Here is a 65880-nt window from a genome sequence, read left to right as displayed (position 1 = left end):
ATATATATATATATATATATATATATATATATATATATATATATATATAAAATATAAAAATATATATATATATATATATATATATATATATATATATATATATATATATATATATATATATATATATATATATATATATATATATATATATGGGAGCTATATCTAAAACCGATTTCAACCAAATTTGACACGCATAGCTACAATGCTGATTCTACTCCCTGTGCAAAATTTCAACTAAATCGGAGTTAAAAATTGGCCTCTGTGGTCATATGAGTGTAAATCGGGCGAAAGCTATATATGGGAGCTATATCTAAATCTGAACGGATTGCAATAAAATTTGGCACGCATAGCTACAATACTAATTGTACTCCCTGTGCAAAATTTCAACTAAATCGGAGCAAAAAATTGGCCTCTGTGGTCATATGAGTGTAAATCGGGCGAAAGATATATATGGGAGCTATATCTAAATATGAACCGATTTCATTAAAATTTGGCACACTTGGATATAGTACTAATTGTTCTTCTTGTGCAAAATTTTAAGCAAATTAGGGTAAAACTCTGGCTTCTGGGGCAATATAAGTCCATATCAGGCGAAATATATATATGGGAGCTATATCTAAATCTGAACCGATTTCTTCCAAAATCAATAGGGTTCTATTCTGAGCCAAAACACATACTTGTGTCAAATTTGAAGTCGATTGGACTAAAACTGCGACCTAGACTTTGATTATAAAAATGTGTTCACGGACAGACGGACATTGCTATATCGACTCAAGAGCCCACCCTGATCATTTTTGCCAAAGACACCATGTGTCTATTTCGTCTCCTTCTGGGTGTTGCAAACATATGCACTAACTTATAATACCCTGTTCCACAGTGTGGCGCAGGGTATAAACAAGTATATACGGCCGTAAGTTCGGCCAGGCCGAAGCTTATGTGCCCTCCATCATGGATTGCGTAGAAACTTCATCTAAACATTGCCATCCACAATCGAATTACTTAAGATGCGGTAACGCTTGCTGATGGCAAGGTATCTTAAAACCTCCTAACACCGTCTTCTAAATTGTATGTAAGTCCATACGTGGTATATATTAAATCAAAAAAGATCGATCCAATTCATATATAATTCAGTTTAACAAAGTAGACATACAATTTTGACAAAATTTTCTACAGAAATAAAATTTTAACAAAATTTTCTATAGAAATAAAATTTTCACAAAATTTTCTATAGAAATAAGCTTTTGACAAAATTTTCTATAGAAATAAAATCTTGGTAGATTATTTTTGGCTCGAGTGGCAACCATGATTATGAACCGAATAAAATTTGAACAAAATTTTCTATAGAAATAAAATTTTGATAAAATTTTCTATAGAAATAAAATTTTGACAATGATGAAAATTTTATTATGAACCGAATAAAATTTTAACAAAATTTTCTCTAGAAATAAAATTTTGACAAAATTTTCTATAGAAATAAAATTTTGAAAAAATTTTCTATAGAAATAAAATTTTGGTAGATTATTTTTGGCTCTAGTGGCAACCATGATTATGAACCGATATGGACCAATTTTTGTGTGATTGGACCAATTTTGGTATGGTTGTTAGCGACCATATACTAACACCACGTGCCTAATTTGAACCGGATCGGAAGAATTTTGCTCCTCCAAGAGGCTCCGGAGGTCAAATCTGGAGAATGTTTTATATGGGGGCTATATATAATTATGGACCAATTCTGGCACGGTTGTTAAAGATCATATACTAACACCATGTTCCAAATTACAACCGGATTGGATGAAATTTGCTTCTCTTGGAGACTTCGCAAGCCAAATCTGGGGATCGGTTTATATGGAGGCTATATATAATTATGAACGGATGTGGACCAATTTTTGCATGGTTGTTAGAGACCATATACCAATATCATGTACCAAATTTCAGGCGGATCGGATGAAATTTGCTTCTCTTTGAGGCTCCGCAACCCAAATCTGGGGATCGGTTTATATGGGCGCCATATATAATTATGGACCGATGTGGACCAATTTTTGCACGGTTGTTAGAGACCATATACCAATACCATGTACCAAATTTCAGCCGGATCGGATGCAATTTGCTTCTCTTTGAGGCTTCGCAAGCCAAATCTGGAGATCGGTTTATATGGGGTCTATATATAAATATGGACCGATGTGGACCAATTTTTGCATGGTTGTTAGAGACCATATACCAACATCATGTACCAAATTTCAGCCGGATCGGATGAAATTTACTTCTCTTTGAGGCTCCGCAAGCCAAATGTGGGGATCGGTTTATATGGGGGCTATATATAATTATGGACCGATGTGGACCAATTTCTGCATGATTGTTAGAGACCATATACCAACACCATGTACCAAATTTCAGCCTGATCGGATGAAATATGCTTCTCTTATAGGCTCCACAAGCCAAATCTGGGGATCGGTTTATATGGGGGCTATATATAATTAAGGACCGATATGGACCAATTTGTCCATGATTGTTAGAGACCATAAACCAACATCATGTACCAAATTTAAGCGGGATCGGATGAAATTTTCTTCTCTTTGAGGCTCCACAAGCCAAATCTGGGGATCGGTTTATATGGGGGCTATATATAATTAAGGACCGATATGGACCAATTTGTCCATGATTGTTAGAGACCATAAACCAACACCATTTACCAAATTTCAGCCGGATCGGATGAAATTTGCTTCTCTTTGAGGCTCCGCAAGCCAAATCTGAGGGTCCCTTTATATGGGGGCTATACGTAAAAGTGGACCGATATGGCCCATTTTCAATACCATCCGACCTACATCAATAACAACTACTTGTGCCAAGTTTCAAGTCGATAGCTTGTTTCGTTCGGAAGTTAGCGTGATTTCAACAGACGGACATGCTTAGATCGACTCAGAATTTCACCACGACCCAGAATATATATACTTTATGGGGTCTTAGAGCAATATTTCGATGTGTTACGAACGGAATGACAAAGTTAATATACCCCCATCCTATGATGGAGGGTATAAAAACATATCTTCCCTTTCGGTTTAATCAATTTGTTTTAACATTTTCAGGTAGAAAAAAACTTCGTTATATCAATGAAATGTATCATTAAAATTATTGCAGTTATTTTCTTTCTTTTGTTCCATAGAAGTCTTAGCAGCGAGGCACGTGCGCAGTGTCGGTGGTCTAAGTGACTCATCTATAGGCCTACTGGGTGAACATTGAATAGTTTATGTAATAACAACAATAATTCCAAGTTGTCATTGAATAAGCTGGCTTATTTTATAGTCGATGAAATGTGTTTTAAATATGGAAGGCATCATTATTGTGTAACAGTTTTGATATATGAATTCAAGGGCATTAGGGAATTGTGGTAAAAATTATGATTTATTGTTCTTATAACTTATTTAACTTTATTTCATGTTTAACAGAACCTGTTATCGAAAAATTTAGAATGAAATTGTTGTTATTGAAGCCTATAATGTACTAAAAAATATCGTCGTGAGGCCAAAAAATTCTTCTCCTTAAGGTGAGTACTAAGTTCGATTCTAGCCGCTAAAGTGAAAATTAAATCAGCAAAAAAGGCATACAATTATACACATTTGTTGCAAATTTTATTATAAATTGAAGGGGAATAGTTTAAAGCAAATTTTCACAAAGTTTGTATTCCTTAAAATGGATTATTAAGGAAAAGTAATCGTGAAAAAATGACGATTTTAGCGGCTCGAACTTAATACCCACCTTTAAAATAAAAAATAAAAGTTTTCGATAACTCATTTTTGGAGGACTTTGCAGAAAAAATAACGTAAAGCTCAAATTTAAAAGAGATTTTTGCCTTAAATGTATCCTAACTCCAATTCTCCACTTCTTTGGCTCGGAAACAATACAAAAATCGTTAGTGTAGAGACAAAATCTTTTGAACTGCGCATGCTTTTTTCAGTGTGCTTAGTGATCTTACTATTTTGGGAGGATCCTTTTGTGATGGTAATATAATAATTTTATTAATTTCCTTAATAATAAAAAAGTAAAGAAAGTCTAAGTCGGGCAGGACCGACAATATTATACCCTGCACCACTTTGTAGATCCACATTTTTGATGGCATATCAAATCCGCTGGGTTCCATATATAAAAGTTTATGTTCCCATATTATGGACAAAATTTGTTAGAGTTCTACAAAATTTATAGACTTTAAATTTAACGGCTACTGCCCTGGAAAACACAATGTTAGTCAAAACAAATATATACAGCAGTACGTTCGAATCTTAAATACCCACCACCGAATCTTAAATACCCACCACCATGAATCAAATGTTAGGTTTCCTTTGAAGTTGCAGGGGGGTTTGAGGACAGACCAATCAGAGCAGTTCAACCATTACACTTCCCGAAGATAAATTTAAAAATTTTACCTATGAAGACTATGTAAGATTCTGGATTTATAAGAACCATTTTTGTTTGAGTTTTAGAGGAATTGTAAAATAACGTCTTGATTTGAAATCTTAAATCTGTAGATTTTCATCCGAGAAGTAAAATCTGGAAATTTTACATTGAGTTTCAAGCAAATTTCATGATCGGTGCGCCTTCTATACCCTCAAGAAGTGAAATCGGTCTATATGGAGGCATTACCAAATGGACCGATAAAAACTTAATCCGATACACGTTTTTTTGAGCCTAAAATACCAGAATATTTTCAATTTCTGGCAAATCGAATAAAAACTACGGTTTCTAGAAACCCAAGGAGTTAAATAGGGAAATCGTTCTATGGGGGCTATACTAAAATATGGACCGATACTCACCGTTTTCGGCACACCTCTTTATGGCCAGAAAATACCTCTAGATTTCCAATTTCAGGCAAATTGGATAAAAACTTCGGATTCTAGAAGCCCAAGAAGTAAAATCGTGAAATCGGTCTATATGGGGGCTATACCAAAACATGGGCCGATACTCACCATTTTCGGTACACCTCTTTATGGTTCTAAAATACTTCTAGATTTCCAATTTCAGACAAATTGAATAAAAACTACGGTTTCTATAAGCCCAAGACCCCAAATCGGGAGGTTGGTTTATGTGGGGACCAAACCAAAACTTGGACCGATGCTCACCATTTTTGTACGCCTCTTTATGGTTCTAAAATACCTCTAGATTTCCATTTTCTTTTAAATTGAATAAAAACTGCGGATTCTAGAAGCCCAAGAAGTAAAATCGGGAGATCGGTCTATACTCACTGTTTTTAGCACACCTCTTTATGGTCATAAAATACCTCTAGATTTGAAATTTCAGGCAAATTGGATAAAAACTACGATTTCTATAAGATCAAGACCCCAAATCCGGAAGTTGGTTTATATGGGGACTATATCAAAACCTGGACCGATATAGCCCATCTTCGAACTTGACCTGCCTGCAGACAAAAGACGAGTTTGTGCAAAATTTCAGCACGATTGCTTCATTATTGAAGACTGTAGCGTGATTACAACAAACAGACAGACAGACGGACATGGTTATATCGTCTTAGAATTTCTCCCTAATCAAGAATATATATATATATATATATATATATATATATATATATATATATATATATATATATATATATATATATATATATATATATATATATATATATATATATATATATATATATATATATATATATATATATATATATATATATATATATATATATATATATATATATATATGTATGTGGCTTTTTTTTGGAAAAAACCACATACATTCTTTCTGTCGTAACATTTTTTTATAGACTTCTCCCAATCCTTTTTTACTTGTTTAAACGTATCCACCAAATAAGGATACGTTTAAAGCTTTTATCGGTCATTTTGGTCAAGTAGTATATGAGTTATTCTCCTCCCAAAATCGGCAATTTTTCAAAAAGAAAAAATTTGGTTTTAAAAAATTCTCATTCGGCAAAGCACCGATTGCTAAGCTGATCTGTTTTCCAAAAATCCCTATGTGTTCACTAACTTAACATACTGTAAAAGGTTTCAACATCCTACAGCTGAGAAATATATGTCCCCATTTTGGGGATTTTTTATACCAATTTTGGAAATGGTGTATTAGCAATATTTCTTGAAACAATTTTCCCTGCAAAAATCAATAAAAATCATAATGCTAACACAATTAGTTCAAATGTTATTAAGGTTTCAATTCATATTTTTAATTCCCAAAAAATCGTAATTTTTGAAAAAAATTGTTCCGTGGCCCAAAAACTTTAAAGTTTCGAATTTTTTATTCTTTCCAATTGCATAGAAATAAAACTCTCTCAAATACCTAATGCATTTCTGCAAATGTACGTTTATATGGGGGCTATACCTAAATCTGAAACGATTTAAATCAAACTTGGCACACTTGACGATACTAACAAACATACTTCTTGTGCAAAATTTGAAGCAAATCAGAGAAAAATCTTTCTTCTAGAGTCATATATGTGCATATCGGGCGTAAGATATATATGGGGGCTATATCTAAATCTGAACCGATATCAACCAAACTCGGCATGCGTAGCTAGAATGTTAATTATGCTATCTGTGCAAAATTTCAAGTAAATCGGATTGAAACTGTGGTTTCGGGATGAAATTTTTTTCTGGTGGCCATGTTAGTGTACATCGAACAATATAAATGTGAGTATCTAAATTTGAACCGATTTCCACCAAATTTTGCACACTTGAAAATACACCATACTCTATCTCGTCTCCTTCTGGGTGTTACAAACATATGCACTAACTTATAATACCCTGTTCCACAGTGTGGCGCAGGGTATATATACCAGAAGAGATCAATCTTTAGGCATATACACAAAATTGAACTTACATTATTAATTAATTCCCCTATAATGCCATCCCAACGCTTTGTATCCTTATTGTATTTTCCATAACCATTGCCAACGACTGGTACAAAAATATATTCGAAATTCAATTCTTTAGAAATTTCGTAAATCAAGTCAACAGCATAACCCATATAACGGTCATTCCCTGTAAAATTGTTGGCATTTTCCCTGCAAAAAAAGATGTTATTTAGAAATACTACAAATATGAAATTAAAAGAAAAACTAAATGTGAATGTATAAAAAAGAAATAAAAATAGAAATACTTTTCAATAAAATACGGGGCACCCAAACGTGTAGCCACACGATACACAATTTTCTTGCTTAAATTTGTTTGAATATGTTCACTACTTATATGGCCATTCGTATTCCACAAAGCAAGGCCATAATTATCTAAAGGTTCATACATTTCCAATTGAAAATGGGTTCGATAGCCATCATCATCGAATTGTATAGGCCCATAATGAAAATATGTGTCATTTAGTGGGGCAATCTGAAAAACATACGATTTTATGTTGGGTTAATTAAAATATCAAAGGAAAAGCGAAGACTATAATTACCTGTCTCATGACCCTATTGATATATTCTCCAAAACGCCATCGTTCAGTTTCACCATAGAAGTCTAAGCTGTCACAACTGTAACTGGGTGCCTCTTCTATCATGTATTGACTGCTAATTTCCTTTAGTGCCAAATAAAACAGCATAACAGCATCATGTAAAAGATCGGGCAATAATTTCCTTGCTGGCATATCGGAATTATTGGAATCAACTTCTGTATTGAAAAACTATATAAGACATGAAATCATAATTAATCTAATACACAGTCAGCAAGGAAAGGAATACATGAAATATTACACATACTGTCAACCACGTAGGAATGTGACGGCGTGGAGCGCAAATGGAGTTTAAAATCTTATTATTAAAGGAAATATAGACAAAGTATATAGTTTAAATATTCTGAATAATAATTTAGCCGAATCTGCCCTAAAAATGGGTCTGGAAGATGGATTTGTGCTTGTCCAAGATAATAACCCCATGCAATCGTCCCATATAGTTGAAGAATATTTGCAACACCAAAAAATATTACCTTACCCTTCGCAGAGCTCGGACATAAATCCAATTGAACACCTGTTTGCATTAGAGTGAACGCAACTTATATGGGGCAAAAAAAAATGTCGGAATCATGTTCGCCTTTACTCCACAAAACGAATCCCCTTTCCAGATATTGGGATAGCCAAAATTTGAGCCCGATTAAACGACATTAACACGTGCCACTCGTCGCTCAAAATTTGGAAAAAAACGAATTTTTTGGCGGTACGTGTTAACGTCGTTTAATCGGGCTCAAATTTTGGCAATCCCAATATCTGAAAAGAGGATTCGTTTTGTGGGGTTGAGGCGAATGCTCCTAGTTGCACCAGGTCGCGTTTCAAGCTAAAGGCTGGCGTAATTCGGTTTGACTCAGAGTTATAACAATTTTGTTCATAACATAAATTTTTAAGGACAAAATAAGCTATCGTTTGTAACACATCGAAATATTTTCGATTTCCGACTATATAAAGTATATATATTCTTGATCAGGGAGAAATTCTAAGACGATATAAGCATGTCCGTCTGTCTGTCTGTCTGTCTGTTGTAATCACGCTACAGCCTTCAATAATGGCGCTATCGTCCCGAAATTTGGCACAGATTCGTTTTTTGTTTGCAGGCAGGTCAAGTTCGAAGATGGACTATATCGGTCCAAGTTTTGATATAGTCCCCATATAAACCGACCTCCCTATTTGGGGTCTTAGGCCTATAAAAACCGTAGTTTTTATCAGATTTGCCTGAAATTGGAAATCTAGAGGTATTTTGGAACCATAAAGAGGTGTGTCGAAAATGGTCCGTATCGGTCCATGGTTTGGTATAGCCCCCATATAGACCGATCTCCCGATTTTGCTTCTTGGGCGTCTAGAAACTGTATTTACCATCCGATTTGCCTGAAAGTGGAAATCTAGAGGTATTTTGGAACCATAAAGAGGTGTGTCGAAAATGGTCCGTATCAGTCCATGTTTTGGTATAGCCCCCATATAGACCGATCTCTCGATTTTGCTTCTTGGGCGTCTAGAAACTATATTTACCATCCGATTTGCCTGAAATTGGAAATCTAGATGTACTGTGGGACTATAAAGAGGTGTGTCGAAAATAGTCCGTATCGGTCCATGTTTTAGTATAGCCCCCATATATACCGATCTCCCGATTTTGCTTCTTACGCGTCTAGAAACAGTATTTTCTATCCGATTTGTCTGAAATTGAAAATCTAGATGTATTTTGCGACCGTAAAGAGGTGTGTCGAAAATGGTCCGTATCGGTCCATGTTTTGATATAGCCCCCATATAAAGCAACCTCCCGATTTGGAGTCTTGGGCCTATAAAAACCGTAGTTTTTATTCAATTTCCCTGATATTGAAAATATAGAGGTATTTAAGGACCATAAAAAGGTATGCCGAAAATGATGCCCATACGTTCATGTTTTGGTATAGCCCCCATATAGACCGATCTCCCGATTTTGCTTCTAGGTCTTCTAGAAACTATATTTACCATCCGATTTGCCTGAAATTGGAAATCTAGAGGTATTTGAGGACCATAAAAAGGTGTGCCGAAAATGGTGCTCATCGGTCCATGTTTTGGTATAGCCCCCATATAGACTGATCTCCCGATTTTGCTTCTTGGGCTTCTAGAAACTATATTTTCTATCCGATTTTCCTGAAATTGAAAATCTAGAGTTCTTTTGGGACCATAAAAAGGTGTGTCGAAAATAGTGCCCGTCGATCCATGTTTTGGTATAGCCCCCATATAGACCGATCTCCCGATTTTGGGCTTCTAGAAACTATATTTACAATCCGATTTGCCTGAAATTCTTGAGCTTCTATAAACTTTATTTATTACCCGATTTGCCTGAAATTCGAAATCGAGATGTATTTTTAGACCACTAATAAGTGTGCCGAAATTGAGGAATATCGAGGTCCATTTTTTGGTATAACCCCCATATAGACGGATCTCTCGATTTTTACTTCTTGGGCGTCTAGAGACTATATTTTTTAGCCGATTTGTTTGAAATTGAAAGTCTGGAGGTATTTTAAGATCACAAATATGTGAGTAGCAAATGATACCTATCGGTCCATGTTTTGGTATAGCCCCAATATAAATAGATCTCCCGGCTTTATTTCTTGGGCTTCTAGAATCCGTAGTTTTTATACGATTTGCTGGAAATTAATAATCTATAATGAAATTTTAGACAAACGGAATTTCCTTTTCTTATAAAGTATTTTCGTTTATTCAACGGTTGTCTCTAAAATTTGTGTCAAAAAAACTTTGCTTGTCTTAAATTACGTTTCTCAAAAAAGAAAACACTTCTTTCATGGTCATGAAAATTGCTTGAAACTGAAAGTAGAATTTCCAGATTTAACTCATCGTATTTGTTTAAATAATGGCGGAAAAAATCTACAGATTTAAGATTTCAAATCAAGGCGTAATTTCATCATATACACGATATGTTTATAATTCTCTAAAACTCAAACAAAATTGGTTCTCATAAATCCAGAATCTGATCTGGTCTTCATAGGTAAAATCTTTAAAGTTTGTCTTCGGGAAAAGACTTGCTTGGGAGAAGATTTGTCATCAAACCCCCTGCAATTTCTATATATTATCAAGTAACCCACTACGACGAAGAGTTTTCAAAGTAAACTATTATATTTGATTCATGGTGGTGGATATTTAAGATTCGGCCCGGCCGAATTTACTGCTTTATATACGTGTTATTATTTACTCTTCTCGAGTTATGGCTCAATACATCAACTTTTTGGCCAAAACATTCGTTTTTATACCCTGCGCCACACTGTGGAACAGGGTATTATAAGTTAGTGCATATGTTTGTAACACCCAGAAGGAGACGAGGTAGACATATGGTGTCTTTGGCAATAATGCTCAGAGTGGTGCCCTGAGTCGATATAACCATGTCCGTCTGTCCGTCCGTCCGTCCGTCTGTCTGTGAACACATTTTTGTGATCAAAGTCTAGGTCGCAATTTAAGTCCAATCGCCTTCAAATTTGGCATGTGTTCCTTTTTTGGGTCAGAATAGAACCCTATTGATTTTGGAAGAAATCGGTTCAGATTTAAATATAGCTCCCATATATATCTTTCGCCCGATATGCACTTATATGGCCCCAGAAGCCAGAGTTTTGGCCCAATGTGGTTGAAATTTTGCAATAGGAGTACAATTAGTAGTATAGTCATATGTGCCAAATTTGATTGAAATCGGTTCAGATTTAGATATAGCTCCCATATATATATTTCGCCCGATATGCACTTATATGGACCCAGAAGACAGTGTTTTATCCCGATTAGCTTGGAATTTTGCACTAGGAGTACAATTAGTAGTATAGTGATGTGTGCCAAATTTGATTGAAATCGGTTCAGATTTAGATATAGCTCCCATATATATCTTTCGCCCTATATGGACTAATATGTTCCTAGAAGCCAGAGTTTTGGCCCAAATTGGTTGAAATTTTGCACTAGGAGCACAATTAGTAGCGTAGTTAATTGTACTCAATTTGATTGAAATCGGTTCAGATTTAGATATAGCTCCCATATATATCTTTCGCCCGATATGGACTAATATGGTCCTAGAAGCCAGAGTTTTGGCCCAATTTGGTTGAAATTTTGCACTAGGAGAACAATTAGCAGTAAAGTCAAGTGTGCCACTAGGAGCACAATTAGTAGTGTAGTTAATTGTACTCAATTTGATTGAAATCGGTTCAGATTTAGATATAGCTCCCATATATAGCTTTCGCCCGATTTACACTCATATGACCACAGAGGCCAATTTTTTACTCCGATTTAGTTGAAATTTTGCACAGGGAGTATAATTAGCATCCTAGCTGTGCGTGCCAAATTTGGTTGGAATCGGTTCAGATTTAGATATAGCTCCCATATATATGTTTTTCTGATTTCGACAAAAATGGTCAAAATACCAACATTTTCTTTGTAAAATCGCAACTGCTTAGTCGAAAAGTTGTAAAAATGACTCTAATTTTCCTAAACTTCTAATACATATATATCGAGCGATAAATCATAAATAAACTTTTGCGAAGTTTCCATAAAATTTCTTCAGATTTAAATGTTTCCCATATTTTTTACTAACATTGTGTTTCACCCTAATGCATTTGAGTCTGTAGACTTAAATTTTGAGTCTATAGAATTTGTAGAAGTCTATCAAACTCTGTCCAGATCGAGAGATATTAAAATGTATGTATTTAAGATAAACCTTTTATATATAGCACCCAACACAATTGACGGATGTGGTATGGTATCGAAAATTTAGATATAAAAAGTGGTGCAGGGTATAATATAGTCGGCCCCGCCCGACTTTAGACTTTCCTTACTTGTTTTTTTTTTTTTTAATTTTGAGCGACGAGCGGCACGTGTTAACGTCGTTTAATCGGGCTCAAATTTTTGTCCCATATAAGTTGCGGTCACTCTAGTGTGCATATAAAAAACAAAGCTGAAGAACTTTAACATTTCTAGCAAAGAAACTCTCCAAAGCATCCTTATGGATATATGAACCTCAACTCCCGTAGATTTGACGAAAACTCTAGCCCACTCAATGTCAAAGAGGCTCCAGGCTAAAAACACGCTAAAGGCTACCAAACAAATATTAAAAGCTTGTAATATTTATTATTTAAAACAATATTTTTTATTTATTTTTGTGTACTATTTTTATACTCTCCACCATAGGATGGGGGTATATTAACTTTGTCATTCCGTGTGTAACACATCGAAATATTGCTCTAAGACCCCATAAAGTATATATATTCTGGGTCGTGGTGAAATTCTGAGTCGATCTAAGCATGTCCGTCCGTCTGTTGAAATCAAGCTAACTTCCGAACGAAACAAGCTATCGACTTGAAACTTGGCAAAAGTAGTTTCTATTGATGTAGTTTGGATGGTATTGCAAATGGACAATATCGGACCACTTTTACGTATAGCCCCCATATAAACGGAACCCAAATTTGGCTTGCAATTGCTCTAGGAGAAGCAAATTTCATCCAATCCGGCTGAAATTTGATATATGGTGTTAGTAAATGGTCTCTAACAACCATGAAAAAATTGGTTAATATCGGTCCATAATTATGTATAGCCCTCATATAAACCGATCCTCAGATTTGGATTGCGGAGCCTCTAAGAGAAGCAACTTTCATCCGATCCGGCTGAAATTTGGTACATGGTGTTAGTATATGGTCTCTAACAACCATGCAAAAATTGGTCTACATCGGTCCATAGTTATATATAGCCCCCATATACACCGATCCCCAGATTTGGCTTGCGGAGCCTCTAAGAGCAGCAAATTTCATCCCATCCGGCTGAAATTTGGTACATGGTGTTAGTATATGGTCTCTAAGAACCGTGCCAGAATTGGTCCATATCGGCCCATAATTATATATAGCCCCCATTTAAACCGATCCCCAGATTTGATCTCCGGAGCTCTTGGAGGAGCAATATTCATCCGATCCGGTTGAAATTTGGTACGTGATGAAATTTGTACATTGCGCTAGTACATAGCCGCTAACAAATATGCCAAAATTGGTTCATATCGGTCTATAGTTATATATAGCCGATCCCCAAAAATAATCTACCAATTTTTTTTTACAGAAAATTTTGTCAAAATGTCAACATTTTATTTCTATAGAAAATTTTGTCAAAATTTTATACTAGAGAAAATTTTGTCAAGATTTTATATCTATAGAAAATTTTGTCAAAATTTTATTGCTATAGAAAGTTTTGTCAAAAATTTATTTCTATAGAAAATGTTGTCAAAATTTTATTTCTATAGAAAATTTTATTAAAATTTTATTTCTATAGAAAATTTTGTCAAAATTCCATTTCTATAGAAAATGTTGCCAACATTTTATTTCTATAGAAAATTGTGTCAGATTTTATTTCTATAGAAAATTTTGTCAAACTGAATTATATATGTATTGAGAAGATGGTGTTAAGAAGTTTTAAGATACCTTGCCATCAGCAAATGTTACCGCAACCCAAGTAATTTTGGATGGCAGTTTTTCGTAGAAGTTTCTACGCAATCCATGGTGGAGGGTACATAAGATTCGGCCTGGCCGAACTTACGGCCGTATATACTTGTTTTTTTTTTTTTAATGAATGAATCTGAACAAATTTTCTTTATATGTTTTTATATTTACTTCATATTTTTCATATCGTTCCTCAATTTATTTTAAATTGGTTAGTGTACAACCTCTTTTTTCCTGATATACGAGTATAATGAATTCATGGATTATATGAATTTACAAAATTTGATAAGTATATGTACCATGCGAATATATATACACTTTATATTCTTCACTTTAGTGGGAAAACTATACTTCTATAAAGTTATTATACCGCCATTACTATTTGATGGCGGTGGGTATAAGGTGTTTCTACTACGCTCAAAAAGACAAATTGTGTTTTAGGTTAATATAGGATCGATATAGTTTAATTTATGCTCTGAAAAAAAAGCGTACCCAATTCCAACAATCAAATAAAATAAGTTTGTAGTTAAAAACAAACAATCAAATATAAGGAGAGTTTCTATAATACTAAAAACTGGGTCAAGCTCATTAAAGCCAATTGTGCATATTTTCAAAGAGGTTTTATGGTAGACCCAAAAAACCTCTCAGATGAAAAATACTAAGTCTAAGTATATAGTCGCATCGACATTTCGATGCATTACAGGTGTATTGGCGAACTAACATTACATATGACGTATTGCATTACAGTGACGTTATTAAACTTACATTTTCCATATCTTTACCCATTAAACGAGTTGCTGTAATATTAAGGGCAAACGTTTCATTATCTCTTAAAGGTTCCAAAACTCCAGCTGGATTTTCTAAATTTGTTAAAAATAAATGCTAAAAAAATCGAAAAAAAGTAAGCATCATCTGACTATACTCGTATTGAAATGAATACCCACATTAAACTGTCCAGTCAAATCAAATGGAATTGAAGCTTCCAACACCTCTACCAACATATCTGGTGGACAGTCCAGGATAACTCTCTTATCACCTTGAATACTCTTCCACATAACTTGATAATCATCGCCTTTGCGAAATTTACGCACACGAACAGCCTCATTGTGAATATCTCTTAACTGTAAAATATCTTGTAGACGCATGGGAGCGTTATCTACTCAAGAGTGCATAGATTACCAAAGAGATTAGAAAAAAATATCTATATATTCTTTAGGTATCTATACTCACCATCTTCGGCATTATAGATAATGTTGAACTTTTTCCATCCGAAATTATGAACAATATCCGAATATGCTTTGGACAAAATCAGCTGGGCTGGATAGACGTTCAACGTTAGCTGATGACCAGCCTTCTGTTGTTCGTTTTCCTCATTGATGGCGTCAAAAAGAAGATTTGGAACACCAGTGACGTTAGATAAAATAGCCACAATATCTAAAAATATATAAAAACATGAAAAATTTTCTACATTAAACAATGCATACAATGCCATAGAAATTATAGTAATGGGCATACGACTACAATTCAATTACACTCAATACAAATACCAGGAATTGAATTTATTGGTGCACTAGAATTTATGTCAGTCCAACATTACCATAGAATAATATAGCGTATCGAATTTAACCGGATGGAATGAATTTTGGTCTTCCAAGAGGATCCGTAAGCCAAATCTGGGGATACGTATGGAACGATTTTTACTAATTTTTGCATGGTGCATGGTAGACTAACACCGTGTAAAAAAAGATAAAAAAAGTTGGAGCTCATCTCACGGTAGCGCTCACCATTTACAGTTATGTTACGATTCGCATAACCTTTGACGAAGTACAGTCTAATGATGCCAACAGCCTATAAACCACACGAAACAGTGCTTATTTTCACAAGCAAAATTGACAGTCCCGCTTACTTACATACCCATTGATCCAAAAGTGAGCTTCGTCGCTGATCGCAATTTATCGATAAAAAGTGAATATTTGACTTTCTAAAAGCCTCCACGGAGGAAAAAGATTGTTTTTCATATGTTGGGGTGTAAAACCCAAATTTTTTAACATAATATTTTTAAGTTCAAGCGTATAATGTTCATAAACTAGCAGAACATGTTTGGGACATATATGTTAATATGTTAGAACATATTTGGGACATCAAATCTTTGTAAATATAATATGCTTGGATGTAAACATATATTAATCTAAAAACAAGTATATACGGCCGTAAGTTCGGCCAGGCCGAAGCTTATGTAGCTCCCACCATGAATTGCGTAGAAACTTCTACTAAAGACTGTCATCTACAATCGAATTACTTGGGTTGGGGTAACACTTACCGATGGTATCTTAAAACATCCAAATACCGTCTTCTAAATTGTAAGTTAGTCCATACGTGGTATATATTAAACTAAAAAAAGGCCGATTAAATACGTATATAATTCAGTTTGACAAAATTTTCTATAGCAATAACATTTTGACAAAATTTTCTATAGAAATAAAATTTTGACAAAATTTTCTATAGAAATAAAATTTTGACAAAATTTTCTATAGAAATAAAATTTGAACAAAATTTTCTAAAGAAATAAAATTTGTACAAAATTTCTATAGAAATAAAATTTTAACAAAACTTTCTAAAGAAATAAAATCGGGACAAAATTTTCTATAGAAATAACATTTTGACAAAATTTTTTATAGAAATAAAACTTTGACAAAATTTTCTATACAAATACAATTTTGACAAAATTTGCTATAGAAATAAAATTTTGGTAAATTATTTTGGCTCGAGTGGCAACCATTAATATGAACCGATATGGACCAATTTTTGTGTGATTGGGATCGGCCATATATAACTATAGACCGATATGCACCACTTTTAGCATGGTTGTTAGCGGCCTATATGGACTAACACCACGTTCCAAATTTCAACCGGATCGGATGAATTTTGCTCCTCCAAGAGATTCCGGAGGTCAAATCTGGGGAACATTTTATATGGGGGCTATATATAGGTATGGACCGATGTGGACTAATTTTTGCATGGATGTTAGAGACCATATATTAACACAGCGTTCCAAATTTCAACTGAATCGGATGAATTTTGCTCCTCCAAGAGGCTCCGGAGTTCAAATCTGGGGATCGGTTTATATGGAGGCTATATATAATTATGGACGATATGGACCAATTTTTGCATGGTTGTTAGAGACCATATACTAATACCACGTACCAAATTTCAACCGAATCGGATGAAATTTGCTTCTCTTAGAGGCTCCGCATGCCAAAACGGGGGATCGGTTTATATGGGGGCTATATATAATTATAGACCGATGTCGATGTGGTTGTTAGAGAATATATGCCAACACTATGTACCAAATTTCAGGCAGATCGGATGAAATAGTCTTGCCAAAATGATAATAGCCCAACTTTTCTTTGGTCACATTAAATTTTGCGAACTGTAACTGTAAGATGTAGAACATTTTGTTGTGAATTCTAGTAACTACAATGAGTTTAAGGTCTAATGTCTCCATTGCCTATAGCTGTGTTTTAATATTTAAAAATAGATCACAGCTATCCATCCGTATATGTATATACTGTCATATGTTCCAAATATCAAAAACGATTCCAAACATTTCCTAATAAATTCCTTTGTTAAATAGGTGTCATGAAAACAAAAAAATAAACAGATTTCCCATATTCAAATAATAGTTTACGTCACTTGAGAAAATAAAAATATTATCTAGACACACTTTAGACTACACAGACTAGACACATCTACGCGTTGTCTAGCATATATTCACTTACCACTGTTTGCCTTTGAACTTGGTCCAAAAATAGCTGCAACACCCATTTCTAATAAATCGCATGCTAAGAAAACGAAAATAATAAAAATACACGCGACAACGAAACCATTTAATTAATTCTATAAGAAAAATTTATGAAATTTACTAATCACGAACCGTATTTTTCTATGACCATAGAACCATCGGAGTCCTTCAAGTGTTTGGTAATTGCTTCCAATTTAAAATTGGCATCATTTTGATTGTTAGCAACACTGACAGTTTTTATGAAAGCTTCTTCAATTTCATATTCATAATCGTAAAATATGCCTCCTTTATTAGAAAGAAATCAAAGAATAAGGTTAAGTAGTGGCCATATGCTATTAATTTATCACCTATTTTTATTTTAAGAGTTAATGGATTATTTCGCTGGCAACTGCCTATCCCAAAGCAGAATGCCAGCAATAACAAATTTATTTTCATTTTTTTATTCATTCTGGCGCCACCATGAATTAACAGCACTCTTTCACTTCACTTAATTTTTTGTCATATACCGTGTTACCGCATTTTCGATGGACCACAATTTCGTATTAACACGTGAAAGTTTCGCAAGCTACTAAACAAATGGAAATTTATCTTTTGGATATTCTAAACATATATGTGTGGAAAAAGTTAAATTTTCGAACTGTGAGAGCAAACTATAGATAATATCTCTTTATAAACGGTTTTTTGATTTTGGTCACTCGATCTATAATTTACTACGAAGAGTGTTGAACGTTCGGTGAGCTTTTTATCTCCCGTCTCATGGATATACATATGTTATAGGCGAATTTGTTTGGTGCTTAAAGTTTCAGCTTTTATTTCCTTTCAGCTAATATGGAAATTAGTTGCGTTATTTTAAACTAAAACTATGAATTCACTTTTAGCGCATGCAGATACCAGATTTATTTTATTTATAAGCATTGCATTTGATTTGATGTGAACTTAAAAGGAAGAGAGTGCAATTGCATACTAATTTTGTTTCTCTTCATTTTTATGCCATCCATCCATTTTTATACCATGATATACCAACTTTGTCATTCCGTTTGTAACGCATTGAATTATTGGTCTCAGAATGCTCCGTCCTTGCTGAATGGAGGGAGGTGTTTTTGTTGTAGAAGTTAGATCCCAGCCTCTTACACATACAATACAATTTTAATGATAGCATACACATTTGTGGTAATAATAATGACAAAATATTTAATTGAAAACGGAACCGGAAAAATGGATATCTATACTGGTAGAAAAAGCTTCGTAATAATAACGAACGGGCTTCTTTGATTACTTTTCGTTAATATAACGAAATATTTCTTTATAAGACCGAAAGTGATCGTTAATCCAATGAAATCGATCGTTAAAAGATAATTTTGTGTTTCCGTTATATTAATGAAACACGTTTCGTTAGTATTACATTTATTAAGTATAAAGTCAGAAAGCTGTTACTGATATATATTCGCAATGGACTATGATTTTGGAAAAAAAGTAATTTTTGTAAGAAAACAATTTACTTTGTTGATAAATTTTGAACTTTTCGGAAAAATTAAAAAAAAAAAAACTGTAACAAAAGAACAAAGTTAGCGATACCCGTTTTTTCTTTGCATATAGTGGGTATTTAATTGCAACACACACTCGTTGCCAAAATTTATAACAAGTAATAAAGTATCACAACCTCAAAAAACTCGCTTCTCTAACCTATGTTCCAAACATATTTTGCAGGAAGCACATATATTATTTGATACTACCGAGACATTAATATGTTTGTTTTATGTGAACATATTATATGTTTGGAAGCATTTTGGGCCCAAAAATATTATATGCTTGGAAGAATTTTCCCCAAAAGAAGATTGTGCTCATTCCCTCACATAATTTGCACTTCCACGAAATTTTTTAGTTATTGGCACCTTTTTCTGTAATACAAATAATGTTGAAGAAATTATTCAATTCTATAAATTTTTTAAATTTTACCTTTCGTCTGGACGGAGAATCGAACCGAGGACCATACAGTTTGTAAGCCAACAAACTATCCACTGGGCTACGTAGCTGTTATAGTCACCAGTAGACAATTATCGTTATAAGTAACATTTATATAGCATAGTTTGCAGCGCCCACGAGCCCATGCAAACATAACCTTATTTAACAGAAACATAAATTTGTTGGCCACGTGGAGTAGTGGTGAGCATGTCTGGTCGTGGTTTCAATCCCTGCTCCGACCGAACACCAAATTTTTTTTTTTTTTAATTTACATATTTATATTTATACTATATTAAATTTTTATAATGAAACTTCGAAATGTGGGTTATTAAAGATTTACAGTTAAAAAAGTGCTTGATATAAACGAAATGGACTGAGCTTTTGGATAAAATAGTATTTTTTATTGCAAAAATAACAATTTTGTAAAAAAAAACTATTTTTGGTAAAAAAGTTTGAAATTTTGGAAAGAATTCAAAAACACTAACAAAATAAGAACTTTAGCGGTACCCGTTTTCCAATCGTTGCAGTGATGGCAACTCCCGAAAGGCTAAAAGCACCACAAATATATTATAAATTCTAACATACCACCTCCCACAACAAAAACTACAAAAGCCAGCTAAAATTCCAAATGCTATACTAAAAAAAAAAAAAAACAAAACAAAAAAAAACCCTTCCAAAGTTGGATTATTTACAAAAGATTTCATTTTAGTAGTAGTAGTAGTAGTAGTATTGGAGACAAACATTTTTTCGACATTAAATTTGGAAATATTATATTATGAGTGCATTTGTGAATTTAATACAAACGTTCTTAACAGCATCTTCCTCAATTTCAGAAATTCGGTACCCTTCGCTAGATATTTCCTAGCAAAACCTCCTATTACCAGGTACGAGTTTAAGTATGCCAGCGCCAAATTGGTTCCAAAGAATAACTTAAATATCAATATTGATTAAAACAAGAATCAATACCACCTTTATAACAATCAATCAATACCACTTTCATAACATTTGGCAATATAGTTGAGTATCTTCAGCTTTTGAAAGTCTAATCCGAATTTTTGTATGAAAAGATATCGCCTAGTGAGCTTAATACTGTTCAAATTGAAAAAAAGCACCAAAAGCACTACATGAAAATGCCAGAAAGCACCGAGTTGGTGCTTTTTTTGAAAAGGGACTAAAAAGGCAATTTGGTGCTTTTTGGAGATGAAAAAGCACTAAATTTGATGCTAAAAGCACCAAATTGGCATCACCGATAGTGGGTATTTAATTGCAATACACACTCGCTGCAACATTTAAAACAAGTAATAAAGTACCATGAACTACTTAAAAACTTTATATTTAATAGTTCGTAATTTCATTCAAAACCTAAAAGATAATATGTATTTAAACTCCATTTTTATTGAGCTCCTTTGGAGCAAGGTTAAGCAATCAAATACTAAACCGTACAAGGAATACCCAGCAAAAAAGCGTCGCCAAAAATGTTATGAAAATGTTTTTTTTTTTTTGGATCCGGAAGTTGTGCAAAATTGACGCAGAAGCGATGAATTTAACATGGACTTGTCATAGGACGGAAGTCCTCCATTTCAACAGCCGTTACACTGAATTTGTATCACTTCTATAGGTGTGATCCGAATTCAATGTTTTGGATGTAAATTAAAAAATTCTGTGATATTTTGTCAAGTAAATAATTTTTATAATTTTTAATGGATTCTAAAGCTTGTCGGAAACGTTTGATCTCAAATATTTTCAAAAATTCACAACTTTTTCAGATTGGATTTAGCATTTTTGTCGACAAAATTTAAATGATTTGTAATATTTTATGAATTCTTACTCTGTTTTTACCCTATTTGAAACAAAAAAATTAAAATTATCCATTAAAAGTATGAAAAAACCACGCTATAAGAAATTGAATTAAAAGAACTTCCTGGCTAGTTAAAATAAAGAACATCATTGGGAGTGAATCTTCTGGAAGTGCTTTTAAAGTTGTGCTTTTGGAAGAACTTCCAAATTTTTTTTGCTGGGTATGTATGTAAATCAGCCTTTATACTCAGACTTCACCTACTTTTTTCTAAAGGAGCTACGTGATAATGACCGTAAGTGTTTTTTTTTTATTTTATATTACAAAGTTTAATATAGCATATTAATACGGCAAATACCGAACTAACTTAATGTGCAAACAATAGACTTTGACCTTATTTCTGCATGGAAAGGTGAGTTAACATGTATTTATCAACTTTTAGCTAGTTCATATCGTCTCTTAAGTTGTTGACGATAGCACTTTTCAAACTTTTTGTACTTTTCCGTTCCAAAAGCTCTTCCGTAGTGTAGACTTTGTCTATTTCCGATTTTCGGCTCTTTGACGATTTATCGGTGCTACCAGATATATGCGATGAAGCTCTAGTACTGCAGGCTGGTGTTACTGGTTTCTTATTATTCCAAACTTTCAATACGAATGTTAATTCCTTAAATAAAGCCTCTTTATAAGTTGATTTCTCTTCAGCAGCAACATGGTGAACATATATTAGAAATTCGGTAATACCAACTGTATATGCCACAAACAAACCTACGAAAAGGGTGTAGAATATGCCTCTTACTTCGGAAAAATTCAAATCATTTGTTTCCGAGTTTCCTTTGGCATCTTGGGGACAATCGTTATTTTCGTTTGACCACCATTTTTTCTTCAATTCAAATAGTTTACCCACTTCCCCCAGCTTAAGTATGGCCACACTTAGGTTGGAACGATATTCAGCACCTATAAAGAAAAAGACAACCGTTTAAATGATTTAAATTAAGGGCAATGTATTAAACAGTTCGTAACGTATAAGTTTCAGGTGGATTTTGAGAAACATACAACCTCAAGAAGATCGGTTCAAATTATACGCTTCCTGAATTTAAATTTTGAGTGCCCTCATGCAAGAAAAAAAGGGAACTGTTTTGTAGGAAGAATGAACTATATCGTGCGAAAATTGAAATAAATTGTTCTTTAGTAGTTCATTCTTATTAGTTTTGGGAATCATACGAAAATTTTCTTCTGCTTTAGTTCATAATGCACTTATGTGGATCGTCATTGAACTTATTACTCATTTGCAATGAAAATAAATTAAATATAGTCTTGGTTTAACTACGGAATTTTTTTCTTACGGACTTTTTTTCTAGACTCCATCTGATTTTGGATTTATAAGACCAATTTTTATACCCTCCACAATAGGATGGGTGTCTATTAACTTTGTCATTCCGTTTGTAACACATCGAAATATTGGTCTAAGACCCTATAAAGTGTATATATATATATATATACCCGAGTAAAAATTGAGAGATCTAATTTGATATGATTAGATATGAGTAGATCCGAAAAATGGTAAGATCTAATCATATCTAATTACTATGGAAATAGATCTGATCAGATCTCAAAATTGGCCCAGATCTAATGTCTTAGATATTATTATATCTATCCCTATATGTAAGTAGATCTGGTGCCAGATCTCCCTATATATGGAATTACATATAATTATATCTAATTCTATATCATCATATCTGGGTGTATCTGCCTAGATCTGAAGCGGCCAATTTTGAGATATGATTATATCTATTTAGATCCACCAATTTTTACACGGGTATATATATATATATATATATAAATATATATATATGTATATATATATATATATATATATATATATATATATATATATATATATATATATATATATATATATATATATATATATATATATATATATATATATATATATATATATATATATATATATATATATATATATATATATATATATATATATATATATATATATATATATATATATATATATATATATATATATATATATATATATATTCTGGGTCGTGGTGAAATTCTGAGTCGATCTGAGCATGTCCGTCAGTCCGTCCGTCCGTCTGTCTGTTGAAATCACGCTAACTTCCGAACGAAACAAGCTATCGACTTGAAACTTGGCACAAGTAGTTGTTGTTGATGTAGGTCGGATGGTATTGCAAATGGGCCATATCAGTCCACTTTTACGTATAGCCCCCATATAAACGGACCCCCAAATTTGGCTTGCGATCGCTCTAAGAGAAGCAAATTTCATCCGATCTGGCTGAAATTTGGTACGTGGTATTGGTATATGTTCTCTAACAACCGTGCAAAAATTGGTCCACATCGGTCCATAATTATATATAGCCCCCATATAAACCGATCCCCCGATTTGGCTTGCCGAGCCTCTAAGAAACGAAAATTTCATCCGATCCGGCTGAAATTTGGTACTTGGTGTTGGTATGTATTCTCTAATGACCATGCACAAATTGGTCCATATCGGTCCATAATTATATAGAGCCCCCATATAAATCGATTCCCAGATTTGTCCTCCGGAGCCTCTTGGAGGAGCAAAATTCATCCGATCCGGTTGAAATTTTGAACATGGTGTTAGAATGTCGTCTCTAACAAACACGCAAGAATTGGTCCATATCATTCCATAATTATATATAGTCCCCATATAAACCGTTCCCCAGATTTGATCTCCGGAGCCTCTTGGAGGAGCAAAATTCATCCGATCCGGTTGAAATTTGCAACGTGGTGTTAGTATAAGGCCGCTAATATCCATGCCAAAATTGGTCCATATCGGTCTATAGTTATATATAGCCGATTCCCAATCACACAAAAATTGGTCCATATCGGTTCATATTCATGGTTGCCACTCGAGCCAAAAATAATATACCAAAATTTTATTTTTATGGAAAACATTGTCAAAATGTTATTTCTATAGAAAATTTTGTAAAAATGTTATTTCTATAGAAAATTTTGTCAAAATTTTATTTCTATAGAAAATTTTGTCAACATTTTATTTCTATAGAAAATTTTGTCAAAATTTTATTTCTATAGAAATTTTTTTCCAAATTTTATTTCTATAGAAAATTTTTTCCAAATTTTACTTCTATAGAAAATGTTGTCAAAATTTTATTTCTATAGAAACTTTAAACTTAATTATATACGTATTTAATTGGCCTTTTTAGTTTAATATATACTACGTATGGTCTACCTTGTAATTTAAAAGACGGTGTTAGAAAGTTTTAGGATACCTTGCCATCGGCAAGTGTTACCGCAACCCAAGTAAGTCGATTGTGGATGACAGTCTTCAGTAGAAGTTTCTACGCAATCCATGGTGGAGGGTACATAAGCTTCGGCCTAGCGAACTTACGGCCGTATATACTTGTTTTTTTTTTTTTAATTTTAGGGGGATCTTTAAGATCTCGTGTAAGCGTAGTGGAAAAGATGACCTAACGTCTTCATCGGAATCTAAATTCTGTAGGTTTTGACTCCCATTATTCAAATGGGTACTAGAAGTAAAATCTGGAAAGTTTACTTTTAGTTTTTACCAATTTCGATGACCTTTTATCCTCTCAAGAAGTGAAGTAGGGAGAGCGGTCTATATGGAGCCTTCACCAAAAAATGGACCGATAAAAACTAATTCGACACAGTTCTTTGTGGCGCTAAAATACCACCAGATCGGATTTTGGGATAAAAAATTGCGGTTTCTACAAGCCCAAGAAATTAAATCCGAAGATCCGTCAATATGGGGACTATACCAAACTATGATCAAATATGCCCATATGAGGGCTATATAAAAACATGAGGCGATACACATCATGTTCAGCACACCTATTTGTGGTTATAAAATAAAAAATATTGCGGCTTATACATACCCAAAACCAAAAATTTGGGGGTCGAAAGGAAACATCGGGTTGCTCCTTCAAGAGGCTCCGGAAGTCGGGATGGGTTTATTGAGGGTCATTTATAAACCGACCGTTTAATGATTTAAATTAAGGGCAAGACCAAACATTTGGGGGTCGAAAGGAAACATCGGGTTGGAAGAAATTTGCTCCAAGAGGCTCCCGAAGTCGGGATGGGTTTTTTGAGGGTCATTTATGAACCGATATAGACCAATTTTAGCATCGTTATTAGAAGGCATGTACTAACACAATGTACCAAATTTCAACCGGACCATATAAAACTTGAAATCTGCTGGCTGTATATATAATTATGAACCAAAATGGTCCAAATTCTTCATGGATATTAGAAGGCATGTGCACGTCCCATAAGCTCTAGAAGTCAAACCAGGAAATTGGTTTATATAGAGGCTATATACAATTATGAATAATTCTATTTCAGTGCATATATGAACTGCCTGAATTTATTCTGATAATTGGTTGATAGTTTTGCTGCAAGTAGAGGATGCTGATGAGGAATGTGGTGATTCCGAAACGTGCGTCCATCCAACCATCTTGCAGTCTATAAGGCCTTGCCCAAATAAATTTGACAAACATTATTTTCCTCTGTTGGTTAAGCTACACTTGTAGTTTAGTCAATGTATGGTTTTAAGCTGAAATCAAAAAAAAAAAAAAAATAAATAAAATTTTGATAGATTAATTTTAGCTCGAGTGGCAGCCATGATTATCCGTGGTACAATGGTTAGCATACCCGCCTTGCATACACAACGTCGTGGGTTCGATTCCTGCTTCGACCGAACATCAACAAGTTCTTCATCGGTAGATTACCCCACCTCAGTAATGCTGGTGACATTTCTGAGGGTTTCAAAGCCTCTCTAAGTGGTTACACTTCAATGTGGAACGCCGTTCGGACTCGGCTATAAAAAGGAGGTCCCTTGTCATTGAGCTTAACGTGGAATCGGGCAGCACTCAGTGATAAGAGAGAAGTTCACCAATGTGGTATCATAATGGACTGAATAGTCTAAGTGAGTCTGATACATCGGTCTGCCACCTAACCTAACCTAACCATGATTATGAATCGATATGGACAAATTTTTGTGTGATTGAGGTTCGGCTATATATAACTATAGACCGATATGGATCAATTATGATTATTAGCGGCAATACTAACACCACGTTCTAAATATCAACCGGATCGGATGAATTTTGTTCCTCCAAGAGGATCCGGAGATCAAATCTGGGAAACGGTTTATATGGGGGCTATATATAATTATGGACCGATATGGACCAATCTTTGCATGGTTGTTAGAGACCATATACTAACACCTCGTACCAAATGTCAACCGAATCGGATGAATTTTGATCCTCCAAGAGGTTCCGGGGGTCAAATCTGGGGATCGATTTATATGGGGTCTATATATAATTATGGACCGATATGGACCACTTCTTGCGTGTTTGTTAGAGACCACATACTAACATCATGTTCCAAATTTCAAGCGGATTGGATGAAGTTTGCTCCTCCAAAAGGCTCCTGAGGACAAATCTGGGGATCGATTTATATGGGGTCTATATATAATTATGGACCGATATGGACCACTTCTTGCGTGTTTGTTAGAGACCACATACTAACATCATGTTCCAAATTTCAACCGGATTGGATGAAGTTTGCTCCTGCAAGAGGCTCCGGAGGTCAAATCTGGGGATCGGTTTATATGGGGGCTATATATAATTATGGGCCAATATTTACCAATTTTTGCATGGCTGTTACAGACCATGTACTAACACCACGTACCAAATTTCAACAGGATCGGATGAATTTTGCTCCTCTAAGAGGCTCCGGAGGTCAAATCTGAGGATCGGTTTATATATGGGGGCTATATAATTATGGACCGATAGTAACCAATTTTTGTATGGTTGTTAGAGACCATATACTAATACCATGTGTCAAATTTCAGCCGGATCGGATGAAATTTGCTTCTCCTAGAGGCTCCAGAAGCCAAATCTGGGTATCGGTTTATATAGGGCCATATATAATTATGAACCTATATGGACCAATTTTTGCATGGTTGTTAGAGATCATATACTAATACCATGTACCAAATTTCAGCCGGATCGGATGAAGTTTGCTTCTCTTAGAGGCTCCGGAAACCAATCTGGGGATCGGTTTATATGGGGGCTATACGTTAAAGTGGACCGATATGGGCCATTTGCAATACCATCCGACCTACATCAATAACAACTACTTGTGCCAAGTTTCAAGTCGATAGCTTGTTTCGTGTGGACGTTAGCGTGATTTCAACAGACGGACGGACTTGCTTAGATCGACTTTCACCACGACCCAGAATATATATACTTTATGGGGTCTTAGAGCAATATTTCGATGTGGTACAAACGGAATGACAAAGTTAATATACCCCCCCATCCTATGGTGGAGGGTATAAAAATGAGCAAACGATGTGCATTCAAAAATTACCCATTTGAAAAAAGTGAAATTCTTGAACTATTTATTAATGTGGTTTATGCGATTTATGTTCTCTACGATTTTCACTTATATCATATCACCAAGTTTCTAGGATATTTGTTGTAAGGGCATGTGATATACGACATTGCACAAAGAATTTTTCAAACAATTACTATAAAATGTTTGAGTTGGCAGATGGAATGTTTATCACAGGGTTTCAGGAATTTTATTGCACTCCCTCTTTTCTTAATAGTGAGATAATTTATCAAAAATCCTTTACTCCAATATCATATATTCACAAAAAAAAAAATAAAATAAATATATAATTACCAAAAGGCACTGCAATGGCATAATGCTTCTCTCCAAATGTGTCACCCAACATCCGCAGTTTACAATTCCTTTCGGTGTTATATTCCAAACTCGTGGTCTCCATTAGAAACATATACGAGCCATTGTTCTTCAATACTCTTTCCACACCTTCATTATTGTTTTTAGTATAAACCGAAGGATCTTGGTCCTGCATCATATTGTAGGCCAAGCGGAATGTTGTTTCATTCGATTCAGCGAAAAATGTGTATGTACTACCACCTTTAATAGTTCCGAATTTAACCTCTGACTGTTGAGATAAATCCTCCACACTTTTAATATCACCTTCCATTTTACTGTTGGTTAAAAAAGCAGCCAAATTTGCTGTATAAGAATTGGCCACAATAATGGCGAATATCCACCACATAGCATTAAAAGTACGCATAGGAGCACTACGTGGAAGAATATCGCTGCCTGCGGTCATAATGGAACCCATTGTTAGCCAAAAACTATTGGAAATATCCCAAGTATTTTCCAAGACATCAGGATCATTGTTGCAAGGATGAGGATTTTGCCATTCACTTGAGGATATGCTGGTGTAAAATTGGAAGGAACTCATTAATGCATTTGTATTCAGATGAAGGCTAGCAGATAACCATACCGTGCCATAAAAAGAAATAGGAAGGCTATTATAAAAATCGAAATCATCACATATATCCATACATCGTTGGTGAATGGTTCCAAAAAAGCGTTCCATGGCTTTTGTTCAATAGGCTTTTGATAGGCTAAAATGCTTATACCCAATTGCATGAAAGGAACTGTGAAATCCACAACAGTCTTACGTTTTTGTGTTATTGTTAAATCGCATATTCCCATATGTGCATCCTGCAAGAGTTAAAAAGGTTGTTGATCCTGTTATGAATGATATAATCATAGTAATAATTAATTCTAGGAGACAAATCTAATTTGTTTAAAATAAAAACTTCGATCTAAATTAATTATGAAAATTCTTAATACATCGGGGGAGTCAATTAGGTAAGGCCACATTTTGGTTTATGGTATACAAATTGTTTAATAGCAATACTACTTTTATATACATAATAGGCAAAAAATATTTTAAGATTGGAAATTTTAGGAATATTGAATAAAATCTATGCACCGAAAAAAAGTGAACTGTTTTATAAGAAGATTGAATTACCACGCACGAAAATTTAACTAAATTTTAGTTCACATTTTGAGATTTCCACAAAGCGTTGAAATTACATCATCTCATAGAAGAAAAAATTAACTAAAAATAAAGAAGAAAATCATTGGCGCCAAATCATGGCCATTTTAACTATTCAGTAGTTCATTCTTACTATTTTTGGGAATCGTACGAAAATTTTCATTTGTTTTAGTTCATATTGAACTTATGTGTACGGTCATTGAACTTTATACTCATGTTTAGTTCATAAAATTTTTGAGACATACTTAAAAAAAGTAAGATTTCATTAAGCTGTGTGAAAATTTCGATAAAAATAATAAAATTGAACTACAAGCAAATAATTTTTTCCAATAAAAATAAGTTAAATTTAGCGTTAGTTTAACTCTAGGATAGACTTATAATTTTTTTTTAAAGGCAAAAATTAAAAATTGAGGATCTATAAGAGTTTCGCTTTAAATGACTATGTATAACACATATCAACAATTTCCATATGAATTAAGACCCCATAAAATATACTCTGTGTAAATACGCCAGAGTTCGTAGTAAAATTTCATTCATTGCTCTTAGCATTATCCTGAGATAATAGGTCAGTATTACAAACTTGTTAAGATCGAAATATTGCCTACCATATTTTGACGAATACCATGACTCAGACTGGTTCGTGACGACCAGTCGGTAGTGTGGTCCAACTAAATTTTCCCAGTGCCAAATTTCAACTGTTTGTTCAACTGTTGGTTTCCGTTAATATGGAGGTGCTTCGGAAGGTCGGTTTATATGAGGACTATACCTTGAAATGGTCCGATATGGCCCATTTGCAATACCATCACATCTGATTGTGCTATGTTTCAAGTCGATAGCTTGTTTCCTTCGGAAGTTGGCGTGATTTCCACATACGGACGGACATTGGTAGATCGACTCAGAATTTCACTATGACATGATATATAGTGATGGAATGGATTTCTTTTTCAAGAAATCCGTTGATATAGCCCATCTTTGAACTTGACCTACCTGCAGACGAAAGGTGAGTTTGAGCAAAATTTGATCAAGATAACTCCACTATTGAAGGCTGTAGCGTGGTTACAACAGACAGACAAACGGATTTTGTTATATCCTCTTAGAATTTCTCCAAGAGCAAGAATATTATTTAGTCGGAAATCGATGTGTTATAAACGGAATGACAAACTTATTATACCCCCATCACCATCATATGGTGGTGGTATAAAAAGGTGCCCTACAGCTAACTTTATTTCAGCTTAGGAAAGTTATTCTTATTCCACAATATTAGAAAATTTAAATGAACTAAACAAAAGAAAAACGTTATACACAAATGAAGCGCAAAATTTATCTAAATTTGTATTTTCAACAAAATAGCACAGAATTTTGAAAAAATTTACATATTACCAAACATATACGTGAAATTTCTATATCTATTTTTTCTATCAAAATACAAAATTTTGTTTTCGTTTGAGTGAAGAGGATCCTTCACTGATGTCGATGACATTTTTTGTCTATCGTATTTCGGAAAAATTTTGTTCACAATGTTGGAAACATAGATTATATAAGAAATTGATATTTGCACTGGAAAAAATATTTAAGAGGTATTAAACCAACCTACATTTTAGTACAAGCAATTTACACAATATTAATAACAGATTTCTTTAGAATGAGGAAATTTTTTAAATAAGAGAAAGTTTCTAATCTTTTTTTCAAGATTTTTTTTTTAATTTACGACACAAATTTTAGAATTTTGCGTCCCACTGTTGGAGTGGTATGTCTTTGAACTAAGGCAAGTTGTCCCTAGAGTTGCAATTTTTTTTATTTAAATTAACATTTCCTTAAATTAACTGAGATATTGAAGCTTGAGATTTAAGATTATAAAAAAAAACACTTTAAATATAGGCTAAGACTTATTTTGAGGGTTTTGTACCTTTGGTTTAAAGTTTTTTTTTTTTCTATTTAACAGGTTGGCTGATAAGTCCCCGGTCTAACAAAAAAACACATTTTTTTGTCAAAATTCGTTTTTATTATTCAACATAGTTCCCTTCAAGAGCGATACAACGATTATAATGACCTTCCAATTTTTTGATACCATTTTGGTAGTACTCCTTCGGTTTTGCCTCAGAATAGGCCTCAGTTTCGGCGATCACCTCTTCATTGCAGCCAAATTTTTTCCCTACGAGCATCCTTTTGAGGTCTGAGAACAAGAAAAATTCGCTGGGGGCCAGATCTGGAGAATACGGTGGGTGGGGAAGCAATTCGAAGCCCAATTCATGAATTTTTGCCATCGTTCTCAATGACTTGTGGCACGGTGCGTTGTCTTGGTGGAACAACACTTTTTTCTTCTTCATATGGGGCCGTTTTGCAGTGATTTCGACCTTAAGTTGATCGTTCTTCCCTTCTCAAGATAATCGATAAAAATTATTCCATGCGCATCCCAAAAAACAGAGGCCATTACTTTGCCAGCGGACTTTTGAGTCTTTCCACGCTTCGGAGACGGTTCACCGATCGCTGTCCACTCAGCCGACTGTCTATTGGACTCAGGAGTGTAGTATCATCCATTGTCATATATCGACGGACAAACTCGGGTGTATTACGAGTTAACAGCTGCAAACACCGCTCAGAATCATCAACACGTTGTTGTTTTTGGTCAAATGTGAGCTCGCGCGGTACCCATTTTGCACAAAGCTTCCGCATATCCAAATATTGATGAATGATGTGACCAACACGTTCCTTTGATATCTTTAAGGCCTCTGCTATCTCGATCAACTTCATTTTACGGTCATTCAGAATCATTTTGTAGATTTTTTGATGTTTTCGTCGCCAACCACCTCTTTCGGGCGTCCACTGCGTTCACCGTCCTCCGTGCTCATTTCACCACGCTTGAATTTTGCATACCAATCAATTATTGTTGATTTCCCTGGGGCAGGGTCCGGAAACTCATTATCAAGTTTTTGCTTCCACCGTATTTTTCCCCTTCAGAAAACAGTATTTTATCAAAACACGAAATTCCTTTTTTTTCCATTTTTTTTCACAATAACAAAAGTTGCTTCACAAAAGACGCTCTATCTCACAAACTAATTGTCTTACAGACGTCAAATTTTGACACGAATCATTTGAAGGTTGGTACTATATAAAAATAATATGCATTTAATACTAGCGACGCCATCTGTGTGTCAGACCGGGGACTTATCAGCCAACCTGTTATCAATGATTTATCAGAACTTACGTTATTAATCAATTCACCAATAATGCCATCCCATTGATTTGTATCCTTATTCAAATTGCCATAATTATTATCGGCAACGGGAACAAATAGAAAATCAAATTGCAGTAAACCAGCTATCTCAGTGATCAAATCAACAGCATAACCTATGTATCGATCATTTCCAGTTCGGTTTTCTGCATCTTCCCTGAAAAACAAATAAAGCGATTATTTTTAACAATAGCAGGATACATTGATCCGAACAGGAATATTTACTTTAACATAAAATATGGTTCTCCAATACGTGTAGCCACTTTATAAATTATTTTCTTCATATTAACCACTTCCGCTTTTTTCTGACTGATATGACCATCTGTATCCCATGTGGCTAGTAGGTAATTTTCCACCGGCTCATATATATCAAAAGTGAAATTATTCCTTTGGCCACTATCATCAAATTGCATAACACCAAAATGGAAGTGTGTATCATCGACAGCGGCCATCTGTAAATGGAAAAATTCAATTTGATCAGAGAAAGGATGTGAGATTTAATCTGAAAATTACCGTTTTCATAACTCGGTTTATATACATTCCCATAGTCCAAGGCTCCACACTATTTTCCTGGTAGCTGTGCATGCCATGTGGGGGATTTATTTTGTACGTTGCACTTATATTTTTAACAGCCAGATAAAATAACATAACAGCATCGTGAACTAGGTCTGGCAGCAATTTCATACTGGGGCTATCGGCAGCACTTAATGCATTTACCTGTGAGAACAAAATGGAAAATACAGTAGTCTCAGGTATTCAAATCTGGGGATCGTATTACTGATGAGTGGAACCAGTTTTGCATGACAGTTGGAGAGCTTACACAGAAAAAAAGTAAACTGTTTTATAGCTAGAATAAACTACGTCGTGCGAAAATTGAACTAAATTATACTCCACATTTTGAGATTTCCACAAAACGTTGTTAAAACCAGGAAAATTTAATGATGTAACTAATGTCCATTTTAACTAGAAATCACAAAATTGCACCCTCTCATAGAAGAAAAATTAACTAAAAGTAGAGAATCATGGGCGCCAAATCATGACCATTTTAGCCATACTGTAGTTCATTCTTGCAATTTTTTGGGAATATACGAAAATTTTCTTTGGTTTAGTTCATATTGAATTTATGTGTTCGATCATTGAACCTTATACCAGAGGTGTGCGCGTGACACGCGTGATTCACACATGAATCACGTGAGTCGTGACCAAAATCCAAAGCAAGTCTCGTGAATGTGCGTGAATGGGACTAAAATAAATATGTCGTGCGTGAGCGTGCGTGATGAATAAAATCGGTTCGTGAATGTGCGTGAATAAAATTTCTGCAAAATCACGCACACGAAAAAACGAAGATTTAATTCATACTCGTATGTTAACCGAAATTAATTTAGCTCTCGAACTATATTCTATTTTTGAATTTTGATACCTTTGCTGATTTACGTTTGGAAAATGTCGTGAGGCCCGTGAATTTGTCGTTAATCATGCGTGAACGTGAGTCTTTAAAAGTAGTTCGTACGTGAGCGTGCGTGAGTACTGGTTTTCATTTCGTGAATGTGCGTGAGTGGTTACCAAACGTATCGTGCGAGAGCGTGCGCGAATAAACATTTTGTTTCGTGAATGTGCGTGATTGTGAGTGAAATTACAGTCACGCGCACACCTCTACCTTATACCCACGTTTAGTTCATAAAATGTCTGAGACATACTCAAAAAACGGAAAATTTCATTGGGATGTGGAAAATTTCGAAAAATTAATAAAATCTAACTACAACCAAATAATTTTTTTGCAATAAAACCGTATGGAAATTGCGGCGAAAGGAGACTCAGGAAGTTGTATCTGATGATCGCTCTATGTGGGATCTATAATTAATTATGAACAGATATCGACTAATGTTTATGTGCACTGTTAGAAAAATATGTTTTTCATATGTTCCTATATAAACAAAATGTGTTTCGGGCACAATTTTTAAACACAATATATTTAAGTGCAAACATGTTATGTTCCCAAACTAATATTAAATGTTTGGGACACATATGTTAATATGTTAGAATATATTATATTTGGGGCATGAATTTTTCCTAAAAATAATATGTGTGAATGTAAACATATATAAATTTACAAATTTCCATTAAACATATATATGTTGTGATATTTTATTCAGAGAGCGACAGAGAGAAAGAGAGTATAGAGAAAGAAATAAAGATGGAAACCGGAAGGGTGGACGAAAGATATCAACATAACACAGTGAGAGAATGAAAAGAATGCAATTTCTGTGAAACCGCTTGCATGTTGTTTCGGAAAACTATGTTATGGTAAGGCTAAAAATTTGATATGATTAAATCTAAATATTATTTAATTTGAATATTAGAATGAGTATTCGGAGTAAAGAGAATAGACATTCGGAACTAAGAGAATAGACATTTGAAAAAAAAAACAGCATGTGTTTTCGCCTTGAGAGCAGCATTGTATGTATGTGTCGACATGTGTTTTGTTTATCATTTTGGCATTATGGGCACATTTTTTTTCTTGGTTCGTTAAAAGAAATCGGACGTACGAGGAGTAAGTCAAAATATTCAGCCAAAGAAATTAAAAAAAAAAAACGTGGAAAATATACAAAAATTACAAAGGGATCTTCATAAAAATAACGAAAGGGCACTATACTCTTTTCAGAGTTGGGACAGTAAAATGAAAAAAGGAGGAAATAGTGAAAAATTAAACAGTAAAATGTAAAATGGATGTGGAAAACAAAGTTTAGTTCCTCTTTATTAATAAATAGTCCAAGAGGAGTTGACGGACACCTTCAAATATGAAAGCGGACATTAAGCATTAAGTTCGAGTTTTGCAGCTAAAACAATTGAAAAAGTTTATTCATTAAAATGAATTATTAAAGAAAAGTAAAAGGCAAAACAGGTTCAATTTAGAGCGATAATGCCAACTTAATACCGGTCTTAAAGGTAAAATGAAATTAAGTACAAAACACGATAAGTTTTAAATGCATTTAAAATGGTGTTATATGCTAGTAAAAATTGCTCACGCCTAAATAAATTTTTGTGTAATTATAAAATTATTTATGTATGTTTATAGTCGACTCCACGTTTTTCTTTTGTTAGAGTTTTTGCATTCCAAAATTTCAAATTTTTATACCAAAAACAGTTTTTTGTTGCAAAATTTTGATTTTTGCAATAAAAAAATAATATTTTATCCAAAAGCTCAGTCCATTTCATTTATATCAAGCACTATTTCTGACTGTAAATGTTTAATAACCCACATTTCGTTTCATTAAAAAAATTTAATATAGTATAAATATAAATGTGTAACTAAAAAAAAATAAAAAAAATGGTGTTCGGTCGGAGCAGGGATTGAACCCACGACCCTTTGCATGCAAGGCAGACATGCTAACCACTGCTCCACGTGGTCAACAAATGTACGTTTCTGTTAATTTATGTTATGTTTGCATGGGCTCGTGGGCGCTGCAAACTATGCTATATAAATGTAACTTATAACGATAATTGTCTACTGGTGACTATAACAGCTACGTAGCCCAGTGGATAGTGTGTTGGCTTACAAACTGAATGGTCCTCGGTTCGATTGTCCGTCCAGGCGAAAGGTAAAATTTAAAAAATTTATAAAATTGAATAATTTCTTCAACATTATTTGTATTACAGAAGAAGGTGCCAAGAACTAAAAAATTTCGTGAAAGTGAAAATTATGTTAGGCGATGACAACAATCTTCTTTGGGAAAAATTCTTCCAAGCATATAATATTTTTGGGCTCAAAATGCTTCCAAACATATAATATGTTCACTAACAAACATATCAATATATCGGCAGTATCCAATAATATATGTGCTTCTTGCAAAATATGTTTGGAACATATGTTAGAGAAGCGATTTTTTTTGAGGGTGTCGTAGTTAGAGAGTGTACACTCAAAAAAAAAAAAAAGTTTACATGGATCCAAAGGCTTTGACCTTGCCTTAAGAATTTTGGTAGTGATTCCAAGTCAAAGATGCGGCTTCTTTAAAATAAAGAAATTTTTTAGCGACCTATCTGGCTTTAAATCTAGGACCAATAAATTTTAAATTAGGGTACAGATCTCATTTATCAAATTTTCATTCTCTTTTCGCGGTTTATTAATAAAGGTACTCACATGCAAACAAATGCCAGTTTAAAAATCTAAATTATGACGGCTACACTCAAAAAAAAGTGAACTCTCTATTTCACTAAAGCCAATTTAACATTATTTTAGTTCATGAAATTATTATGTTTGGAGAAAGTTTCCTTTACTCTAATAATTTTTTGTTTACGTTAGTTAAATTAACTAAAACCGAGGAAAAAACTATACTTAAATGAAGCATAAAGATTAACTAAATTCGTGCCTTCCACAAAATAGTTCAAAATTTCTTTAAATTTGTAAATTTTACCAAAAAGGAGTCCATCATGAACTTCGTATGTCACTAAAGACATTCTTGCAATTTTGAACTACAAGTTTTTCCTTCAAACTACAAAATTTTCTTTAACAAGTGAAAAAACTTAGTTATGTCTAATAAATTTTCTTGAATTTGTCGAAAAATATTTACTTATTTTTATGATATCGGCGTGATGCCAACGTTTGTAATACTGTTTAGTTAAAATTTTCTACAAATATTCAAAATTTTCTAAAATTAACCGAAAGTTTTCTTCCTTGTGGGTTCACTGTTTTTTCAGTGTACTTCAAAGTAAAAAATGTTTTTGTAATTCCAAAAACACTTTAAACCAAAGACGCTAAATCCTCAAAATAAGTCTTAGCCTATATTTGAAGCGTTTTTATCTGAGATCTAAAGTTTTAATATTTCAGTAAATTTAAGGACAATTTCTTTAAATCAAAAATGTGTTTCTTTAATTTAAGGAAAATTAGCCTTAGATCAAAGACATGCGACTTTAAAGAAGGGACGCAAACTTACAAAATTTGTGTCCTAAATTTGAGGAAACAAATTCTTGAAGCAAAGATTATAAACTTTATTTTAATTAAAATGTCATTATTTTAAAGAAATTTGTCATTCGCATATTAATTTAAATTTAAATTTAGGTTGTGTAATCTTTAATATCAAGTAAATATTTAGGTTGTGTAATCTTTAATATCAAGTAAATATTTTTTTTTCAGTGTATTCTGACACCACATTTAAGCTCGATCCAATGAAAATTGCCCAAGAGGCTCAAGAAGACAAATGAATTGGATATGAGTTTATATGGGGTCTTTACATAAATGTCGCATGTTAAATACATTTTCAATAATTTTGAACGAAAAACGGACGGTAGTGGCAAAATTTACCCTTTCTATGATGAAGACTATGAAATTCCCGAATAAATACCCTTCGCAGCTATAGTTCGTTTTTTGTTTTTGTAAACAATTGTTGTCACAAATACGTGGTTTTTGAGAGAATTAGAAGCTCTAGATAAGCACTAAATGGCTGAACTGAACATGGGTTTTGTTTATGTGTATTAAACAAATATATACAGCCGTAAGTTCGGCCGGTCTGAATCTTAAATACCCACCACCTTGAATCAAATATAATTTTAAAAAATATCTTAACACGTCATTGCAGTTTACTGTTGACTACGAGTATAATAATCTTCATAATGTAAGTGAAATGAGAGTATTGGAATTTTTTTCTGCCAAAATTCGATAAAAATATAAACATAGCTATGTCACTACCCTTCTGCGAAGTGTCCATAACACATCGTCACCTATACCTATTGGGATAAGGAGGAAAATTGGGACCGGTTAATTCCGCCACATATTACGAATGGACTTGAGGTATTCTCAGGATCCACTCTAAATAGTCTCCATCATTTGAAAATATGTTTCAATCTTATTGTTCACTACATATATCACTTGGGATATTATGATCACGTCACATCTCGCTCGCTTAAATTCCACTCAAGAATGCAAGTCACAATAACTGTTTACATGGCGGCTGTATCAGAAAAAGGCCGTAATGGCTCATTTTCTGACTTGATCTGCCTTAGCAAAACTTGCTACCCAATAAAAACCTATCACCTGCCTTGGAAAAAATAATTTTCTTCTTTATTGCTTTCAGGAGAATTTGCTTCAAGGAGGATGATACCTCTTTGTTTGGAATATAATTTAACAAACATTGACTTACTTCCATATCCGGAGATTCTCTTAATTTTAAACGTGTGGCGGTTACATTTACAGCAAACGTAATGTTATCTCTAAGTTCTTCCATACTAGCAGATTGTGTATCCAAATTAGTTAAAAACAAATGCTGCAATTATATGTAATAAAACGAAGTTAATAAACAATATTGATATCTATTTAAACTTACATTAAACTGGGCTGTTAGTCCAAAAGGTATGGATGCATTCAAAAGTTCCACCAACATATCAGGAGGGCAATCTAAAACAATTCTTCTCTCACCCTTAATAGATTTCCATAAAATACGAAAATCTCCATCTCTTTTATAAGTGCGGACGCGAACATTTTTCTCATTAATATCTCTTAGCTGTATTAGATCTTGCAATCTATAGGGTGCACTAGCTAAGAAAAGAGAAGGAGAGAAAACAAAAGATTTATTTATTTCTTTGTTTGCAATCATACTCGTCAAAACATTTGTTTACCATCTTCACTGTTATAGATTATGGTAAATTTTTTCCAAACAAAATTGTGCACTATATCTGCATAGGCTTTCGATAGAATTGATTGTGAGGGATAAACATTAAGAGTCATTTGATGATTTACTCTCAACATTTCATTTTCTTCACTGAGAAAATCAAAGAGAATGTGTGGTATGCCGGTAGCATTACAAATGAGAGATATTATATCTAAAAATAAATAAATAAATAAACATAAACAAAAAATAAAAAAATCTCCCAACAGAATCACATATGGAAATACAAAAGAAAAACATGACTGAATGTATTTTCCCAATAAATCGAAATGTGTTTGTATGAACGATGATGATGATGATTATGATGATGCTGATGGTTATGTTGTATGCTGCACATACCACTGTCTGTCTTTGAACTTGGTCCAAAAATAGCTGCGACACCATTATCCATTAACCAAGCAGCTGAAAGTAATTGTGGAAAAAGAAAAAAAACCAATTTACTATGTCATTTCATTGTATAACAAATTGTGTAATGAGGCATGAACCAGTTCCATACTAACCTTTCCTTTCTAGTATGGAGTAACTATCCCCGTCATAGAGTTTTTGTATCACAGGGTTTAATTTGAAATTCACCTCACTTCGATTATTAATTAGATGAATTGTTTTCACAAACGATTCTTCTATTTCAAATTCATCGTCATAAAATAATGCACCTTTATTTTGTGAAAAGTAATGAATTGCAAAAAATATATATATAAGTTAATTAAATATTTTCATTTCATATATATCTTTTTGGCTCAATCATCACCTATATTAATTTTTTCAATTTTTTGAGAATTTCCCACGCACAGCGTTATTACGAATATCAATGTAATTAAAATATTTTTCATGTTTTTATTCAACTATATGAAGTCTTCTCGCCCACCTTTACAACTGTTCACTTCTGATTCTCGTAACAAACTAAACTAATTCAAAAAATTTTGGAAATTTTCTTAATGCATTTTCCTCTCCATTTATGTTGATCTCTTCGTGATGCTGTTGGAGAACGATATGATTTGATTTTGTAAAGAGAAAATATGTCAAAGAAATTCACTATAACTACACGTATAGAAAAAGTTGCGTTGAAAATTGGGAAACTGATAATTTTTTGTCTGCGTTAATTCCAGCAGTGAAATGAATGTTTACTTCATATAAAAGATTAGCCAGTTTAAATTTTAGGAGATTAAACTAAGGACAAGTTTCGTTGAAATAAAGACATTTTTATTAAAAACAAATTAGTAAAGTCTAAAATCGGGCGGGACCGACTATATTATATCCTTCACCACTATGTGGACCAAAATGTTTGATACCATCTTAACTCCTTCAAATTTGTTGGAAGCTATACAAAGGTTTACATTCCCATATACAAATATTTAAATCAGAACAGATTTGGAGAAATATTTATAAACTTCTACAAAATCTATAGACTTTAAATATATAAATCATCTAACGCCCTGGAACGGAACACAATTAAGTAAACAATATCGGAAATATAAAGCTAAAGCCATTTTATTGCACAAAAGTCCATTTATGATTTATCCGGCGATACACGTGTATTAAAGGTATATGACAATTTGAAGGATATTTTTTTTGCTCCTTAGCAGTGGTGATTTCAGAAGGATATTGACTAAATTTCACTAAGAAAGGTTGTCAATTGTGGGGTTTGTGACAATGTTTGGCCACATCAAGCGCCATTTACACAGTCGGAACTTTATCTAAATCTTCTGTGGAAAGTATGGGGACATCTTCGCTGACGTTGAGCCATTTTTGCTTAAATCGGAAGATAACAAGAAACGGCACAGTTAGATAGAATTTTAAATCTTTTTTCTGTGTAAAGTAAAATCACTTGCAGTAAAATTCCTTTGAAATGGGGGTAAAATATGAAATGTTTTACCGTATTTCCCCAAATCAGGCATATAAAGGGTGATTTGTTAAGAGCTTGATAACTTTTTTTAAAAAAAAAACGCATAAAATTTGCAAAATCTCATCGGTTCTTTATTTGAAACGTTAGATTGGTCCATGACATTTACTTTTTGAAGATAATTTCATTTAAATGTTGACCGCGGCTGCGTCTTAGGTGGTCCATTCGGAAAGTCCAATATTGGGCAACTTTTTCGAGCATTTCGGCCGGAATAGCCCGAATTTCTTCGGAAATGTTGTCTTCCAAAGCTGGAATAGTTGCTGGATTATTTCTGTAGACTTTAGACTTGACGTAGCCCCACAAAAAATAGTCTAAAGGCGTCAAATCGCATGATCTTGGTGGCCAACTTACCGGTCCATTTCTTGAGATGAATTGTTCTCCGAAGTTTTCCCTCAAAATGGCCATAGAATCGCGAGCTGTGTGGCATGTAGCGCCATCTTGTTGAAACCACATGTCAACCAAGTTCAGTTCTTCCATTTTTGGCAACAAAAAGTTTGTTAGCATCGAACGATAGCGATCGCCATTCACCGTAACGTTGCGTCCAACAGCATCTTTGAAAAAATACGGTCCAATGATTCCACCAGCGTACAAACCACACCAAACAGTGCATTTTTCGGGATGCATGGGCAGTTCTTGAACGGCTTCTGGTTGCTCTTCACTCCAAATGCGGCAATTTTGCTTATTTACGTAGCCATTCAACCAGAAATGAGCCTCATCGCTGAACAAAATTTGTCGATAAAAAAGCGGATTTTCTGCCAACTTTTCTAGGGCCAATTCACTGAAAATTCGACGTTGTGGCTCGTTAGTAAGTCTATTCATGATGAAATGTCAAAGCATACTGAGCATCTTTCTCTTTGACACCATGTCTGAAATCCCACGTGATCTGTCAAATATTAATGCATGAAAATCCTAACCTCAAAAGAATCACCCTTTATATATATATGGGATATACACACAGAGAATAGAGTGGTTGGAATTCTGTTGTAGTTATGAACATTCTATATTTAGAAATAAAAATAGGTTGTCTATACTTCTGTAGCTTCATGTATTTGTTCGTAACTGTAACCATTTGGTGTGATTTTTAACAGATTTTCTGTCGAGCCACAAGATAAATGGTTGTGACCAGCAAATCTAACTCCTTTGAATAATTTTGAGTAAAATTGGTTGATATGTTACGACCAACCGTAAGGGAATTTTTTAACTATATTTTAGTAGCCACCATTTTCATATAGTATTCACAGCCGAATGACATTTGAAATTTTTAAATGTCAATTAATTTTGAAAATTAATTGAAATAGAAAAATGTATTTTATTTCGAACTTTTAAATCGAAGCAACAAAATGGGTCACAAATGTCGATTCTTATCAGCTCTTCGCCATGGATGGGGTCGGACATTATGAATGATCTATGAAGATGATGGACAATGGTTTGTATTCGAAATATTTTTTAAGGAACTCAAAATAACTCCATGTACCTAATTTCTAGCATGTAAAATTAAACTTGGAGGTTGTGGTTCAGCTTGGATCCCGTTTGATCTCAAAGTTTGTAAGAGTTAAATAAGTAAGGCCCGATTATATGGAGGCTTTATCTAAATCTGAACTGATTTGGTTTTGAAGAATGTGAAATCTACTCTGGGCAAAATATCAAGTCATTTGAACTAAAATCTGGTTGAATCTCGTGCATCTGTGCTCATATGGGTGTAAATCTGTCGAAAGCTATATTTGGGAGCTATGCCTAAATCTGAACAGATTTCAGTAAGATATTTTAATGGAATGAATTTTTTATATGGGACTACTAATATCATATCGATATTTTTCTTTTATATACATATGTATATTCTATAATTAAGTTTTATATCTGTGTCATATATAACAAAATGAAATAATAATAAAATACTTAATATAAAAATGAACTTATTTCAGTAATAAATGGATGTGGACAACGTTATTTAGGTAGCAGGGCCATTTTTTATAATTCGGTTATATGTACTCCGAAGGTTGACCGACTCAATCGAATGATGAAGGTGACAGCAGAATTTATTGTTGGACAAAATCAACTCCTTATGTCATTTAAGTCCTCTTTACCATCATTAGCTTGACATTTTGCACCAGGAGAACAATAAGTACTATAGTCAGGTGTGCCAAATTTGATTAAATTCGGTTCAGATTGAGATATAGCTCTCATATACATTTTTCGTCCGATATAGACTTATATGGCCCCCGAAGCCAGAGTTTTAGCCCAATTTGGTTGAAATTTTGCACTAGGGGAACAATTAGTAGTGTAGTCAAGTGTGATAAATTTTTATTGAAATCGGTTCAGATTTAGATATAGCTCCCATATATATCTTTCGCCCGATTTTCCGTCATATGACCACAGAGTTCAAAGTTGTAGTCCGATTTACGTGAAATTTTGCACAGGGAGTAGAATTAAAATACTAAGTATGCATGTCAAATCAGTCATAAATCAAACTAAAATACGAAATATTTTGTAATACAAAACATTTTGGCAATGTTTAAGGCAGTCTCTTTCGGTATAGAACACTATTAATATAGTGGAAAATCCGAAAAATTCCCGCTTTCGTAAGAAATATACTTAAGATTAAATGAGATATCAAATCTTTTGTTTAACGTACCAAATGCGTACCAAATTTTGTTGAAATCGGTTCAGATTTAGATGCAGCTCCCCTATATATCTTTCACCTGATTTACACTCATGTGAGCACAGAAGCCATAGGTTCACTCCGATTTACGTGAAATTGTACACAGCGAGACTCATATGACCATCGAAGTTCAAAATTTCACTCCGATCTAATTGAAATTTTCTCATAGAGAGTACAATTAACATTTTTGCAATATTTGGCAAATTTGGTCGAAATCGACTCATATATATAACGAAGGTGATACAACGATTAAAAAAAACTGGATAACGCTTTGTGGGAATAATTTTAAAAACTTTAAATAAAGATTGCAAGATCCTCAAATTAAATGTTAACCTATATTTAAAGATTTTTACCTTTAATTTATATTTCTCAGTAACTCCACATCTCAGTTATCTACAAATTTTGTCATCTGTGATTCACTTGACATCTAAACCAAATAGAACTTGTACCAATGCCACAAAACAATGCTTGCGAGTACACCAAAATATCGACTCCCACCTTATGAAGTGACTATAATTTATATTATCCTATAAATGCATGTAGTACAAAAAAATAGTTAAAATTGTTTAATTAAATTAATGGCCAGTATTACTTTATTACATTCTTGCGTTGTAATTTTAAAGTGTTCAACTAACACCGCAACGTTTCATTCATATTGCCTCAGTAAAAAATGTTATGATCATGAGGGAGTCTAAATTCATTAAAAAGCAACGGTTAGAATGTTTTGGTGGAAAAAATAATAATGGCTTAGTTGCTAATGATAGTAGTTAAATTCACAATAAAATTATTTTCCACTATGAACCATGAACAGTAAAAACCCATTATGAACATTAAATATGGATGCGCTTTGAATTTAATAACACTTCTCGCGGTAAAAATATTTATACAACATTGAAGCAGCAATAACAAAAAATGTTTGCTTTACTTTCATTACTTCATATGAAGGGCTCTTCGGCATCATCATTATAAATGTATCCCATAGAGACAAAATTTATTCAATTCATAAAAATTGTATTGCTACAAAGCTGATATTCTGTCTACAAGTGTTCCTTACATTTTTAACCCTTTCACTACCGAATTAAATGTAGCCATTGCAAACTTAGTTTTTCTTCAGATATAGATACAAAATATAGAAAATAGAGTACAAAACAACAAATTTTGGAAGTATAATTATGTAAACATGGATGTCGCAAGATGTCCTAGATGTACACTGGTAGTCAAAAGTGTCAATTCACCTAAATATATTTACCCAATAAACACAGGATATTTACCCAATAAACACAGGATGCAACAACTTTTCAGTTTGAGGGTAAATATAATTTTGAATCTGAATCTTACGTACCCTCCACCATGGATTGCGTAGAAACTTTTACTAAAGACTGTCATCCACAATCGAATTACTTGGGTTGCGGTAACGCTTGCCGATGGCAAGGTATCTTAAAAAAATTCTTAACACCGTCTTCTAAATTGGAAGTTAGTCCATACGGGGGATATATTAAACAAACAAAAAGCCGATTAAATACTTATATCATTCAGTTCGACAAAATTTTCTATAGAAATAAAATATTGACACAATTTTCTATGGAAATAAAATGTTGACTAAATTTTCTATAGAAATACAATTTTGACAAAATTTTCTATAGAAATAAAATTTTGACAAAATTTTCTATAGAAATAAAATTTTGACAAAATTTTCTATAGAAATAAAATTTTGACAAAATTTTTTATAGAAATAAAATTTTGACAAAATTTTCTATAGAAATAAAATTTTGACAAAATTATCTATAGAAATAAATTTTGATAAAATTTTCTATAGAAATAAAATTTTGACAAAATTTTCTATAGAAATAAAATTTTGAGAAAATCTTCTACAGAAATAAAATTTTAACAAAATTTTCTACAGAAATAAAATTTTGACAAAATTTTCTATAGAAATAAAATTTTAGTAGATTAGTTTTGGCGATATGGACCAATTTTTGTGTGATTGGCCATTGGCTATATATAACTATAGACCGATATGGACCAATTTTTGCATGGCTGTTAGCGGCCATATACTAGCGAATGTACCAAATTTCAACAGAATCGAATAAATTTTGCTCCTCCAAGAGGTTCCGGAGGTCAAATCTGAGGATCGGTTTATATGGGGGCTATATATAATTACGAACCGATATGGACCAATTTTGGTATGGTTGTTAGCGGCCATATACTAACACCACGTTCCAAATTTAAACCGGGTCGGATGAATTTTGCTGCTACAAGAGGCTCCGGAGGTCAAATCTGGAGAACGATTTATATGGGGGCTATATATAATTATGGACCTATGTTTTCCAATTCTGGCATGGTTATTAGAGACCATATACACCCTCACAAAAAATCGCTTCTGTAACATATACTCCCAAACATATTTTGCTTCAAGCATATACATTTTTGGGTATTGCCCAAACATTTATATGTTTGATCTCTTCCAATATATAATATGTTTGAAAGCATATTGGTCTAAACAATATATATTTGGGTAGTCTAAGTTCCAAACATTTTGTATTTTTGCATCCAAATTCAATAATGTTGTCTTCCAAAAAACAATATGTTATGTGAACATATAATATGTTTGGAAGCATTTTGCACCCAAAAATATTATATGCTTAAAAAAAATTCTCCCAAACAATATTGTGCTCAAAATTTTATTTATTTATTTATGTATATATTTACAATCATAATGAATTATGAAAATAAACAGGTAATATAGGTGCTAACAACATAGGTTTTCGACCTGTATGCTCAAAATTTTGTTTCTGCCTAATTGTATATTCCCTCACATCTTTCTCACTTCCACGAGATTTTTTAGTTCTTAGCACCTTTTTCTGTAATACAAACATTGTAGAAGAAATTATTCAATTGTATGATTTTTTTTTATTTTAATTTTACCTTTTGCCGGACGGGGATTCGAACAGCGGACCACACAGTTTGTAAGGATCAAAGAAGTAGCTGATCAATTGCCCAAGGGAAAATAAAATGTTAATTTTGTAATAACAAGCAACAACCACCAACTTAATTCAATATCGCTCCCTGTTAAATAGCGCTCCAAGCTACTAAACACATATATGTTTATAGGCTATTTCTAAATTAATATATGTTTGCATCCAAGCATATTATATTTACAAACATTTTATGTCCCAAACATAATATGTTCTAACATATTAACACATATGTCCCAAACATGTTATGCTAGTTTATGAACATTATATGCTTGCACTCAAAAATATTGTGTTTAAAAATTTGTGTTCCAAACATATAATGTTTATAGCCAAACATATGAAAAACAGTCTTTTTCATCCGTGTACTAACACCATGTTCCAAATTTCAACCGGATCGGATGAAATTTGCTTCTATTTGAGGCTGCGGAAGCCAAATCTGGGGATCGGTTTATATGGGGCTATATATAATTATGGACCTATGTGGACTAATTTTTGCATGGTTGTTAGAGACCATATACCAATACCAAATTTTAGCCGGATCGGATGAAATTTGCTTCTCTTTAAGGCTATGTCAGCCAAATCTGGGGATCGGTTTATATGGGGGCTATATATAATTATGGACCGATGTAGACCAATTTGTGCGGGTTTTTTAGAGGCCATATACCAACACAATGTACCAAATTTCGGCAGGATCGGATGAAATTTGCTTCTCTGTGATGCTCCGCAAGCCAAATCTGGGGATCGGTTTATATGGGGGCTATATATTATTATGGACCGATGTGGACAAATTTTTACATGGTTGTTAGAAACCATATACCAACACCATGTACCAAATTTCAGCAGGATCGGATGAAATTTGCTTCTCTTTGAGGCTCCGCAAGCCAAATCTGGGGATCCGTTTATATGGGGACTATAAATAATTGTGCACCGACGTGGACCAATTTTTGCATGGTTATTAGAGACCATATAACAACACCATGTACTAAATTTCAGCTGGATCGGATAAAATATGCTTCTCTTAGAAGCTCCGCAAGCCAAATCTGGGGATCCGTTTATATGGGGGCTATACGTAAAAGTGGACCGATATGGCCCATTGGCAATACCATCCGACCTACATCAATAACAACTACTTGTGCCAAGTTTCACGTCGATAGCTTGTTTCGTTCGGAAGTTAGCGTGATTTCAACAGACGGACGGCCAGACGGACGGACATGCTTAGATCGACTCGGAATTTCACCACTACCCAATCGGTTCACATTTAGATATAGCTCCCATATATATCTTGCTCCCGATTTAGACTCATATGACCGTAGAGACCAAGGTTTTACTCCGATTAAATTCGGTTCAGATTTAGATATAGCTGCCATATATATTTATCACCGATCTGGTCATAATTAGCGTGTTTATCCGATCAAATTCCGTACTTCCGAATATTTTATGAGTCACACAATACATTCAAAATATCAGCCAAATCGGTTGACATTTACTTACAGCTCTCATATATATCTTTCGCCCGATTTAGACTCATATGACCAGAGAGGCCAAAGTTTAACAACGTAATTTAGCACAGAGAGTAGAATTGACATTCTACCTTCGCTTGATAAATTTGGTTGAAATCGGTTCACATTTAGATATAGCTCCCATATATATCTCTCGTCCGATTTAGACTCATATGATCACTGAGGCCGAAGTTTACTACCGCTTTGCGTGAAATTATTATAGAGAGTAGAATTGACATTCTACGATTCTACGGTTCAGATTTAGATATAGCTCCCATATATATCTTTCGCCCGATTTAGACTATATGACCGTAGAGGCCAAAGTTTTACTCCAATTTATGTGAGGCTATGCACAGGGAGTAGAATTAATATTATATCTATCCATGCCAAATTTGGTTAAAATCGGTTCAGATTTAGATATAGCCCAAACATAGATCTTTCGAACTATATGGATTTAATTGGTCTAGAGATTTTGTAGAAGTTTATAAATATATCTTCAAATCTGTTCTGATTTAAATACTTGTATATGGGAACATAAACCTTTATGCAGCTCCCAACAAATTTGAAGGACTTAATATGGTATCACAAATGTTGGTCCACATAGTGGTGAAGGGCATACAAGAATTTATATCAAGCGATGGCACAATTGTCTCCAATATATTTTATTTATTTACTGATTATTTACATTTACAATAAAATTATAAATATAATTGTAAACTTTGACTGTTAACGCAAAAAAAAATGTTTCGTTTATCAAAATTGCATTCCTGAGACAGGAAATGTGTGCTTCGCTCACATTCTTTTCTTTCCATACCATCACGTTGCTTCTAATTAGCATATGCTAAACTCAATTTGAATAAAATTTAAATTGGCAACTTCAAATATTAATGGCTAAAACCCATTGTGTAGAGCATTTAGCCTTCGGTTGTTTCAAATTTAATGGCCTATTTGCTTCTTAAATGCAAACGCGATTTACAAAATTTGTTACCATTTTACTTTAAATTATTTCCATAGGTTTTATGGCTTAAGGGCACTACATTTTAAGCCCTTAATCTCTATTTCAAAAGGGCTCTTCTGGTTTGCCCCCATCTCTCTCATTTCCTTTTGTATTAAAACTCCATTATCGCATCGCTATTGTATACAAAATTCCAAAGTTATCATGAGCTGCTTCAATGGTCTTGGTTGAACCGCAAGAACTTTGTGTATCTTACCCATTTAATGCGGTTAACACGCTTATTGCTGGAAGTTTTCGCCTTTCTACCGCCTGCTTTTAATTCCTAACCCATTGTCCCCGTCGTTGTCTGTTTGTAAATGGTTGAGGTTAGTCCAACTTTTTTTTGCAGCAAGAGTAAATTAGCTGTGCTTGAATAATGTTTCGACTGTTATGGACTACGGAGAACTGATTTTATTATACCCCCTACCGCAGAATGGTGATGGGGGCATAATAAGTTTGTCATTTCGTTTGTAACACATCGAAATAACGATTTACGACTATATAAAGTATATATTCTTGATCAGGGAGAAATTCAAAGACGATATAACCATATTCGTCTGTCCGTCTGTCTGTTGTAATCACGCTACAACCTTCAATAATGGCGCTATCGTCCTGAAATTTGGCACAGATTCTTTTGTTTGCAGGTAGGTCAAGTTGAAAGATGGGCTATATCGATCCAAATTTTGATATAGTCCCCATATAAACCGAAATCCCGATTTGGGGTCTGGGGCTTTTAAAAACCATAGTTTTTATGCAATGCCTGAAATTTTATGCCTGAAATTGGAAATCTAGAGGTAATTTACGACTATCAAAAGGTGTGCCGAAAATGGTGCCTATCGGTCCATGTTTTGGGATAGCCCCCATATAGACCGATCTCCCGATTTTGCTTCTTGGGCGTCTTGAAACTGTATTTTCTATCCAGTTTGCCTGAAATTGAAAATTTAGAAGTATTTAGAACCAAAAATAGGTGTGTCGGTTCATGTTTTGGTATAGACCCCATATAGACCGATCTCCCGATTTTATTTCTTGGGCCTCTAGAAACGGTATTTACTATCCGATTTGCTTGAAATTGAAATCTAGAGGTATTTTATGACCACAAAGAGGTGAGTCGAAAATGGTGAGTATTGGTCCATGTTCTGGTATAACCCCCATATAGACCTACCTCATGAATTTTTTTTATTGGGCTTCTAGAATTCGTAGTTTTTATCCACTTTGCCTGAAATTGGAAACCTAGAGGCAGTGGTGCCAACTGTTTTGGGCTGAAAATCGTCAATTTTAAAAATATTTTTCGTCAAAATCGTCAATTCATCCCAAAGAATTCGTCAAAAAATCGTCACTCATAAAACAGTTGAAAAAAAGATTTAGGAACAAAATAAAAGTTTTATTCAAACATCTGAGGCATCCATATATTGTATACACAATAAAGCTGTTATTATTCATTTTAGTTACATGAATAATGCCGTTTAAATCTCTAATTAAGTAATATAGTTTCCAGTTTTTTTAAACGACGATTAATTGAAATAAATTTTTAATTAATTTAAATTAATACACAGAAAAAAGGTGTCTTGTTAATTTTAGGACCAGTTTAACTTCCACATAGTTCAAAAAATTTACTGTAATATAGTTCATTTTTCGTAACCACTGCGAAAATTAACTTAGCTAAAGGAAAACTTATAAAAATTCAGTAAATGTTTTTTAGTTCACTAACTACGAAATGGGACGGATTTTTCCTTAAATAAATTTCCAATACAATAGTTAATGCATCGTTGATTGTATTATAAAAAGACATAGGCAATATAAAAATCTTACTACGAAATGTGGACAATTTACTAAGAAAAATTTTTGTATGGAAAAAAATTTTTGTAGTAAAAATTAACTTAACCACAGTACCGATTCGTATGGCGGCTTCCTACAGCTTATTTAGGTTTTTACTATAAGTTGGAGTATATTTCCTCACATTGAAAATTTTAGATAAAGTAGAATAAAAAGTAGTTAATTTAATCCTTGACGGGTGTATATAATTTTTTATGGATTCCTCGTAAATTTTGAATATATTTTACCTTATCCTATAGATAGAATACCAACTAATCAATAAACGTGATACTGGAAATTGAAGTGAGAAGAAATTATGAAATTATTGCATCATCTTTTTTTTGTTTGTGTTTGTTATTGCGATGATGTTATGGAATGTGTGTTGTTGGTATCTTTTGTGGTGATAGTTGTTTTGTTGCAATAGCGAAATCAGAAAGGGATCATGTGTGTGTGGAGTTGTTTTTCTTTACATATGTGTCCTTTATGACTATTTGTGTCTTTGAGTTTTATTGGTGCATTCAGTTCTGTTGATGCATTTATGAAGCGCACACGTGGTGCGCTTGCGTGCGGTATTTGTGTTTATTAATAAAAATACATTTATTTCGTAACATTTTAGAAACTGATAAGTGAATGGTGTGATGTTAGAGAAAACAAAAACACTTTATATTGATAAAAAATAAATCACATATTAAGAAACTGTATATTTCCATTAATAATTTAAAATTAGTGCGGTTTTAAATTGGTTTACATAAAAATATTCATAATGAGTGGTAATAAAATGATCTATATTTACTCTACATCTGGATCACAGTACAATTTTTTGAGTCTATATTTTTATGTTATAGCGAGTCCTTAAGGTGCGTACTAAGTTCGAGTTTAGGTGCTAAAATCAGAAATAAATCAGTAAGAAAAGTATAAAATTATACGCCTTCGATGCAAATTTAAATATAACTTGATGGAGAATAGCTCGAAACAAGTTTTTTATAAAGTTTATATTCTTTAAATGGATTACACGATTAAGAACAGAAAATCGTTTTTAAGCTTATGTAGAACGCTGTTTTTTAATTTAATATGATGAATTGTTTTCAAGTTATTCCAATATATATAGCGGAAGTGCCTTAATTTTGAACATAACCGTATATCTCAAAAAGTCGAGCTCTTAAAAAAACAAGTGTAAATTTGGATTCAGCAACCTCAAATTACTAAAAATTTGATATAAATTTTAAATGAACACAAAAACGGTTCAATTTTGTTCCCATGTATTTCTAAAGAAAACTAATCATGAAAAATTGGGATTTTAGCCACTAAACTCGAACTTAATATCCACCATAAATACTAAATGCTATATTGACAAGTGGAAATTATATCTAATTTTATAATATTTTTATTTCATTTATATTCTGAGAAGGATTTCAAAAATGTCCCATTTGTGCATGGATATGATTCCACTAATGTAGTAATTGGATGATTTTTTTCAATGTGGTAAGTTTTTCGTCCATTTGTAATAAAGCCAAAATTTCTATTTATTAAAAATAATTTTCATTTGCAGGATGACAGCAAATCTAATGGTATTTTTTGGAATCTTCTTACTGTTTAATGCTAACTAAGCTGATATCCCTATTGGCTCTAAGAAAATTCTCTTGTAAGTTAAAGATCAAAATACCATAGAATTTGATAATATTTTTATATTTCATATACCTTTTTAACTTCAGAGGCTTATGACGCAAATCCACACAACAAAAACTAGCGAAATCGGTGAAATTGGACAAAAATGAAATGAAAATAGCAACTTATGGCATATATCTTTCATATGGATAGAAAATGGAAATTGATATTAATTAGTTTCATTCTACTAACATAGAATATTACTCTTTTGAAGAAGCAATTACTAACTACCGAAAAATAACAACATACAGCGTACAAATAAAAACATTTCTTTTATTGTATATCATAAGCCATAGTTTTATGTAATATAATAATAATTTTTTGAAATAAAATACTGGTAGTTATGAAAAATTGTCTTATATTGTACGAAAAATTTCTTAGTTGTATACAGGCTTGTTGTACCTTTAATTCCTAAATTTATTTACTTCTTTGAAAATTATACTGATAAATAGTTTATTTGAAACCAATTTCTAAATATAGGATTCCCAAAAACTTGTTCATTTTTCCGGATAGCAGGAATATTTTGAATGAGTGTAAGTACATTCTTCCCTCAGCGTAGTAAGAATGAACTAAAATACGATGCAATACATAAACTTATTTATAAGAAAATCATGAACTTCTCTAGATGAAAAAAATCTTTGGCGCCAAATCATGGTCATTCTTACTATGGGTTAGTTCATTTTTCGTAAACAATAGTAAACTTTTTTTCGGTGTATATCTGATTGTAACCACATGCACTACATTGTTTAACAAAAAAATTTCCTATTCTCCAAGCGAATTTAAATCCTTATTACTTGCTCATGTATAGGTTTTATTATTATTACTATTATCGGTAATGAATAAATAAATCAAGTGAATTTAACTAAACTGGATTCATAGCAATCAGAATTATTTTGCTTTAAATAGTTTTTAGACAAAAGAATACCTAGCAATGTTTAAGTTTCAGAGGGATTGCGAATTTTAGGTTTTTTATATTGATTTGAAATTTCTTTCTATATTGGAGACGGCTGGAAGCAAGCTACATATAAATTGTCATATTATTGAGATCCAAAATAAGTTGTTTACATTACAACTTGTGAAAATCGTCAACTTATAACAACACCACTTTGAAAAATCGTCAAATCGACATAAAAACCCTTAAAAGGAAACACTCGAGTCGAGCATTTTAAAAAAATCGTCATCTCATAACTAAGTTGTTTAAAATCGTCGTCAAATCGTCAGAGGCCAAATTTACTATCAAAAATCGTCAAAATGACGAAAAATCGTCAGAGTTGGCACCGCTGCCTAGAGGTATTTAGGACCACCAAGAGGTCAGCCGAATATGGTGTGTATCGACCTATTTTTAGTATAGCTCACATATAGACCGATTTCCCGATTTGACCCCTTGGGCTTCTAGAAACCGTAGTTTTTATGAATTTGCACGAAAATGTAAATATAACATACTGGTTTTTTTGACCCTAAAAAATCTGTATCGCATTTATTTTTACCGGTCCATTTGATAAGGCATCGATGTAGACCTATTTCACCTAATTCTTGAGGGTATAGCGCACTGGCCATGAAAATTGCTTGAAACTGAAAGTAAAATTTCCGTATATTACTCATTCGTAATTATTTAATTAATGGCGGTAAAAATCTACATATAGTTAGAAAAATGTTTTTCATATGTTCCAATACAAACAAAATGTGTTTCGGGCAGAACTTTTTCAACACAACATATATAAGTGCAAAAATGTAATGTTTCTAAACTAGCATTAAATGATTGGGCCACATATGTTAGAATATATTATGGTTGGGACATGAATGTTTCATAAAAATTATATGTGTGAATGTAAACATATATAAATTTACAAATTTCGAGTAGACATTTATATGTTGTGATATTTTATTCAGAGAGCGTCAGAGAGAGGGGGAGTGAGAGAGAGAGAGAGGGAGAGAGAGATAGTATAGAGAAAGAAATAGAGATGGAAACCGGGATGGTTGACGAAAAATATCAAGATAACACAGCGAGAGAATCAAAAGACAGAAATTTCTATGATTTATAGTATTTTGTTTCGGAAAACTCATTTATGAGTTCATTTGTTTCGGCTATGTGCCTAGAACGTTAATAATGCTTCCCCAAAAGAAATTAAAAAAAGTGGAAAATATATAAAAATTGCAAAGGGATCTTCCTAAAAAATAACAAAATGGCACTATACTGTTACGAATTTGATAATTATAGATATAAGTTTATTTAAATTAGTTTCCGTTAATTTAAAACTTCAAATTGTAACGATAAAATTTCGCTATCACTTGTTGGAATCATCTATTCATTTTCTAGTATTTTCTTGAATTTCTTTTATGTTCTTTTGCTTGCTTACCGAAATGTTAGTTCTTACTCTCTCATAGAATAGCAACCCCTTTGCTTTGTTATTTTGCATTCTCATTTCATCTCATTGTCTGTTGTCATTATTGTTGTTGTTGTAGTAATGCGAGCATATATCTATGTGAGTGTGTATGTGTTTGGCAGCCACCAGATGAACAACTTAATGGTCGTAGATCCTTCTAGCATTGCCTAAGAATGTTCTGGCGTTTCCAGAATATTGTAGTGCTACCAGAATGTTCTCGTATTGACATACCGTCATATATAAAAGCGCTCGCATGCTGCTAACGAGTCAGTCTTAATTAAAGCGTCAAACGAATAACATCAGTGTGAACGAATTGTAAAGTGAAGTCATAGTAAATAAATTGTAGATTAACGTTATTCAAACGAACAGTGTTTTAATTGTCGGGTAATTAAAAACGCCTAAATATAAAAACGTAACAATTGGTGTCGGAAGTGAAATAACGAAAAAAAAATCTACAATGAAGTTTAATGAGCTTCGTGTGTAAGACTTAAAAAGGAATTGAGCAAACTGGAGCTGCCGACAACAGGCAATAAGGCCCAGCTTCAAAAGCGTCTACTGGAAGAGTTTGAACGGCGTAATATGGACATTGCGACGCATGAGTTTGATTATAAGGAAGACATTGATGAATCAATACTCGTCAATACCAGCAGTGTAGAAACTCCGTCTGTGGCTTCGAGTGTTGTGGATTACACATCAATGCTCAGTGTTTTGAGCAAAATGATGGAGGAAAACTCTAGAAAAATCATGGATGAGAATTCTAGAAAAATGGAAGAAAATTCTAGAAAAATGGAAGAAAATTCTAGAAAAATAGAAGCAAGTTCTAGAAAATTGGAAGAATAATTCGACGAAAATTCTAGAATTATCAGTGAAAAACTACAACAAATTTCTGAAGGCATGGAGAAACGTGTGGACTGTATAGAAAATCAAATTGTGGAATTGGATAAGAAAGTTCTCTCGGTGGATGAGAAAATTATGGTTCATGATGAGAAGTTTCTACACATCGAGAAAAAAATGTCAGAGCTGGAAATTAAAGGTGGTCCAGTGTTCGTCATCGAGGGCTCAAAAATGAAAACTCCTTTTCGATGGCTCAACGTCATTTGATGTCTTCAAATTCCAATTCGAAATGGTTGCTTGTAGAAATTTGTGGAATGACGATTATAAAGCAATTGAATTTCTATTGGCATTAAAGGGCAATGCTGCTGATGTGATACAAAGCATTCCCGCTGCTTCTAGAAATAACTATAATGAAGTAATAGCGGCACTTCAACGCAAGTATGGTGGAGAGCACAAGCAGGACATCTTCAGAATGGAATTGAGAGGAAGAATCCAGAAATCGAATGAAACCCTACAAGATTTCGCAACAGAAGTTGATCGGCTAGTGCTTTTGGCATACCCTGGAGAGAATCATCCTCTTATAGATCGTATCAAGATTGAGACTTTTGTGAATGGCATTCGAGATCCTGAAATAAAATGTGCAACATATGCCGCACAAAAAGTAACATTCACAATTGCACTTGTACAAGAGACTGCGAGATTGCTGGCACGGCCTCAAATTCACAAAGTACGCAGAGTAGAGACCAAGTGTGAAGAATCGAAATCGGTCATTGAATTGGCAAAAGAGGCTCTAAAGCAGATAATGCAAGAAATGAAGCAGCAAGCAAATAAATCTAGCATAAAATGCTATAACTGTGATAAGGCTGGACATCTTTCCCGGGAATGTAAAGCGTGGCGTAAAACGTCGGGGTCAATCTCGCCATCTCCATTAAACAATAATCAGAAGAAGGCGACCACAAAGCCAAGCGACGCAAATTCAAATTTTGTGGATAATAGAAAAGGTGGCAAACAAGTTATTGATCAAGCCTTGACACGACGGCATTGCAATGTAGAAAGCAGACGCTACTCGAAGGCTGAACCAAAGGAGACAGTTGTAAATGTCAGGCAGTTACACATCGAATCTGGCACAGACTGGTCAACAGAGCAACATAAAGATCCCATTCTGAGAAAAATTATTTCGGCAAAACAAGAAAATAAGAAACCCAGCAAGAAAGAAATCGCAGCCGAAAGTCCACTTATGAAAGCATACTTGGCTCAATGGGATAGTTTAGTTCTAGTCAATGGATCCCTGCAACGTAAATGGGAAAGCGAAGATGGCAAGAGCAGCCGAAATTTGATCATCGTACCGGATTCCAAAATAAGAGACGTTTTGGCGGAGTTCCATAATGGTCCCAGTGGAGGTCATCTGGGAATAACCAAAACAGCCGAGAAAGTGAAGCAACGATTCTACTGGGTTGGATGCCAGAAATCAATTGCTGAATGGGTAGCCAATTGCGAGAAGTGCATGAAGGCGAAAGGTCCAACAAGGAAAAGTCGAGGTCCTATGCAAGAGTATAGACCTGGAGCCCCGTTTGAAAGAATAGCAATGGACGTGGCAGGCCCTTTCCCAGTAAGTGATTCTGGAAACCGTTATTTCCTTGTGGTCATGGATTACTTCAGCAAATGGCCGGAGGTGTATGCAATTCCAAACCAAGAGGCAAAAACGATTGTGGATGTGGTCAACAAAAACTGGATATGTCGCTACGGTGTGCCGTCCGAGGTTCACTCAGACCAGGGAAGAAATTTTGAATCGGCCATATTCAAAGAGATGTGTGAATCCCTTGGTATCAAGAAAACGAGGAATACGCCATTACATCCACTATCCGATGGCATGGTAGAAAGGTTTAATCGCACCCTGGAGGAACATCTTCGAAAAGTGGTGGACAACGGCCAGAGGGACTGGGACGAGCATATACCAAAGTTTTTGCTGTCGTATAGATCTGCCATTCATGATTCCACCTCTCGAACACCGACCAATGTTCTATTCGGAACTGAGTTGAAGTTGCCTGGAGATCTGATATTCGACGCTAAACCTAATGAGCTCGCCATGGAAGAAAACAGAAGCGACATCCCAAACACTTTCGGTGAAGTTCACGAATCAGTGCGCAACAAAATAAAAATGGTCAGCAACAGAATGAGGGCGAGATACGATCTTGCTGTAAATACTGAGGGCTTCCAAGAAGAAGAATTGGTTCTGCTATTTAACCTGCAACTAAAGAAAGGATTGTGTCCTAAACTGCAAACACAGTGGGAAGGCCCATACAAAGTCATCAAGAAGATCAATGATGTTGTATACCGGATTCAGAAGGACGACAGCCCTAGATCAAAGATGAAAGTTGTACATCTGGAACGACTGGCTCCTTACGGAACAGGATCTGTGCCTGTTCGGGACGAACAGGCTTAAGCGTGAGGCAGTGTTACGAATTTGATAGTTATAGATATAAGTTTATTTTAATTAGTTTCCGCTAATTTAAAACTTCAAATTGTAACGATAAAATTTCGCTATCACTTGTTGGAATCATCTATTCATTTTCTAGTATTTTCCTGAATTTCTTTTATGTTCTTTTGTTTGCTTACCGAAATGTTAGTTCTTACTCTCTCATAGAATAGCAACCCCTTTGTTTTGTTATTTTGCATTCTCATTTCATTTCATCTCATTGTCTATTGTCATTATTGTTGTTGTAGTAATGCGAGCATATATCTATGTGAGTGTGTATGTGTTTGGCAGCCACCACACTGAAAAAAATATTGTCGTGAGGTCAAAGATTTCATGTCTTTAAAATACGAATACAAATTTTGCTTAGCATAGAAGACGCATTTCTCTAAAATAAAGTTATTTTCCTTGTCCAAAAGTCGATAAACTTTTCAATGAAGTCGAATTGTCCTTATAATTAAGTGATTTGACTTAAAAATGGGTATCTTAACATGAAAGAAAAATGTATAGGCTAAGGTCAACTTGACTTTAATAATTCAGAAAAATTCTTTAAATTTAATGAAATTGTCTTTAAATTTGTTGTCTTTTGGCATCTTGACTACAAAGCAAAAAATTGTTCAAATATAGGACACGTTTTTCAATACTTTATTTTAAAGAAGTTTTTTACTTCAAACATAGCATAATTTCTACTGGAAGTCGAGTCCAAATTTGGAAAATAAAGTTGCCGTTAACTCGTTCTTAAAGGACTTTGATAGCATATGAAAAAAAAGCTGAGAAAGCGAAAAATTAAATTTTGTTTCCTAGAAGCAAGTACACAAAACCTAAATTTAAAAGATAATTGTGTCTTAAAAGTATCCTTACTTGTATTCTCCGCTTCTTTGGCTCGGAATCAATACCAATTTTTTTAAAGTAAAGACAAAATCTTTGGAACCGAGTATGCTTTTTTTTCAGTGCAGATGAACCACTTAATGGTCGTAGATCCTTCTAGAATTGTCTAAGAATATTCTGGCGTTGCCAGAATATTGTAGTGCTGCCAGAATGTTCTCGTATTGACACACCGTCATATATAAAAGCGCTCGCATGCTGCTAACGAGTCAGTCTTAATTAAAGCGTCAAACGAATAACATCAGTGTGAACGAATTGTAAAGTGAAGTCATAGTAAATAAATTGTAGATTAACGTTATTCAAACGAACAGTGTTTTAATTGTCGGGTAATTAAAAACGCCTAAATATAAAAACGTAACAATACTCTTTTTAGAGTTGGGACAGAAAAATAAAATAAAACAAGGGGAAACAGTGAAAAATTAAACAGTAAAATGTATAAAAACAAAGTTTAGTTCCTCTTAATTAATAAATAGTCCAAGAGGATTTGACAGACGCTTTCAAACATAAAAGAGTGCATTAAGTTCGACTTTGGTACAATTTTTTTTTTCATTTTAGCGGCAAAACTCGAATCTTTATAAAAAAAGAATAACATTAGAACTTTTTTGGCCAATTGTATTATAACTTGGTGGAGAATGATCCAAAGCAACAGCTGAAAAAGTTTATTTTCTTTAAAATGAATTCCTAAAGAAAATTAAACGTGAAAACATGGTCATTTTAGGGTGATAATGCCAACTTAATGCCGGTCTTAAAGGTACAAATGAAATTAAGTAATTAAAATTATTCGTTAATAAAAAATCATATATATTTGTATAAAATTATTAAAATTATTCGTTAATAAAAATTCATATTTATTTGTATTTCTAAATACGATACATTTCAAATGGTGTTAAATGTTAGTAAAAAAGTGTCCACGCCTAAATAAAGTATACTCGACTTCACGTTCTTCTTTTTTAGAGTTTTTGAATTTCTTCGAAAATTTCAAACTTCATACCTAAAACATTTTTTTGTTACAAAATTGTTAATTTTGCAATAAAAAAATAATATTTTATCCAAAAGATCAGTCCATTTTGTTTCTACCAATCACTGTTCTTTTCTGACAGACATTTCGAAGTTTCATTGTAAAATTTTAATATAGTAATATGTAATGTCGAACATATTTTCGGAATTTTTGGAATACAGTGAAACCTCTCAAACTTAGACACTCTGAAAACCGGACACCTCCCAAACATGTACAGTTGTCTGAGGACGTTTGCTATACTAACACACTAAAATTTACCTCTCATACCTGGACAACTTTCAAAGGTGGACAAAATTTAGGCGACCGTAGGTGTCCAAATTTCAGAGTTTTCACTGTATATGTAAAAATAAATTTAAAACCAGTATATACGGCCGTAAGTTCGGCCAGGCCGAATCTTATGTACCCTCCACCATGGATTGCGTAGAAACTTCTACTAAAGACTGTCATCCACAATCGAATTACTTGGGTTGCGGTAACACTTGCCGATGGCAAGGTATCTTAAAAAATTCTTAACACCGTCTTCCAAATTTTAAGTTAGTCCATACGGGGATATATTAAACAAAAAGGCCGATTAAATACGTATATAATTCAGTTCGACAAAATTTTCTATAGAAATAAAATGTTGACAAAATTTTCTACAGAAATAAAATCTGGGGGTCGGTTTATATGGGGGCTATACGTAAAAGTGGTCCGATATGGCCCATTTGCAATACCATCCGACCTACATCAATAAGAACTACTTATGCCAAGTTTCAAGTCGATAGCTTGTTTCTTTCGGAAGTTAATGTGATTTCAACAGACGGACGGACGGACATGCTCAAATCGACTCAGAATTTCACCACGACCCAGAATAAAGGGTGATACGGTCAAAATTTGGTCAAGGGAAAACGCGTGTAAATCGGTGAAATCGTTTATTTAAAAAATCAAATTAAATTTGGTCAAAATTTGGTCAAGGGAAAACGCGTGTAAATCGGTGAAATCGTTTATTTAAAAAATCAAATTAAATTTCTTTTTCAAGTTCAATTAGTATAAAATTCAGGAAAAATATTCAGTTAGGCTTTCGCTTTTCCAAATCCGAATTGCCGGGCCTCAAGCTTGACACCTGCCATCAGATTTTGTACAGCCACACTCAAAAAAAAGTGAACTCTCTATTTCACTAAAGCCAATTTAACTTTATTTTAGTTCATGGAATTATTATGTTTGGAGAAAGTTTCCTTTACTCTAATAATTTTTTGTGTACGTTAGTTAAATTAACTAAAACCGAGGAAAAAAATATACTCAAATGAAGCATAGAGATTAACTAAATTCGTGTCTTCCACAAAATAGTTCAGAATTTCTTTAAATTTGTAAATTTTACCAAAAATGCGTCCATCATGAACTTCGTATGTCACTAAAGACATTCTTGCAATTTTGAACTCCAAGTTTTTCCTTCAAACTGCAAAATTTTCTTTAACAAGTGTAAACTTAGTTATGTCTAATAAATTTTCTTGAATTTGTCGAAAAATATGTACTTATTTTTATGACATCGGCGTGATGCCAACGTTTGTAATACTGTTTAGTAAAAATTTTCTACAAATATTCAAAATTTTCTAAAATTAACCGAAAGTTTTCTTCCTGGTGGGTTCACTGTTTTTTCAGTGCACCTTGTCCACCTTCTTCGCCGCAGAAAGCCAGTTTGCCTTGAACTGCTGCTCGTCCTTAGCAGTTCTTTTGGTCTTCTTTAGGTTCCGCTTGACAATAGCCCAGTATTTCTCAATTGGGCGGAGCTCTGGCATGTTGGGAGGGTTCTTGTCCTTGGGAACCACCTGCACGTTGTTGGCGGCGTACCACTCCATGGCCTTTTTACCGTAATGGCAAGATGCCAAATCCGGCCAAAACAGTACGGAACAACCGTGTTTCTTCAGGAAAGGCAGCAGACGTTTATTCAAACACTCTTTCACGTAAATTTCTTTGTTGACAGTCCCGGAAGCTATGAAAATGCTGCTTTTCAAGCCACAGGTACAGATGGCTTGCCAAACCAGATATTTCTTTGCGAACTTTGACAGTTTTATGTGCTTGAAAATATCTGTGAGGGAATATGCAATTAAGCAGAAATATTTTTTTTGCACAATCTTCTTTGGGAGAAAATTCTTCCAAGTATATAATAATTTTGGGTTCAAAATGCTTCAATACATATAATATGTTTACATAAAACAAACATAATAATGTTTCGCCAATATCCAAGAATATGTGTGCTTCTTGCAAAATATGTTTAGAACATATGTTAGAGAAGGGATTTTTTATATTAGCTAATTTACAATTTAGAAGACAAAGTTCAGAAGTTTTCAGATGCCGTGCGAATTCCCTTACAATAGCATTTCCAACAAATTGAATACATCTGTAATCCATAGAATCATGCTATGTTTCGATAGAATTTTCACAGTTATGGCAATTCTTTAACTACAACAAATTGTATCTTCTTTTCTCTTGTCCATAACCTCATAGCACGATTTTCGGTTATTTTGTGCCAACTGATGGCTTTCCGTGTATCCGGCCCATTTTTTGAGGCTAGTAAATTGCTTTAACACTTTTGCAATCATTCCTCTTCCATTGGCCATTTCCATGTGAACATAGCATCCATTAGGATTTCTTGTTATTGTTTTGTTTCGATTTTTCCTTGGTTAACCCTAACGTGTTGGCAATTCCTGACAAACAATAAATTTTTATTTCCGTTTCCCATTTCATTGTCACTTCCGATACCCGAAGTGAAAAAGTGTTTTCTATTGTTTGTTCCGAGAAATGTGTGGCAAATCAATTCGTCATGCTGAAAAAAATTGATATATGGCTCTTAAACGCTTGCATTAGGGAGTGTGGAAAATCTAATATTTAATAATACTATGTAACAAAATTTGTACTTTAATAAATAGACTATCTACACCCTGATATAGAAAATCTTTTAAAGAAAATTCAATTATTACTTAAAATTAAATATTTGTAATAGCTTGTTTTTTTTTGTTCAGTTGGGGAAGACATATGGTTAAAGCGTTTATATCCAACATAGATGTGAACAAGTAAGTAAAGTCTAAAGTCGGGAAGAGCCGACTATATTATACCCTTGACAACTATGTAGACAAACATTTGTGTTACCATCTCAATACCTTCAAATTTGCATTCAGGTTTGCATTTCCAGATATAAATACTTTTAATGAAGACAATTGTTTGTACTTCCACAAAAACTTTAATAATATTTAAAATTGTTGCTACTCATCAGTGGCGATTTTACAAGGATATTGGTTAGATCTCGCCAAGATATGTGGCCAAGTGTGGGTTGTGATATATTATCTGGTCAAGTCGGTCGACTTGGACCTTATTTAAAACTCAACCGTTCTGTGAAAATTCTGGCATTACAGTGTGTAGGATATGACTAAGATATGGGGAAACATCACAGAATTTTGTAAACCGGAAAACGAATATATGGAGGCTTTATCTAAATCTGAACAAAATTAAATCAAACTTGACACTCTTAAATAGCATATTAAATATATTCTCTGTAGAAACTATCCAGTCAATTGGAGGAAAATCCCATTGAAAATGGGTCTAAAATATGAAACAGTCTACCATATTTCCCCAACTCTGGTGTACGTATATATGGGAGCTATATATAATTTGAACCGATTTTGACTAAATTCGACATGCCTACTTAGAATAATAATTCTGCTATCTCTGCAAAATTTCACGTAAATGGAAGTATAACTTTGGCCCCCGTGGTCATATCTGAACTGATTTCAACCAAATTTGGCACACTTACCGATACTATAAAACATACTTCTTGTGCAAAATTAGAAGCAAGTCAGGGCAAAATTCTGGCTTTTGAAGACATATAAGTCCAAATCGGACGAAAGATATATATGGGGGCTATATCTAAATCTTAACCGATTTCAATCGAATTTACCAAGCGTTGGTAGAATGTCAGTTCTACTCTCTATGCAAAATTTCACGAAAATCGGTAGTAAACTTTGGCCTCTGTGGTCATATGAGTCTAAATCGGACGAAAGGTATATATCGGACGAAAGATATATCTAAATCTGAACCGATTTGGCTGATATTTTGCAAGTTTTTGGAGACTCATAAAATATTCGGATGTACGATATTTCAAGAAAATCGGTTGATAAACACGCTAACTATGACCAAATCGGGGATAAATATATATGGCAGCTATATCTAAATCTGAACCGATTTTTTTCAAAATCAATAGCGATTGTCTTTGTCCCAAAAAACGACACTGTGCCAAATTTGAGAACTATCGGACTTAAACTGCGACCTGTACTTTGCGCACGAAAATACATGAACAGACAGACAGACGGACATCGCTAGATCGACTCAGAATTTAATTCTAAGACGATCGGTATAGTAAGCGATGGATTTAAAAATGCACAAACTGTACCACAGTAGTGGTGAAGGGTATAACTATAAAGCTGTTTTAGAAAATTTTGAATAAACTAGAGGACTAATGAAATGTAACGACGTAATTCATTTTAAGATTATCAATAAGATGAATAAATAAATAGGCTTATGTGAATCTACACTATGGCTGATATGTATAGCAACCAAGGTTGCTATTATGACGCTCGTCTCGTTGCTGACAGATTTCATTTTATTCTTTACAAGTGTTCAAATGCATTTTGGCCTATTGCATTCAGAAATAAAGTTATTCCTGCTGGAAATCGTACCATTTCAGAAGGTTCTTTGGCGACCCTCTTAAAGTTGAAGTCAAAATTAACTTGAACTTTCTGAAATTATTTCAGAATTAGGTTCAGCTCATCGAGCCCTAAAGTTTTATATATATGAATATGAATTCTGGTAAAGTACCTTCTGAAATTATTTCAGAATTAGATTCAGCACATCGAATCCTAAAATTTGGTAGCGGTATCAAAAATACACGGTTATGGCAGCTACGATATATCTAAATCTGAACAGATTTTTTCCAAAATCAATAGCGATTGTCTTCGTTCCGAAAAGAGACCCTATGCCACATTTGAGGACGATCGGATATAGCTAAATCGACTCAGAATTTAATTCTAAGACGATCGGTATACTGAACGATGAGTTTCTGACTTTTCCTTCTTAGTGTTACATACAAATGCACAAACTTATTATACCCTGTACCAAAGTAGTGGTGAAGGGTATAAAAATATCATAATTTAGAAATAAGTATTTACGAAAATAATGTAAAGGGTGATACGGTCAAAATTTGGTCAAGGGAAAACGCGTGTAAATCGGTGAAATCGTTTATTTAAAAAATCAAATTAAATTTCTTTTTCAAGTTCAATTAGTATAAAATTCAGGAAAAATATTCAGTTAGGCTTTCGCTTTTCCAAATCCGAATTGCCGGGCCTCACGCTTGACACCTGCCATTAGATTTTGTACTGCCACCTTGTCCACCTTCTTCGCCGCAGAAAGCCAGTTTGCCTTGAACTGCTGCTCGTCCTTAGCAGTTTTTTTTG

General features: G+C 33.7%; 2 protein-coding genes and 1 long non-coding RNA gene across 3 annotated transcripts; 1 reads left to right on the top strand and 2 right to left on the bottom strand.

The window, feature by feature from the left end:
- Positions 1-6837: 6837 nt before the first annotated feature.
- Positions 6838-18262, bottom strand: LOC142229215 (glutamate receptor ionotropic, kainate 2-like; the record flags this gene model as incomplete). The annotated part of the gene is given in 9 exon segments (XM_075299753.1): positions 6838-7021; positions 7117-7343; positions 7411-7635; positions 14679-14795; positions 14858-15069; positions 15144-15347; positions 17693-17755; positions 17848-18000; positions 18063-18262. Coding segments are annotated over 9 exon segments (1485 nt in total), but the record flags the coding sequence as incomplete, so codon positions are not given.
- A 3500-nt stretch (positions 18263-21762) lies between these two features.
- Positions 21763-40176, bottom strand: LOC142230133 (glutamate receptor ionotropic, kainate 2-like). The gene is made up of 12 exons (XM_075300765.1): positions 40048-40176; positions 39800-39952; positions 39639-39701; positions 39250-39453; positions 38958-39169; positions 38775-38897; positions 33154-33357; positions 32866-33092; positions 32614-32797; positions 28845-29068; positions 28208-28776; positions 21763-22426 (listed from the first exon to the last, which is right to left on the bottom strand). Exons 1-12 carry the CDS (start codon positions 40127-40129, stop codon positions 21915-21917), a joined length of 2757 nt encoding a protein of 918 aa, XP_075156880.1. The 5' UTR covers positions 40130-40176; the 3' UTR covers positions 21763-21914.
- An 11673-nt stretch (positions 40177-51849) lies between these two features.
- LOC142230362 (uncharacterized) lies at positions 51850-53032 on the top strand. The gene is made up of 4 exons (XR_012720668.1): positions 51850-51908; positions 52547-52620; positions 52688-52780; positions 52851-53032. It is a non-coding gene; the product is annotated as an uncharacterized LOC142230362 (long non-coding RNA).
- Positions 53033-65880: the final 12848 nt, after the last annotated feature.

This window comes from Haematobia irritans, chromosome 3 (genome assembly GCF_050003625.1).
Source record: "Haematobia irritans isolate KBUSLIRL chromosome 3, ASM5000362v1, whole genome shotgun sequence".
Taxonomy (NCBI): domain Eukaryota; kingdom Metazoa; phylum Arthropoda; class Insecta; order Diptera; family Muscidae; genus Haematobia; species Haematobia irritans.
Note: the sequence above shows the minus strand (reverse complement) of the source record. Positions and strands in the feature narration are given on the sequence as shown.

Coding starts and splice junctions, on each gene's coding strand:
- LOC142230133 (XM_075300765.1), bottom strand. CDS start 40,129: ATGAAAAATATTTTAATTACATTGATATTCGTAATAACGCTGTGCGTG. Junction 39,702..39,799: donor CTCCATACTAGAAAGGAAAG/GTTAGTATGGAA, acceptor AATTACTTTCAG/CTGCTTGGTTAATGGATAAT. Junction 29,069..32,613: donor TTGGTGAATTGATTAATAAC/GTAAGTTCTGAT, acceptor TAACTCTTGCAG/GATGCACATATGGGAATATG.